The following is a 72,089-nucleotide window of genomic DNA, read 5'->3' as shown; positions in this document are numbered from 1 at the left end:
AAATGTTTTGGAAACAACTATTTTTGTAAATACTTTTATAGAAAAAGGGTTGTTTTAAAAAGTTTAAATTTATTGAAATATTTGGGATTTTACAAGTTGGTATCAGAGCCTTGGTTTTAGTGAATTGGAAGAACACTCGTGTGAATCCAGTCTCAAACTAAGGAAAAAGATTGTCAAAATGATTTTCAAATGGTTTTCAAAATACTTAAGAAGGATGCGATGTGTACGATCAACTGGAGCCCGTAAATATCTGAAATATCATACTGTTATTTGATATTGTGATATGTTGGAACAACATGCTAGTGATAGGCTAGGGATCTTCAGGAATTGCATGATAGAATTGCATGATTATGTGATGCCTTAGTTCCTATAGAGTCCCCTTGTTTGGCAGTTGTGTGACTCTTTCATGTGTGAACTGGCTATTGAGTGGATACGCTAAGTCACATGCTACATGGTTGAAAGGATTTTAGGCTGTAGGGTTGGTCCTATTTCGCAGCTCTCGTCTGAGTCCAACCGATGTGGGATTGAATCTTTTATCCTAAGATTGTTTGAATTGTGGGGGATGTGGCTGTATTCATGCGATAGTCATTACCGAAAAAGATGGTAACGACACACATAAACAAAACAAAAATCAATTACTAGTGCCTTGTTAACCTTGTGACTTTCCCTGATCCAAGTGCGAGTGTTGTGCTTCCGGTAGTATAGGCCTCTACTACCTTTCACACCTACTCATACTCATCCCAATTATTCCTTCCCAGTTCACCAAGTCACCATACAATAATTTCACATAGTCATTTAACACATCAGATAACATAACTAAGGTTTATATTATTCCTTGAAACGATTACATAGGTATTCACCCTACATTATGCCTCTTATATTAGGCTACACCACATGATACTATCTATATGGCTACTTTATAGATCCTTACAACTAATCCCTTGCATCGTCCCCTGCTTCATCAAGGATCATCTGGAATGCTCTTCCCTTTGGCTTTGGCGCATTCGGTCTTGCTGGTTCATTTTTCTTCGGAAAATCTTTTGATATATCCCCCTTGTCTGCACATATGTTGCATACCTTATCATTAAACGAAAAATCCTTGGAATAGTGACCGATCCTCCTACACTTATAACAAGTCACTTCTCCGTATCATCTCCCATAGTGCTTCTTTTTTCACTTCTCACACCACTTTTATTCATTTCTATCCATATACCTATTGTTATTGGGGTCATACATAGGGAACCTATTTTTCTTTTCGGATCTTGAAAACCCCTCAAACTTCCTCTTCTCCCCTACCTTGGCTCTTTCCAGACCTTTTTTCTTAAGTTGGGTCTGCACATTCTTGGCTGCTCTAACGGTTGTTTTCAAAGTAGTTTCCATTTTTACCATTGCACCAAAGTCTGCTAGCAATCCATTAGCAAACATATCTATATTGGAGAGCTCAGCCGGAACCAAGTAGGGGACTAGCTAATTTTGACATTCCTTATATCCACGCGTAGGTAGTGACGTGGTCTACAACTTTCGTTTAGACTTCGTCAGCTAATTTTGACTTTATTTTTAATGTTATATTTTAACAGGCATGGACAATTAAAGTCCGTTAAAAATTCATAATTTTGTCATCCAACGTCTGTTTTCGACTGTATTTATATCGTTGAGCTCTTATTAATGAGATCTTCAGTTCTCGTTTAAGGTGTGTCGGCTAAAAATCGGTCGATCTAAAATTCGATTTTCGCGTTGTTTACTGCTATGCTAAATCTTAGAAAAATCATAACTTCCTCAAACGAAGTCAAATTTGGATCTTCTCTATATGTACCTTCTCGGTTTAACGTCTACTAAGATTTTCATTTAGACTTATAAGGCTAAAAAGTATTTCGTCAAAAATTCATTTTTTTACGTTACGTAGAGTCATGTCGGTTTAATCGCAAAATTTCGGCGGGTCATAACTTCTTCGTTATAAGTCAGATTTCAGCGTTCTTTATGTTGGATTAGGTGTCTAAGCCCATAACTATAACTGGTATGTACTTGACCCGAGAGTATCATGGTCCATTTTGGGTTGCATTCACCAGAACAATCTGATAGGATGGATATTTGAGAAAGAGGTTATTTATGATTTATTAATATATTATAAGTATAATATATTAATTGAGGAATCATATTATTTAATTAGTACTGATCAAGTATTAATTTGGAATTAATTTAGTGATTAAAAGAGACTAATTTAATATCTAGGGGCTGATTGTGTAAATCAATGATACATATAGGTTGGGCTAATAATCCATGATTGATTAGTGATGGGCTACGCTTATGTAAGGGTTAATAAAGTGTTAGTCCATTACAAGCCTAAGTGTAAGAATTAGGGTTTACACATAACCCGTGGAATTCTACACTATATATATGTAACCCCTTGGCCTAAAATCGGTGACACTGGTCTTCTTAGAGAAACTATAGCCGATTTTGAGTGCCTCCAATCTCTCTCAAGTTCTACAATTGTTGGTGGTGTTTTGTGAACCATTTGATGCAATGGTAAAAATGGATAGGAAATGTACAACAAGAGGTAATTTTCTAACTAATAATTTTATGATTCAAATATCAAATTGTATGCTAGTTGTAGGCTTCATGTTTTGGATAATTTTTGTTGCATGTATAACTAGAGAAAACTTAGATCCAAAGCATTAGGGTTGTATGTGCACCATAGGAATGTTATAGTACATAAAACCCAACACTTTATATGTATGAAATCCTTGTGACATATACTATACTTTGGTTAAGATTATTTATGCTAAATAATCTTCTATCAAAAAGTAATTTTTAACGTTTATTATCTCTAAATTGACTAGCCCGAATCTACGGGCGTTACAGTATCAGAATAATTTTGGAATAAGATTATATAAAGGAAAACTTATGGATAGGAAATGTACCTAACGGTGCCATACTCTAATACCCTATCAAAAATATCAAAGCAAAGATTATTATTATTATTATTATTATTATTATTATTATTATTATTATTATTATTATTATTATTATATATATATATATATATATATATATATATATATATAAAGTTAAGTATATATATGAATAATTATGTAAGGAAACTATATTAAGAAAAAAAACTAGAGGGAAGAATAACAAGAATAAATAATCATATTTTAAAGGTTTAACAAAGCAAGGGTTAAATGAGACATATTATTAATCCATAGTTGATTAGTTTTTGGCTACCCCGGACCTATAATCATTAATCTAAAGTCAGCGTTAAATGTATGTATAGATCTATACGAGATTGACACTACATCCTATGGTTGCTAGCTACAACCCCGACAAGCATAACTTTATAGTCTTTTTCACGATGTCTGATGAAGCCTCACGGAAGGGAAATATTAAGTCATATAGCTCGATTATGGGGACTCATTGTAATATTTCTCGGCAACCTTAATTAACTATTTACACTGCCTAGAGGAAAATTCATAGGAAGTAATTAAAGTGTGAAAAGATAAGGAAAAGAATCGTATTTGTATACAAGGAAAGGTATGGAAGAAGTAGTTTATCCTAGAAAAAATAAGATATAAAGTATATACTCAAATGAAAAAATAGATATTTTCCTAAGTATCTTATCTAAATAACTCCTTGAAACTAATCAACTGTATAAACCAAATCACTTCCAGAAAGATAGAAGAAGCAAACCAAACATTAAAAGAAAATATAGTAAGTCACAAATAAACATAGAGAAAGGAAATACTCCCTAGACACTTATAGTGTCAGAAAAGATTCAAAAGTTTATATATTCTTAAACAAACATCATATCACAAAGAATACTTTTAAAGCTTCAAAACCTATTAGTTCACCAACATTATGTTGACCGTCTTCAAAACCCATGTACTCCTAGGAAATCAAAAGAGAAGATGTAACATCCGGAATCTAGAAGGTTAATTGTAGAATTATGCCCATTTCAAGTGGAACTCTACAAGTTGAAGATGAAGAATCATGGGATTTAATGCGTCTACTCGACGAGTTGAGGAGCCTCAACTCGACGAGTAGAATTTGGCTTGACCGTTAAGTTTAATGAGAAAACTCGACGAGTTAAGGAGCCTCAACTCGACGAGTTGGCCACTCAGAAGGAAACCCTAATTTTTAGGGTCTTGCATCCTATTTAAAGGCCTTAAGTCTTCCTTTTTGGGCTCCTTATGAGCCTCCACTGTTCCAAAAAACCCTAAATCAATTTGTGAGCCTCTTTTTGGGAATCTTGTGGTTTTGAGTGGATTTTTGTGTGCTTTTGGAGCTTGGTGAAGGTTTGGAAGAGCTTGAAGTTGTTTAGCTTAGAGGGAAGCTTTGGGATCCAGAATCTATCACACTTTTGGAAACAATTTGAGGTAAAAAGTCTGGAACTTGGTGATTGATAGCTTAGATCTTCTCACTTTGGTTTTATTGTGATTTTAGTCTCCTTTTGAGTTTATGGATAAGAATCATGGTGTAAAGGTTTATCCTTTCAGATCTGATTTTGTTTGGCTACCCTTCAGCTTAAAGGTGCAAACTTTAGAAGGATCTTGATGTCATGCATACATTAAGTCGAGTATTAAGCTCATTTAAAGCTTAAGAACTTCATCTAGACCTGTATGGACGGAAAGTTAGCAACTTTACGTGGTTTTCCAGCTCAAGAAAGTCAGATCTATGCTTTGTGGCCATGCCTTTATGGATTAGGTGCTTAATGAATTAAGCTGATGTACTCTAGCGCACTCGGCGAGTTTAGGGATAAACTCGACGAGTTGGCTCAGTTTTCCCATATATTTTCAGATGAATAAAGGAACTCGACAAGTTGGTGGTTAAACTCGGTGAGTTGACTTGGGTTTCTCGATCTGAGCAGATTGATGGGGAAACTTGACGAGTTGAAGGACAACTCGACGAGTTGGGTCAACTTGGACCGTTGACTTTGACTTTTGAGTTATGAATTTGACCAAGCTTTTCTCAAGGGGTGTTTGTGGTAATCTGATATGTATTTAAGGGAATTATGGGCTTCGGGTAAGACCCATATAGGGTTGGGCCCAATTTGGAAAATTGGGCCAATAGTGGGCCTTTGAGGATCTTTTGGTTTTGGGCCTCAGTTTTGGTGTATGTTGAGCCAGGGGTAAAATGGTCATTTTACACCAAGTTTGGATATTGGTTTATGGTATGGGACCCAATTGCTAATTGGGTACGTTGTTGGTATTGATAGCTTGGGAAGCTGGCAGGGCTGCAGCTAGGGATTTCTTTCGGGGAGCTTCTGCATTCGAGATGAGTTTTCCTCACTGTGCTAACAAGGTCTAAGGCACCAAGGCCGGCCATTTCAGATTGTTATCCTAGTTTATCTTATAACTGAGTGTTGTTATGATATGTTAGATCTGTATCTTGGTAGATAGGATGTTTCTATGATGTTATGATCTGGTAGATCGGTATCCTGGTAGATAGGATGTTGCTATGCTTAGTGATCTGTACATTTGTTTGTATGGCTATAGACTGTTATATGATTATCTGTTATATGTGCACATGTTTGGTCGGTAGCTGAGGCTTCACTGCTCTATGCGTAAGCCAACAGGTCGGGGCATTCCAACCCGATGGTTGAATGGGCCCGATGGTATTCCATCCCAAGGATGATTAGACACATAGTATATTGGCATTCCAACCCGACGGTTGAGGGCAATGGGGTATTCCAACCCGATATTTGACTGGACCCATAGTACGTTGGCATTCCAACCCGACGGTTTTGGGCCTGGGGTATTCCAACCCAATGGTTGACTGGACCCATAGTATGTTGGCATTCCAACCCGATGGTTGAGGGCCTGGAGTATTCCAACCCGATGGTTAATTGGACCCATGGTATGGTGTTTTTGATATGTGTTATTTGTTGTGTGTTGGTACTTTGGGGGAACTCACTAAGCTTTGTGCTTATAGTTTTGGTTTATGGTTTCAGGTTTTTCAGTGGATTGTGGCAAGGTGAACGCGTGACCGTACACATCCTCGCGCTTTGGACTTATAGTTTCTGGCAAATTCTGATAATATAAATGTTTTGATAACTATGTTGAAAGAGATTCTGAATTTTTTTAAAATGTTTTGGAAACAACTATTTTTGTAAATACTTTTATAGAAAAAGGGTTGTTTTAAAAAGTTTAAATTTATTGAAATATTTGGGATTTTACAAGTTGGTATCAGAGCCTTGGTTTTAGTGAATTGGAAGAACACTCGTGTGAATCCAGTCTCAAACTAAGGAAAAAGATTGTCAAAATGATTTTCAAATGGTTTTCAAAATACTTAAGAAGGATGCGATGTGTACGATCAACTGGAGCCCGTAAATATCTGAAATATCATACTGTTATTTGATATTGTGATATGTTGGAACAACATGCTAGTGATAGGCTAGGGATCTTCAGGAATTGCATGATAGAATTGCATGATTATGTGATGCCTTAGTTCCTATAGAGTCCCCTTGTTTGGCTGTTGTGTGACTCTTTCATGTGTGAACTGGCTATTGAGTGGATACGCTAAGTCACATGCTACATGGTTGAAAGGATTTTAGGCTGTAGGGTTGGTCCTATTTCGCAGCTCTCGTCTGAGTCCAACCGATGTGGGATTGAATCTTTTATCCTAAGATTGTTTGAATTGTGGGGCATGTGGCTGTATTCATGCGATAGTCATCTAGCACCAATGGAGAGTCGTGTGGCAAGTGTGGTATGGATGATTTGTATGGGGTCAGCCGGCCAGTCGCGTTATTGGATGAGGTAGTGGTGGTTTCCCTGTTTTGGACGCAGTTCATTGTGGGTTAGCATAAGGAAGGGTTAGCCACTCTTGAGAGAGTGAGGGCAGGGCAAAGATGCGCACGAGATGCTGGGAGTCTGAGATCGAGGATTTCATAGGAGGATCTGTCTGATCTTCTTTCATTTTAGTGTCAGTCGCCTTCTCTGCACGAATGCTACTTGCTTTGTGCTTTGTGGAACTCATGAGTGATGTGAGTTAGTCATTAAGTGAATATGAAAAGTCACATGTGAAAAGATCGGATAATCTCAGAGCGATGGATTTGATCCTGCTTTGCAGCTCTCATCTGATACCAACCGTTGTAGGGATGAGTCTGTTACTCGAAGGATTATCTGAGCTTTGTCGCATGTGATTGTATTAATGAATGGCTAATTGACATTGTGAGGAGCTCTTCAGTAGCTAATGGTAGAGGAGTTTAGAATCCTAGGATAGCCTAGGGAGTTCATTAGTGCGGTTGTTTCGCTGTTGAGCAGGTTTCAGTAATATTTTGTGACTAGGTCGTAAAGGACCCGAAATAGTTCTTGAGGAAAGTATGGGTAGGTGCGGAAGGTAGTATTGGACCCGTACTACTAGAAGCACATGATCCATACTCGATTCAAGGAATATTTCAGGGAATCTAAGGGCTGGTCAGGGTAGATAGCATGGTTGGATACCATGGTTCGAGGAAGTGGTTATGTATCTGTTGATCTTTTCGCTTGGGCCGCTCAGGCGAGGATGGGTTTTGTGTTTGTTCAGGCCCCTGTGGAGATTTTAATGTTGGTGGACTGGTTCAGACCCGGATGGGTATGTTGATGGGAAGTCTCGAGGGTTTTGTTAGAGGTCGTGCGTCGGACCTCGAGACACGAAGAGGAAGTGGTTGTTATGATCGGCTCGGAGTTTGCATCTAAGATTAAGTGGCAGATTGTCAAATTTGATTGTCGTTATTGGTGGCAAGGATCTTGCCCTTCGGATTTCTGAGTTCGAAGGCGGGGGCAGGCTTGTAACCTCCCATGTTAGGTTGGATTCTCATCTTGAGATCTGTTGGTCGTGGTGGTTGGTGACAGCATGTCAACGCTGGTGTGCGCAAGTGGTCTGATGTGGCACGAGTACTTAGCGATGTGAACAAGAGCCATATCCTTGGGAGGTGGGAAATCAGGTGTCGGATTATTGTATGGGTTGCATGTAGGGGTGTATGTTTGGATCGTAAATCGGTAGTTGCCTATGCTTTGTAAGTGGTTATTATGGGAAGATCCTAGGTCTTCAGCTGTATTTCAGGTTCCTTGTAGGATTCGTTTGATCCGTCTCGGGAGGACCATTCTGAATATATTTTCATTTCATGGTTAAGTATGGTTGTACCTGGATGGGTAGCTTGGGTTATGTTTTGGTTTCACCACCAGTGGGCGGTAGTTCGAGTTCTAAGTGGGGGAAATTTGGAATTCTCAGGTTTAGCCTCAGTTATTAAGGGTTCTGTCTGTTCGCGGATTGTTTCGTTGCTTTCAGATTGTTAGGCAGATGTTGGTTGTCAAACCCTTTCCAAAAGCAGGTATGTTCAGCTCCAGATGGGTTGTGTCTTCTCTGGTTTAGGTGTCAAGGTGTCCTAGACCATTGGTCGTTGAGTTCGTTTTCAGCGGGAATTCTCTGAAGGATTTAAGTGGTGCCAATTTAAGGTCAAGAATGCGTCAATTACCCTCCTGTGCGGTATATTCTAAGTCCCTTTGGTTTTCGGGTGTGCTTACCCTCAATGGTAGAGTGGGAGCTTGGTTAGTAACCTTTAGGATCATCTTAGAAGTCTTCTCGAGCTAGCGGTGTAGTAATGGAATCCGTTCAGTCTCACAAATATGGAGTCTTGTTTGACCGATCATGAGGACATTACTTGTTTTGAGCAAAGTGGCCTTTCCGGTTATCTCTGGTGTTTCTTTTCTTTTCGGATGAGATTATGGGTTTCTTAAGTATGTGCATGGAGTGCTCCTTTTGAGCTGAGCAATATGGCATTGGGGCTCTTCGTTCGAGTTATGTGCATGGTTGTCTTGGGTTTCAGCTTCCGATTTGGGTCAAGAAGTGCAACCTTACCCTTTCGTGGGTTGTGTGCGAATTTGTTTTCGTAAGGTTTTGCTTGGTAGCTGTTTTTGAAGGGTTTTGAGCATACTAACACTCCTGTGGTGCACATGCAACCCTAGATGCTTTGGATCTATGATTTCTCTAATTACTCATGCATTTTGATTTCCAAAGCATTCATCCTAATCTAGCATACAAAGATTAGGTACATGAACAACAAAAACTAGTTGAATGACTTACCTCTTGTTGTAGCTTGATAACTTGAACCTTTAAGAGCCTAACACCCCAAATATGATGCCTCAAATGCTTCACACAACACCACCAACAATGGAGGACTTGAGAGAGAATGACTTGCACACAAAATTGGCTATGACTCTTCCAAAGATCACTTAGTGGCCTAATTCATGAGCTAAGGGACTCCTTGTATAGTGTGGCAAGGATTAGGGTTACACCCATGTAAAACCTAATGTGCATGACCTTTCATCTTACTTAGGCTCCATGGGTTAAACCTCCATGGACTATCCATGGACTACCATGTTGGTTTAACCCAACCTAAATAACCATTCGCCCACACTATAAGAATCATTGATTTACTAAATCAGTCCTTGCATATTTAATTAGTCTCTTTTTATCACTAAATTAATTCTTGATCAATACTAATTAAATAATATGATTTCATATTAATATATTAGAACTTATAATATATTAACAAATCATAAATAACCTCTACTCAAAAGTTCATCCTATCAGATTGTTCCGGTGAAATGCAACCCAAATGGACCATGCCATTTTCGGGTCAAGTACATACCAAATATAGTTATGGACTTAGACACCTTATCCAACAGTCTCCCACTTGGATAAGTCTAATAAATATAGCTGCAAGTATAACTTCAGGATCCGACTAGCAATCGTAGCTCTTAAAAGCCTTTGTCGAACTTAGACACGGCATTTTAGATAAGGGATCATAGAATCCTCTGTATTCAAGATATCAGCTGGACAAATACATGGAACATAGTCATTCTTATTGTCCAGCATTTGTTTCCCGATTTCCGATTTGTTTGACATAGAACTTAATCGAACACATCAATTGAGTTCTGATCGGGCCCGACACATAAGTCAAAACAAAATCATCGAGGGGCCCAAGATATTTCTTTTAATCCTCCAAGGATTAAAAGGAACAGATAAACTTCGACTCATATGCTTGTACTAACTACTCGTTAAATAATACACAATAGCACGTTTTATAGCATCAAGTTACTGTTGCGTTTTTGCACTATCAATGTACAACCAACTCATATCTCTTGGTTTGAAGACTATATGATATTATCGTCTCACAATCACTCGTGATAAATTCCATGAAGTGATTCAAGTGAGCGTGGGTTTAATCCAATACTCAAACCTTATGAGCACTCATGAATGATGTAGCAATCCTTTGCTATGTCTAAACACTTCAAACAATCTACAAGCCAAATTCATGATAGTCTTGCCTCAATACCTACTTCCAAAGTATGATCGTTGTGGATGGTTTGAGTAATTTAATTATTCTGGAAGTCAAAACATGCAAAATGAAACAATAGTAAAAAATTGACATAAGACAGTAACTTTACTTATATATAAAAAACACCCTTTATTTAATCATCAAATGTCAATTACATTTTATCTATTACAGGTTTCAAAACAGCTATCTAATCATTAAAACTAATATCGTCCTTCAGCTCGATGCGTCTCGCATGCTGCAAGTGCTTAACCCTACTCAGTCCCTTCGTTAGGGGATCTGTTGGGTTCTCCTCTGATGATACCCTCTTTGCTACGAGGAGTCCTTCTATTCGGTGTCTTACGAAGTGATATTTTCTGTCGTTGTGTCTGGATCTGCCATGATCCCTTGGTTCCTTGGCTAAGGCAACCGCACTCTCGCTATCACAGAAAATCTCCATAGGCTCCTTTAAAGCTGGTACAACTCCAAGGGCTCCGATGAAGTTCTTCAGCCATATCCCCTCCTTTGCCGCCTCGCTCGCTGCTATGTACTCTGATTCGCACTTTGAATCAGCTACAGTTTCCTGCTTGGAACTTTTCCAAATAATTTCTCCTCCATTCAGGGTAAATACCCAGCCCGATTGAGAGCGGAAATTATCTCTGTCGGTCTGAAAGTTGGCGTCACTATACCCTGTCACTCTCAAGTCATCACTCCTACCGAGGGTAAGGACCCAGTCCGTAGTCCTCCACAGGTACTTATGAATGTTCTTCACCGCAGTCCAGTGAGCTTTACGAGGATTCCCTTGATATCTGCTAACCATGCTAAAGGCAAAGGCCACATCAGGGTGAGTACAAGTCATAGCATACATGATCGAGCCAACAGCGGAAGCATATGGTACTCGACTCATCTCTGCTATCTCAGCCTCTGTACTCGGACTCTGAGTCTTACTCAATTTGGCATTACTTTGGATCGGTAATTCACCTTTCTTGGAATCCTGCATGTTGAATCGTTTCAACACCTTGTCCAAGTAGGAACTTTGACTAAGTCCAATTAGTCTTTTACTCCTATCTCTTAATATCCTTATTCGCAGAATATAGGCAGCTTCTCTGAGGTCCTTCATAGCAAAACACTTCCCAAGCCAGGACTTAACCTCCTGCAAGGTTGGGATGTCATTTCCTATGAGAAGTATGTCATCCACATACAACACCAGAGAGCACACTATACTCCCACTAGCTTTGACATATACACAGGACTCGTCCTCGCTTCTCAAAAATCCAAACTCTTTGACTTTCTCATCGAAACAAAGATTCCATCAGCGAGATGCTTGTTTCAATCCATAAATGGATTTCTCAAGCTTGCACACTCTATTAGGATACTTTGCATTGACAAAACCCTCTGGCTATCTCATGTAAACATCCTCAGCCAACTTTCCATTAAGGAAAGCGGTTTTGAAATCCATTTTCCATATTTCATAATCATGATATGCAGCTATGGCTAGCATAACCCTAATAGATTTAATCTTCGCTACTGGTGAGAAGGTCTCATCATAGTCAACTCCCGGAGTTTGAGTAAAGCCCTTCGCAACCAGTCGTGCCTTATATGTGTGTATGTTCCCATCCATGTCGATCTTCTTCTTGAAGATCCATTTGCACCCGACTGTCTTACGACCCAGTACATTGTCAACCAAGTTCCAAACTTGATTTTCATACATGGACTGAATCTCGTTGTCCATCCTCTCTTTCCATTTAGCAGACTCAGGGCCTGCCAAGGCTTCCTTGTAGGTTCTAGGCTCATGCAAATTTATCAGTGTGCTATCACTGATAAATGTATCACCCTAAGATGTTATATGGAAACCATATAACACAGGTGGAACATTAACTCTACTGGAACGCCTCAGAGGTACGGACTCGTCAATCGGCTCAACAGGAGTTTCTTCCTCAGGTCGGTCGCTAGTGTTTGAGGTTCCTTCACCACGTTACTCTTGAAGCTCTTCAAGGTCAATTTTCCTCCCACTGTCCCCTTCGCATATGAGCTCTCTCTCACTAAAGACTCATCTCCTCGCAACGAAGACAACATTGTCACTTGGTCTGTAGAAGAGATATCCAAAGGACTTTTGCTAGAGATATCCAAAGGACTTTTGCGGGTAGCTGATGAAAATACAACGCTCACTCCGAGGTTCGAGCTTATCGTGACTCTCACGCCTCACGAAAGCCTCGCAACCCCAAACCTTGATGTGTGCTAACGAGGGAACTTTCCCTGTCCACATATCGTGAGGTGTTTTGGCAACCTTCTTAGTTGGGACTAGATTAAGGATATGGGCAGCAGTCTCTAATGCATACCCCCAGAATGAGATTGGTAACGAAGATCGACTCATCATGGAACGAACCATGTCCAACAGGGTTTGGTTGTGCCTCTCAACCACACCATTAAGCTGTGGTGTCCTAGGTGGCGTCAACTGTGAAACAATTCCACACTCCTTAAGATAGTCTAGGAACTCGATACTAAGATACTCACCACCCCGATCGGATCGGATCATCTTTATCTTCATGCCCAGCTTATTCTCCACTTCTTTCTTAAACTCTTTGAATCTTTCAAAGGTTTTTGACTTATGCTTGATTAAGTATATATAGTCAGTAAAAGTCACATAGAAGCGGTTAGCATCCCCTGTGGCGGTTCTGAAGGGCCCACATACATTGGTGTGTATGAGATCCAACAAACCCTCACCCCTTTCACAAGTACCGGTGAAGGGTGACTTGGTCATCTTTCCAAGCAAACAAGATTCGCAAGTGTCATCCGACTTTAAGTCGAATGGCTCCAAGACTCCATCCTTTTGGAGTTGGCCTATTCACAAGGATGCCTTATCCAAACTATTGGAAGAATCAATATGCAACACATTATTTCCCAAGCTGTCTACAACCATCACAGTTTCATATACACCATTACAAGGTAATGCTTGAAAATAAAATACACCATTATAAAAAGCATTAATAGCACCAATTTCATTATCAAATGAAAAACTAAAACCTTGTTTGTACAAACCATGAAAGGAAATAATATTTCTCGCCATATCAGACTAGTAGAAACAACTATTCAAATCTATTTCTAACCCACTACTAAGAAATAAAGATTCAACTCCAATCTTGGTGACAGGTAATACTTTCCTATTCCCCATGATCAAGTTTATATTCCTGTGCTCCACATCCTTACTTATTTTTAGGCCCCGCACATCAGAACAAATGTGCAATCCACAACCTGTATCAAGGACCCAAGAGTTAGCATGTGATGAGTTTTTGGATAGAATAATATAAATACCTGCATGGGTGGGTTTAACCTTCCCATCCTTGACATCCTGCAATTATTTGGGGCAGCTTCGCTTCCAGTGCCCTTTTTCATGACAATAGAAACACTCTGCTTCCTTAGGAATGGTAGAGGGAGCAGCAGAACCACCTTTGGTTCCACTCGAACAGGATCCATCAACAGACTTTCCCTTGCGACTCTTTGAAGGAGCCTTCCTCTTCTTCACCTTCCCTTGTCCAATTGCCAGAACAGGGGCAGTAGTAGTAGGAGTAGATACAACATTTTTACCTTTGAGACCACTTTCATCAGTCCTCAAAAGGCCTTGAGGCTTGCTAAGAGTAACCTCCTCCTTGTGCATATGATAAGTCATACAAAACTGATCATAACAGGGAGGTAAAGAGTGTAGAATGATATCTATGGCCAACTCTTCATTGAAGTTAACATTCAACTTCAGCAAGCGGTCCACAATCCTTTGCATTTTCTGCAAGTGGGTCATGATGGGTTCACCATCCTTCATCTTTGTTGTAATCATGGAGGAGATGATTTCATACCTCTCTTGCCGAGCACTCTGATGGTATCTTTCCATCAGATCTTTGTGCATCTCAAAAGGGTAGAAATCCTACTAGGACTTTTGGAGTTCAGCTGACATAGTGTCAAGCATGATACAAGCTACCTTGGTGGCATGCTTCTCATGTGCCCTAAACTTAGCAATCTCCTCAGGAGTAGCAGAAGACTCATCAATTTCCATAAGCTCCTTATCGAGGAAATATTCATTATCCTCATAGCGAGTGACCATCCTGATGTTCCTAATCCAATCATTGAAGTTAGTACCATCAAAGATGACTCTCCCACACAAGTTCATGAGAGAGAAGGTGCCAGTAGGGTTTGAGCCAGAAGCATTGTTGGAAGACATCTAAAAAAGAAAGACAAAGTTTTAGATTAGATAATAATCCTTAATATAACACCCAAATGAAATATTAAGGCTAGGACCCAACACAATATTTTACAATTCGGAAGAGGGATGCCGTAATCCAACTTGCAAAATATTTGAAGGTAGGTAAATGACGATTTACCAATTTCCACCATGAAAAACGAAATTGATTATTAATTTTTAATTGGATTGAAATTCCTAGATCCTTTGAGATTCGTTGAACAGTTCAATGGCATGTTTAAATCTCGATTATTCCCTTCAGGTTTGTGACTGTGATACCGAGGATCACAAACAAGGTGTGAATAACCATGCAAATGTGCTTGGTACTCTCGATGTCATTTATCACCCAATCAATGTGTCAGTTACCCACATACGCTCCATTGATCTTATGATAACATCAAGCCACCCTTTATCGCCAAGTTAATGTGCCGGTTAACCACACACGCTCCATTAACGACTTGGCAAGGTTTAAAGTGCAATTTCATGGATTAGCATCAATTTCACATTTTCCTACAGTAACTAATATTGGGAATTTATAAAAGGTTTAGTTACTTTATAATTTATCATTATACTTTTAATGAGAATTAATGTCTAATCCTACCAGTTCGACTAACAACCCTCTACCAGTCAAGGAAGCGGTGGGTGAGAGTGGACACCCATTAAACCACCATTTTATAGGCAGTAACCTTATACCCCCCTTATAGACCGGCTTCGTGAATGAGGCCTACTAACGGTAAGACTGACTTGTCTTATACATATATATAAATATTAAACCTATAATATTATAATAGTATAAGGGTTGAATTTTAACTTTTAAAATTCCAAAACTTGAGGGCAAGTTTTGAAAATTGTCAAAACTCTTCATTTCCATAACTTATGAGTTAAATGCATTTTTAAAGAAAAGACTTTTCATTTTCCATAACTTGAGGACAAGTTATGGAACACATTTAAAGGCATTTAGATCAACAATTAAACTAACAAGAAGTGTCAAATAATATCTATGATCTAGCTAAACTCATAAGTCAAGATAATTCATATCAACAATTTTCAAGAAATTAGCATAATCATATAAACTAATACAAATCTTGAAACTTTGACAATTATCTTTTAATTTGATGAGCATGATCACTACCATATCTTAAAAAATAGATTTTTATGATTCAAAACAGTTGGTCGTAATGATCCAATCCTATTCTGGCCAAAAACTCAAATTTTTGCACCCAGAGCCCTCAACTCGACGAGTGCATGAACATGACTCTTCGAGTAGCCATTTTACTGAGTGGACTCGTGCAGTCAGCCAGTGGACTCGGCGAGTTCACCAGTCAGAATGCAGAAAAATGATTTTTTTTAACTTTGAAAATAACATGCATCAAGTATAACAGAAAACAATCCTAGGCTTTGATACCACTGAAGGGTTTTGAGCGTACTAACACTCCTATGGTGCACATTCAACCCTAGATGATTTGGATCTATGTTTTCTCTAATTACTCATGTAATTTGATTTCCAAAGCATTCATCCTAATCTAGCATACAAAGCTTAGGTACATGAACAACAAAAAACTAGTTGAATGACTTACCTCTTGTTGTAGCTTGATAACTTGAACCTTTAAGAGCCTAGCACCCCAAATGTGATGCCTCAAATGCTTCACACAACAACACCAACAATGGTGGACTTGAGAGAGAATGACTTGCACACACAATTGGCTATGACTCTTCCAAAGATCACTTAGTGGCCGATTTCATGAGCTAAGGGACTCGTTTTATAGTGTGGCAAGGACTAGGGTTACACCCATGTAAACCCTAATGTGCATGACCTTTCATCTTACTTAGGCTCCATGGGTTAAACCTCCATGGACTATCCATGGACTACCATGTTGGTTTAGCCCAACCTAAATAACCATTGGCCCACACTATAAGAATCATTGATTTACTAAATCAGTCCTTGCATATTTAATTAGTCTCTTTTTTATCACTAAATTAATTCTTGATCAATACTAATTAAATAATATGATTTCATATTAATATATTAGAACTTATAATATATTAATAAATCATACATAACCTCTCCTCAAAAGTCCATCCTATCAGATTGTTCCAGTGAAATGCAACCCAAATGGACCATGTTATTTTCGGGTCAAGTACATACCAATTATAGTTATGGACTTAGACACCTTATACAACAGTTTTGTAGTGCTTAATTGGCATTGTAAGGGAGTTTTTAGGTCCCGTCAAGGTAATGGAATGAGGTGGGTACCTTCAGGCCTGAGTGTTGGGCCATTGATACAATGACGTCAGTATCGATAGGTTATCGGGAGCATTCCAGTCATGGGGTGAGGGCCATGGAGGGCATACCAAACTCGTGATGTGAGCTCAGAGGCAATCCAGACCTATGTTGAGGACCATGTAGGGGGTATTCCAGTCATAGGCTGTGGGCCTAGTGATCGTAATGGTTCATTTCTTCTGCGTGGAGTGCTTTCCGTATGGACGCGTTGATGGAGGTCGGGCGATCGTAAATTGGTTGGTTGAAGAGGGGAAGCAGTATGAATTGAGGAATGTATCAGTTAGGTATCAGAAAGTCCCAGCAAGTTGTATGCAATAATTCCAGTTCTTCGCAAGTGGATGTTAGATTTGTGATTCTCCCGTTGGAAATTGCTTATGCAGACGTAAGTCATGAGTTCTTGGTCATTGTACCAAGTGGGTACCCAGGTGGGGGTTCATCGGATCGGTAAAGGTTAGATGCATCGCAACAATTCAGGGTCTCATCGTTGTTGCTCGTCGATCGGTGGTTGGTGACGACTTTGCAAAGAGTCAAGGGTTGTTAAGATTTTGGGTTCATCGTATGGTTTAGTTTTGGATTAAGTATGCGGTGGGTGTGTTCAATGAACATTCTTCATGGTTCTGGTAATGCCCCAGTTAGGGTCTTGGGGGTAGATTCAAATGGATATTCGTCAGCTTTAGGGAAGGTTCCGTGAAGAGGTATCATGGGTAGCCATTTCGAGCAGGCTTTTAGTGGAACTCGTGTTGGGAATCGCGAGTGGGTCCGTGCCATGGCTGTATTCAGATCAATATGCGTTAAGACACCTGTATGTCTGAGACATCAGCTGGAGGGTTCAAGATTTAGCTTTTGGTGCCCGCACTCCAGGATGGTTCTACCATTGTGAAGGATGAACAAGTGAGGAGGTTTCAGGCTCCTAGTATCAGTGTTTCGGGCAGTAATAGTGGCATGGGATTTCGCGTCAGTGTGGAGTATTTGGGTGTTTGGGAAACGATAAGTGTCCTGTTGCTATATGATCAGTGATTTTGTTCCCTTTAAAGCAGCAATGTGTTCAGGGGTTGGAAGCATTTCGTTTGCTACGAGTCTCTATGAGGTTGGCTTGGTGACAGTTCGGTGGGGGAGGTCTGACAGGGAGTCAGACCATTGAGACTTCAAGTTTCGGATCTCGAGGGAGGTAAGATTGGTTGAGGATTCGTTATTCATCGGGTTTGAAGAACTATTCTAGGGATGGTTTGGTAGATCTGGATAGACCATTGTGGGAACAGAATTGGAAGTGTTAGGTTTGGTCTGTTATTCGTTGAGAGCATGGCATGGAGTTATTTCAGTGTGGGCGGTCTGTTGGGGTGCCAAACCATTATAGATTTCGGGTAAAAGTGGTTCGCATGGGTTGAAGTTTAGATTTTTGACTTTGGGATGGAAGTTCCGGTTCGGGTTCTGGTTGCCATGAGAGGATTGTCTTAGACGCAGAATTTCCGATTGTTATCGTTGGGTTTGGTCATTTGTTATGAGTATTAATAAGGAGCGATTTCGAGGACGAAATCTAAATTAAGTGGGGGAGAGTTGTAACATCCAAAATCTAGAAAGATAATTGTAGAATTATGCCAATTTCAAGTGGAACTCAGCAAGTTTAAGATGAAGAATCATGGGATTTAATGGGTCTACTCGACGACTTGAAGAGCCTCAACTCGACAAGTAGAAGTTGGTTTGACCGCGAAGTTTTATGAGGCAACTCGACGAGTTAAGTAGCCTCAACTCGACGAGTTGGCCACTTGGAAGGAAACCCTAATTTTTAGGGTCCTGCACCCTATTTAAACGCCTTAAGTCTTCTATTTTGGCCTCCTTATGAGCCTCCACTATTCCCAAAAACTCTAAATCGATTTGTGAGCCTCTTGTTGGGAATCTTCTGGTTTTGAGTGGATTTTTGTGCGCTTTTGGAGCTTGGTGAAGGTTTGGAAGAGCTTGAAGTTGTTTACCTTGGAGGGAAGCTTTGGAATCTAGAATCTATCACACTTTTAGCAACCATTTGAGGTAAAAAGTCTGGAACTTGGTGATTAATAGCTTAGATCTTCTCATTTGGGTTTTATTGTGATTTTGGCCTCCTTTTGAGTTTATGGATAAGAATCGTGGTGTAAAGGTTCATCCTTTCAAATCTGAGTTTGTTTTGCAACCCTTGAGCTTAAAGGAGCAAACTTTAGGAGGATCTTGATGTCATGCATACATTAAGTCGAGTATTAAGCTCATTTGAAGCTTAGGATCTTCATGTAGACCTGTATGGACATAAAGTTAGCAACTTAACGTGGTTTTCCAGCTCAAGGAAGTCAGATCGATACTTTGTGGCCATACCTTTATGGATTAGGTGCTTAATGAATTAAGTTGTTGAACTCTGAGCGAACTCGATGAGTTTAGGGATAAACTCGACGAGTTGGATCGGTTTTCCCCGATATTTTCAGATGAATAAAGAAACTGGATGAGTTGGTGGTTAAACTCGGCGAGTTGACTTGGGTTTCTCGATCTGAGCAGATTGCTGGGGAAACTCGATGAGTTGAAGGACAACTCAGCGAGTTGGGTCAACTTGGACCGTTGACTTTGACTTTTGAGTTATAACTTTGACCAAGCTTTTCTCAAGGGGTGTTTGTGGTAATCTGATCTGTATTTAAGGGAATTACGGGCTTTGAGTAAGACCCATATGGGGTTGGGCCTAATTTGGAAAATTGGGACAATAGTGGGCCTTTGAGGATGTTTTTGTTTTGGGCCTCAGTTTTGGTGTATGTTGAGTCAGGGGTAAAATGGTCATTTTACCCCAAGTTTGGATTTTGGTTTATGGTGTGGGACCCAATTGCTAATTGGGTGCGTTGTTGGTATTGATAGCTTGGGAACCTGGCAGGCCTGCAGCTAGGGATTTCTTTTGGGGAGCTTCTGCATTCGAGGTGAGTTTTCCTCACTATGCTAACGGGGTCTAAGGCACCAAGGCCGGCCCTTTTGGATTGTTATCCTAGTTTATATTATGACTGAGTGTTGTTATGATCTATTAGATCAGTATCCTGGTAGATAGGATGTTGCTATGTTGTTATGATATGTTAGATCGGTATCCTGGTAGATAGGATGTTGTTATGCTTAGTGATTTGTAGATATGTTTGTCTGGCTGTAGACTGTCATATGATTATCTGTTATATGTACACATGTTTGGCCGGTGGCCGAGGCTTCACTGCTCTGTGCGTAAGCCAACAGGCTAGGGCATTCCAACCCGATGGTTGAATGGGCCCGAGGGTATTCCATCCCGAGGATTATTGGACCCATAGTATATTAGCATTCCAAAACTCGAACCACAGTATGTTGGCATTCCAACCTGATGGTTGAGGGTCTGGGGTATTCCAACCCGATGGTTGATTAGACCCATAGTATGTTGGCATTCCAACCCGATGGTTGAGGGTCTGGGGTATTCCAACCCGATGGGTGATTGGACCCATAGAATGTTGTTTGTGATATGTGTTATTAGTTGTGTGTTGGTACTTTGGGGAACTCACTAAGCTTTGTGCTTACAGTTTTGGTTTATGGTTTCAGGTTTTTCAGTGGATTTTGGCAAGGCGAAGGCGTGACCGTACACATCCTCGCGTTTTGGACTTATGGTTTCTGGGAAATTCTGATAATATAAATGTTTTGATAACTATGTTGAAAGAGATCTCTGATTTTTTTTATAATGTTTTGGAAACAACTATTTTTGTAAGTACTTTTATAGAAAAAGGATTGTTTTGAAAAGTTTAAATTTGTTGAAATTTTGGGATGTTATAGAAGATCATTACAAGGAAGGACAAGAAGCATGGAGCTAGTTAGATTTTATTATGTAAGAATCATTTGAATCATGGGTTAGTAATAAAAGAATTAAGTTGTTGCTTTTAATGCTCAGAGATTTAGATCATCAACCGTACCCTGCGTTTCTTCCACCAGCCGAGGGTGTGACAAGTCATGTGGAATATTAGACTAAGGTCTCTTTTGATGGTTGCTATCTGGGAAAGTGTTGTCCGATAAGGTGTTGTCTGGGAAATTTTTCTGGCTAGGAAAGAAACCATGTTGTTTGATTGTACATCTAACTGACTAAGCTGAATAATGAAAAATGACCATATTACCCTAATGTTCTATATTGTGATGGATGAAGTTGCTAAATAACTATAAAAACATACAATTGGCATACAAAATCAAAATAACATAATAATCATTTAAAAATCCAAATATAAAACGTTATACAAAGTAATTAAACATCAATCAATTAAAATATAAATAGAACGTGGATTAGGTTGTTTGTAGTTTATTGTTTTTTAATTTGATGTTACATTGTTATTTTTTCTAGCCATTTTAGTTTTTTTATAACTCAACGTGTGATTCTTAACCCGGTTTATATCCGATAGTAGTGGGACGGATGAGATTTTTTAAAATAAATTATGTTGGTGGTGGTGTTGTCCAAAAAAAGAATTAGTCAAATAAAAATTAATTTTAAAAAATTAACTAAAAGAAATTAATAATCCAATAGAGTAATATTTATTAATATGTATAAATATTATATATTATAAATAATATTTATAAATATATAATAATCCAATAAAAAAATTAATCCATAAAAAAGAATCTAAAAAAAGTTATTTAAAAAAATTAATAATCCAGTAAAATAATATTTATTAATAAATAAATATCATATATTAAAAATAACAGTTCTTAATATATAATAATCTAGTAAAAAAGTAATATTCCAAGAAAGAAGCAAACAAACGAGTTTTGGGGCACAATTGTCTTTCCAGCCCATTCAGCCAGAAAGATATGGTTTTGGGGCTTTCTGGGAAAGACATATCTTACTGGGAAAAACCTATTTTTTGAGCAAATCAAACAATCTTTCCGGTTCATTCAGCCAGAAAGATATGTTTAGACCTGGAAAGATGTATACCAAACGGGGCCTAAGACTTTGTGATAATTGAACCTAGGTCAGGTCAAAGGAAAGGTAAATCCGGAAGTGAACCGCTGCCCAGCATTCCATTCATCCACGTTAACAAGTAAGTGCATAGTTACTTTCAGCTTACACATAGATATAAATATCTAGATGATTAAATGCTATATATGCCTATTATATGTATTACTCGATATCTGTGTAAAATGAGTTATATGATTTTTCTAATTTAATTATATATATATATATATATATATATATATATATATATATATATATATATATATATATATATATATATATATATATGTATTTTCATATAGTTATATAAAATATATTGGTTAGTGATGGGTGATGAAAATGATAAGATGATGATGAGAAGACTTTACTATTGATGAATCGGTCATCTAACGGAGTATAGATGAAGACCAAAGACTATTCTAGGTAGTCTAGTGGAAACTTTGACATGCTCGCAACCTGTAGGTGTCAATGAATTTTTCGTTCATTTGATGTACTCGATCCCCCCATGGTTGCCTTATTGACATATATTGCTAAAGGAATCCACCAAGCAGTTTTGTCTACTCATTGCTGATGATGATCCTTAGGATAGGTCCCTCGAGATCGATATTTTAGGATTAGTATGTGAGAATAACGGGAATGGACAATCGTGTGAATTATTTGATGTGAATTATATAATTAAAGAACTTAATTATTGTGGGTTGAAAAACCTATGTGCTCACCAGGCCCCCAAGCCTTACCCACTCAGTTCCTTTTTATCACAGGTAGCACTACAAAATCACATGGATGTTAAATATGATGAGACATTTATGGAGATGTAGGCCATTAGTATAATAAGAAGTTGTAAGGCCTATTAAGACTTTTTTATTATTATTTATCAATATGGACAATGACATCTCATGGTTTTTAATATAAATGAAATACATTTCTTTGGAAATGCCTTGATAACGATATTATCATGTTTTAGGAACAAATTCCACAATATAATAAACACTCTAAAATTAAAATAAGCATAAAGAAAAGGTTTTAAATTGCCCTTGAAAATGGAGATGGCACGGTTGTGATCGTGAAGACCATACCGGATTGCCTTAGTGATTGTAAAGGTGTACCCATCAGTGCTTCATATCCCCCTTTCTCTTTGTCTAAGATTGGACGAAACAAAACCATAAAGAGAATCTATTTAAGTTTCATATATATTCCATTCTTTCAAGGAATGAAAAAAATCACCCCTCCTCCATGAAGTCAGAAGAAATCACATTCCATCAAGGAATGCTCCATTCCATTCCCTTGTGGTAAACAAACATGACTTTTACAGAACTAGGGTGTTAAAAAAAGAACCCCAAAGTGTTGGTTTAGAGCATAAAAATGTTCATTTCTGCTTTTTCTTTTGAGATTGATTTTACGACCGATAGAAATGGAATCTGTTATATTAGATGTCCTATACCCACCCTCTTTGGTATATCCTAACACAAATTATGTACACTACACAATGAGGATCACAGTCATTGATACAGTTTGGATACCAAGCTATCTTATAAATATATTTACAAAAAAGCCTTCGATGTAGTGATGAAATTTTGATACATAATCAATTCTATTTGTTTTGTTCATTACTAAAGAATCCTATAAAATCTCTTTATCCCTTGAATTACTCATATATATATATATATATATATATATATATATATATATATATATATATATATATATATATCCTATTCCGAAGTAATGCTGCATTCTATCTTCAGTTACTGTATACCAAACACTACCCAAAAAAATTTAGCTCTTTATTAGTGGGCCGTAAGTACTATATGTACCAACTGTTTGGTGTAGTTTGAGAAATGACATAAACACATAAGTAAATTGATAACTTATGCATAAATAAATTATAACGGTAACCTAATCACCTAGGTAAGACATATTTTGTAGTACAATTGGGACAAATGGAAAAGTACGTTGCTATTCTTTGACATTAACCAAAGTTGCAAATTGTAGGAATTTATAAAAGTTTTCATGCCAATATACTATTAGTATCATATATAATTTTTATAATAAGATATAGAACTTACATCGTTAACTCTTGCGACATGAAGTTGTTGGGTTTTGTATACTACAACATCCTATGGTGCACATACAACCCTAAAAGCTTTGGATCTATGTTTTCTCTAATTATACATGCAATATTGTTTCCAAAGCTTTAAGCCTACAACTAGCATACAAATGATATAAACTACATAAAATACTAGTTAGGAGTTTTACCTCTTTGTATAGTTTGTAGAACTTGATGAATTTGGCCTTTAAAAGCTTAGCGCCAATAGTGTGGAAGCCTCAAATGAAGTCACAACACATCATGGACAAATGTGGAACTTGAGAGAGAATTCCATGCACCCAAAAACACCCATTAACTCCAAGAACAAGCATGTAGGCGTTTTTTAGGTTAAGAGCATGTATTTGTATGTTGGATTTCAAGGGTCATGGGTATAACCCAAATCCATACCCATGGGTTTATGATCCATGGTTCATGTGGCCCAACTCTTTATGTATCCATACATAAACTTGGTACAACATGGATCATAAGCCCAACACATATAAATATAACTAATTACCATAATTAGTCCCCATGGATTTAATTAGTCTCTTTTGATCACTAAATTAATTCCAAATTAATTCTTGATCAATACTAATAAAACATATGATTTCATATTAATATATTATAACTTATAATATATTAATAAATCATATATAACCTTCTCTCAAAAGTCCATCCTAACAAATTGTCCTGATGATATGCAACCCAAATGGACCATGCTACTCTCGGGCCGAGTACATACCAATAATAGTTATGGGCTTAGACATCTAATCCAACAGTCTCCCACTTGGATAAGTCTAAAACTATTATTACAAGTACGACTCCAAAATCCCGACTAGCAATCCTAGCTCTTAAAAGCCGATGTCGAACTCTAACCTAGTCAATGACATGTCCATTAGATAAGGGATCATATATTCCTTCATTCTAGATATCATATGGACTGAGACATGGATTATAATCATTCTCTCTGTCCATCTGTTGTTTCCCGATTTCCGATTTATGACGACTGACTAATTGAACAAATCAAATCAGTCCAGGCCCGGCCGAGCACTTACCTTTGTCATCACTAAATCATCGAGGGGCCTACAGATATCGCTTTTATCCCTCCAAGGAAAAAAGGAATGGATAAACTTCGACTCATATGCTTGTACTAACTACTTGTTGAATCATACACAAAGGAACGTTTTATAACATCAAGTTACGTATGCGTTTCCGTACAATCAATGTAAAACCACCTCATAGTCAACAACTCATATCTCTAGGTTTGAAGAATATAAGATATTATTGTCTCATGATCACTCGTGATAAAATTCATGAAGTGAGTCAAATGAGCGTGGGTTTAATCCAATACTCGAATCTCATTCCAAGGGCACTCATGAATGTTATAGCAACTTTTGCTATGTCTAAACACTTTAGACATCTACAAGCCTAATTCATGACAATCTTGATTCATACCTACTTCCAAAGTATGATTGACCGTGGAGAGTTTGAATAACCTAGTTATTCAGGAAGTCAAAACATGCAAAGTGAAACACAAGAATAATTGAATCCAATATGGTCTCAGAACTTATGAATATAAATAAAACACCTTTTATTTATCACCATATTGATTACACACTGTTCATTGTATAATGTTTCGATTTATCAACCTAATACTTGAATTAAAAAAATAGTCATGCCATGCTCCAAGCATGCACACTATGTTTGTCTATGATCCTTACTTTGTGAAATAGACCAATTGAACATGATTCCAATGATGCTCATTTCACAATCTCAAATCCTTACCGCAAATGTAAGAATACACGATTCTTTGCCATTTACTAAAATCTGTTAGATTCTAAACTTATATGCATTGATCCTCTTGTAATGTCTATGCACAAAAGTCACAAAGACTTGGCAACAGACATTACAAATCATTCCAATGGAGAGCAATTCCATGGAAACGAAGTCTCACATTCAAAGTACATGCCTTTGAACCTCCTTCTTGCATTAAGTTTTCTAATCTTACACAGATTTAAAGAATAACTTCCACCTATGGAAACATTTCCATATTCCATTTTGACTATCACTTCTGAACAAGAGTTGCCTCCTTTCAGAATATGTCAATATGGTCCTTCCAAAATTTACACTATACTTCCAACTATCAATGAGCAACTAATCTTTGGTAAAACTCAGATTGTCCTCGACAATTGCTTAATCATTTTAGTCATATCCAGTTCTAGTACTTTTCCCTCTTAATGCCCTAGGCATTTGGAAAAATTTAAAACATATGAATATTACAGCACATGTAATCGATCCTATATCTGAAGCATATCGGACACGATTCATGATGTCTCACATAAAGACATGATACTAGATCAGTCTTTTGCTATAATACTTCTATTTCTATTTGCCACGTTCTCATAATTCAGATTATGAAAAGGGATGCCGTAATCATAATCGAATTTTAGAACGCAAATAATGTAATCATGACCAAATTTGATTAAAATCTCAAAATCTAAGCTTTTAGATTTGAAATGAAGTATAATTTCCTCTCCCTTAATTATTGCAAAACAACTTTTCAAACCCCTGCAGCTTTGCAAATAGAAACTTTTGTTTTCTATAATTAACATTGCTAACTTGCAAAACTTAACATAGTAATCATGCTCCCACTAACATGATAATTATTAGCATAACACTTATGCTCCCACTAGCTTTGACATGTATCCAGAAATCAGCTGGACTTCTAGAAATCAATATTTTATTGACTTTCTTACTAAAGTTCAGATTTCTGATACGAGATGCTTTGATAAAACTTTATCAAAATCATACACCTTTTCTTAGATAGCTCACATGTATGTTTAAACAGTTTTTAGAACTATAAAAAGGGATGTCGTAATCATAGTCTCAATTGTTTAGACCTTTGCCATTTCTCACAAGTCCATGTTAGTGTGCCGGTTAACCACACACGCTCCACTAACGACTTTGAGAATGCAAATATCACAATTGTTATCTACTTAAAATCTACTTAGTGAAAGCGTTTCCTCACCATCATTTTCATGAATCGGAGAGAAAACTTATGACACTTAGATTTTATGGTGTATCTGTTCCTATCCAAGTGAATCTGTCATAACCATAATCACAAGATAAGGTTAGCGACAAATCCAAACTCATATGGACTGAACTTGTTCAATCTTAACTTCTTGCCTCCTGGCAGCACAAGGGCCTACCATTGCTTCCAAGTAGTTATGAAAACAACTGAGAACTCATAGAACTCACATCCATAGTCAACTTTAACTGGAATGGGCACAGAAATAAGAAAATGTCAACACGATGGCTATAAACCTCAAGTCGTGTGCTAGTGATAAACAACAGTTTTTATTCTTGATTAGTTCTTGAAACTTTTCAAGATCTTTACAACTCCCAATGACCACTTGACATATAAGATTCTCTTGTCAAGAACCATTCCTTGACAAAACAAATATTCAAGAGTTAGTGTGGATTCTTATGAAGACAAATACTTCACACAATTGGCCTTAGTTGGTCTTTGTTTTATCCAAAACATCACAACTTACCAATTTCAAATGTACAAGAGTAAGAAAACATTTTACTCTACATTTTACAAGTGTTTTAAACCTTTCTTAAGGTTATGTCACTCGAGTTACAATCTTGGAGTATTACTCTAAGACTCGTTTTTGGAACGAAGTATGATTTATCTTTTGATTTTAACCATTTCAACAATCCACGATTCCTCTTCTTAGCCAAACAAATGCACTAAGATGTCCTTAGAGGATCAATTGTGATATGGTTTCATAATCACTAAGATAATCATAAAACAAGATACTCAAGTACTCTCCCATCTTTTCAGATTAGAGAAACTTTTATCTTTCTGTCTAATTTGATTCTTCTTATTCGTTCTGCCTTACATTGAAACTTTTCCAATGTTTCATAATTACACTTAAACTTGTAAGTATAATCATATTCACTAAACTTTAGTAAATTATGACGAATAGCCTTATCGATCTTTGTTGTGGACCTGACCAGCGTACAACCAAGTGTACCCGATCCTATAGTCCTTCACTTGACTCACACGAACATGTGAACAATGAATTAGTTTTAATTTCCCAAAGATGAAAATTCTCATTCAACATACAATACAAGTTGCATGATTCCAAGTTTCTATCCAACTGAAACTTGGTTGATGAGAATCTTTCCTTATTTGGTAAATTATGACACTGCCACAAACGAAAGAATCAAATCCAGTTTCCAATATTGCTATCAATGGAATCATATAAACAACAATTTTTCACAAATGCCATTGTAAGGATATTTAAAAATAAATAAAATTAAAACTTTTTCTTTTATTTTAAAACTTGCGGAAAAACTTATCCTTACAATGTAAATGCATATGAAAACAATGTTGTTATTTAATCCTAGGCAATATATCCCAACTCTTAAGAAACAGCTCAAAATTCTGATCACCGAACCATGCGATCGAAATCCATCTTCGCGATCAGAATCAGCATATTCTTCTTTTAAGCTTCCTCTCTTTTCTTTGATTCATAAAACATCAAAATGCGACCTAGTCACATCATGTAATAAGAATCTCAAAATAGGAACTTAATAGATTTAGATAGTGGACTTTACCCGAAGTAGAGTCAAACCTTTTTGACTTTACCACCCTTATGGTCTTTCAGGTAAATAGGGCAGCTTCCCAACCAATTCCCCTTTCTTTGGCAATAGAAACATATGGACTCTTTGGGAATGGTACACGGGACTATCTTAGACTTAGCCTTTCTCTTTACCATTTGGTCAACCGAGTTGACTATGGTCGATCCCTTTACATTGGGAAGAGAAAGCTTTTCTGGATTTCCAATATTACCATCGTCAATGTCCATGAAAGTTTGGGAAGTAGATCTTCCAATCAAATTTGCTTTAACAGTGCTCCAAATCATTGCTGATTCAACAGCATCAAGCAAATAGGTAAGACCAATAAGGGTCATGTCGTGATCTGTCATCAGGGAGTGACTGAAGAACCACGTCAACAGCCAGCTACCTCGAGACTTCGACACCCAACTCTCCTAGCCTGTCAATATGTAACTTCACCTCCAAGATGTAAGCACATATAGACTTTGCTTGCCAATCGGGATTGAGTGACCTTGAACTTTTCAAGAACTTGTGGGTTAAGGAGAATAATTGGAGGAGGTGGAGGAAGAGAAGTATGATTTCCATGATCCAATCGCGGGACATCATCTTCATTAGGAAAGCTTGTTCCAAGAGATTTGGGAAGATCATAGTTGTCTGAACTAGACATCTACAATGGGAGAAATTCAAGTCAGTTGATTTAAGTCCTTAATATAACACCCAATATGAAATATTAAGGCTAGGACCCAACACAATATTTTATAACTTGGAAGAGGGATGCCGTAATCCAAGCTACAAAATATTTGAAGGTAGGTAAATGACGATTTACCAATTTCCACGATGAAAAAACGAAATTTAACATTAGGTTTTAAATGAATTGAAACTCCTAGATCTTTTGAGATTCGTTGAACTATTCAATGGCATGTTTAAATCTCGATTGTGCCCTCTCAAGTTTGTGACTGGGATGCCGAGGATCACAAACAAGGTGTGAATAACCATGCAAATTAACTTGGTACCGTTAACTTTATCACCTAATCGATGTGTCGGTTAACCACACTTGCTCCACCGATCTATGATAAACATTAAGTTACCCTTTGCCACACATTGTCAGTCCCAGATTAGTGTGACGGTTAACCACACACGCTCCACTAACGACTTAACAAGGTGCAAAGTGCAATTTTATGGGTTAGCACCAAATTCACATTTTCCTAAGTAACTAAGATTAGGAATTTAATAAAGTTTAGTTACTTAGTATTTATCATTATACTTTTAATGAACGGAGAATTAATGTCTTGTCCTACCCGTTCGGCTAACGACCCTCCACCAGTCAAGGAAACGGTGGGTGAGAGTGGACACCCATAAAACTCCTATTTTATAGGCAGTAACCTTATACCCTCCTTATAGACCGGCATCGTGAATAAGGTCTACTAACGGTAAGACCGACTTTTTACTTATACATATAATATATTAAACTTTTAATATTATAATAGTATAAGGGTGTATTTTAAACATTTAAAATACTTGGTGGTTTAATCTATTAACTAAACTAGACTTTTAATTTAATTAAACTCAAACCATATATTTATGGATTTAATAATACTCTTTTAATTAAACGCTTTAATTAACTATTAATAAAGTCCATAAGAGTTAATTTGAACTATTCAACAAAACATCATAATTCCAATTATTAAATTCAAAATTAAAACCATTTAATTAATTGTTTAAGTTATGAACCCAAGAGTTTTAGAATTTAATTTTTTTTCATAAAAAACATTTTTCAAATTCCAAAACTTGAGGGCAAGTTTTGTAACTCTTGAAAACTTTTGGATTCCATAACTTATGGAGTTAAATGCTTGTTTTATGATCAAACTTTTCATGTTCCATAACTTAAGAACAAGTTATGAAATTCTTTAAAACATTAACACCAAGTTTTGTAACTCCATAAAAAACTTTGAATCAATTTTTTTTTTAAAACTTGCATATCCATAACTTATGGAGGTTTCAAATAAAAACTATTTAGATCAAACTTTTAAAACTAATAAAATAATCATATCATTTTATCTTTTACTAAATCTGGCCTAATTCAACTCATATAGCAAATGATTCAAATTTTACAAATAATTAGTTTTTCACAAAACAAGTAATTATCTTAAAATTTGACAAACTTCATGTTTTTTTTTTCTTTTTTTTTTTCAACTTTGAAAATCAAACATTTGCATCAATATAACAGAAAACAACTCATGGCTCTGATACCACTGTTGGGTTTTGTATACTACAACATCCTATGGTGCACATACAACCCTAAAAGCTTTGGATCTATGTTTTCTCTAATTATACATGCAATATTGTTTCCAAAGCGTTAAGCCTACAACTAGCATACAAATGATATAAACTACATAAAATACTACTTAGAAGTTTTACCTCTTTGTATAGTTTGTAGAACTTGATGAATTTGGCCTTTAAAAGCTTAGCCCCAATAGTGTGGAAGCCTCAAATGAAGTCACAACACATCATGGACAAAGGTGGAACTTGAGAGAGAATTCCATGCACCCAAAAACACCCATGAACTCCAAGAACAAGCATGTAGGCGTTTTTTAGGTTAAGAGCATGTATTTATATGTTGGATTTCAAGGGTCATGGGTATAACCCAAATCCATACCCATGGGTTTATGATTCATGGTTCATGTGGCCCAACTCTTTATGTATCCATACATAAACTTGGTCCAACATGGATCATAAGCCTAACACATATAAATATAACTAATTACCATAATTAGTCCCCATAGATTTAAATAGTCTATTTGATCACTAAATTAATTCCAAATTAATTCTTGATCAATACTAATTAAAACATATGATTTCATATTAATATATTATAACTTATAATATATTAATAAATAATATATAACCTTCTCTCAAAAGTCAATCCTAACAAATTGTCCTGATGATATGCAACCCAAATGGACCATGCTACTCTTGGGCCGAGTACATACCAATAATAGTTATGGGCTTAGACATCTAATCCAACAGAAGTTCCATGGCTTTTTCCAAAATGTCTCCCTATAAATCCAAAAAAGTGTGTTCTTCCAATTAAATTAGTATGATCGTAATGATAATAGTTATAACAATCGTCTTAGGGTCTGTTTAGTATGCTTAAATAAATATATAGTACACTTCAATAACATAAATTATAGAAAATTTGAATAGTTTTTCACCATTTCAGGTTTATTTATCGTGTGAAAAAGACGGTTATAAGGATTTAGAACATACTACAGCGAATCTAATTTATACTCTGCCTGAGACGTTTGTATTCATCCAATCATAGCAAAACCACATGGTCAAAATATATTCAAAATTCATATGAGAGGCTAAAAAATTATAAAACAAAAGAGAAATTTGGTTGAATTACCTCTATCAATTCCTGATTTAAAATAGTATCGATGGGTATCATCTCGGTTTTGTCAAGATTCAACATTTCAAGGATATTACATGTTGTCCTTTTCCCAAGTATGCATTGTATTCCTGTATAGCACTTATACACAAAGTCATTATACACAAAGTCATTGGAGAATCTTATATCCACAATGTTCATTGATTGTGTATTATAGCATCCTACTTTCATTTCTTTCTATAATAGGATTTTACTTGTTAAACACTTTTCTTATAAATGCATTGTGGTTTTAAAAATATTACCCAAATATAGCAATGTAGTTTCAATTCTTTTTTATATTATGATCTTATACTTTGAAAAAATATGTACTTAGAGCATTAAAAAATCATTTGTATTTGAATGAAATTGCTATAATTGGGTAGATTTCTCAAAGTACGAAGGTGTTACATGATAAATGAAAGTAGGATGCTATAATAAAGAAGTGAACAAAAGTACATTCTCTTTCTTGCATTTAACCCATTACTGCTATATATATATATATATATATATATATATATATATATATATATATATATATATATATATATTATAAATGGTGGATATTTGTACAAGTCTTTTATACATAAAGTCTTAAATTTAAGACTAAGAGGTACTACCACTATATGCATAGCCAATATTATACAGTTTCCATTTACACGGATCCCATTCACCGGATTGCCAAGTAAGTAGAAGCTTGTGATCCATTGGCCAAAAGTAACCTAATAAACATAAAGTTGATCTAACGGATGTAATTTTGGTATGTATTCCAAACAAACACAATCATCTAATTATACTTCGATCAAATCTCCTGTTATTCTCTTTTCATCAACTACGTTCTTTTTTGCTGCAATGATCTGCGACCACTTACAGACGCTGTCACATCCTCTCATCGTCGACTCCACAAATCTGAAATCAGCAACCATTGTTCTTGAATGTGTTTCAGTTTTAAATCGCAAAATATTATGTCCCGTCGACTTTCACCCTGAAGACTAACTACTTCGATTTAGATAATAGTATTTTGTATGTAAATACCGTTAACTGTGAATGCTAGGTTCAACATAGATAGCTTCTTTACTTTTTGTGTTTCGTGTTCAATCCCTTTGTTTTTCATGAACACCATGTGTTCAATAAAATGTATATGTGTTGTAAAAGCAACTATTGTTTTGTAAATTTTTTTTTTTTTTGCAGGATATGGATGTGATGATAAGATTTTATACTTTTATGTGAATTACATCATTCAGATATGAATTTGGAAATGAAAGAAAAGCCAGATTTATTATATACCATAAATAGTTTATTTAGTGTGTTTTATGCGGTTAAAAAAAATTTAGTGTGTTTTGTTGTTTGTTTATGATTATTTAGATTAGAAATCTTAATAATTAATTTAAATTTTTTTTTTTTGACGATAGATGTGAAAGCCTAATATTGAATATTTATGGTGTTTTTGTAGACGTCTTGTGTTTGGATCTTTGTGCCGGTTGATATTTGAGATTTTATTATTATTTAATTTCTACTTTTGAGATTTTTTTATTATTAACAATTTATATAATATGGCAATTGTTACTGTATTTGTTGTTTGTTAAGATTATATATATGAAACAATAGATTTCAAAATAACGGACATGAAAGGTTAAAATTTTGAAGTTTAATATTTGTTGATTTGAAAATTTAATGAAAAGAAATAAGGACTTTATTGTTTTAGTTGTGGATTGAAGTATATGAAGTTTTGAACTTTCAATTTGCTTTAATGTATGCTATATTAAAGAAGTATAGGCTTCATAATGCTATACATATATAATTGGTAATTAATATAATAAAAGTTAGTCGTTGTTTGGGATTAATTTCAAATCAGTGAGATATAACATATTATTTTATTTTAATACAATTCAAATGATATTATGTATTTATTAATAATATAAAAATGAAAAAAAGTACAAGCATGGTTGAAATAGTATTTAGACAAAATTACAAAAATGGTCCATGTGGTTTACCAAAAGTCACAAAGTCAGTCTCTGCTAATTTTTTTTGATACAAATGGTCCTTGTGGTTTGCAAAACATGCACAGATGGCCCTTTTTACTAACTCCGTTAGTATTCAGCCGTTAGGGTAAGGGCATTTTCGTCTTTTCAGGTATAAAACAAAGTTAGTCTCTGCTAATTTTTTTTGATGCAAATGGTCCTTGTGGTTTGCAAAACTTGCACAGATGGCCCTTTTTACTAACTTCATTAGTATTCAGCCGTTAGGGTAACGGCATTTTCGTCTTTTCAGGTATAAAGGGACTAAATTCGTGATATATGGTAAACCACAGGGACCATTTTTGAAATTTGTTTGAAAAAATAATTATGTGCCTGAAGGATGGGGGGAGGGATCGAACCTGAGACCTCCACCTATTAAATGGCCAAAGCCTTAACCAGTTGGGCTGCATGTATATTTGATTTATATTTTCCATATACTAATTTATATAATAAGTAGAACGTTAAAACATAAGCAATAAATAAATTACAAAACATATTTTTTTACATATATTTTTTTTAATAAAACAAAATGTATTTTCGTATTATAAAAAAAATTACAAACAATTTGTATGCATTTTTATATATTTATTTTACATAAAAACGTATTTTTTTTGTCTTTAAAAAATACGTCTTTGTATAACAAATACATTTTTGTAAAATATATATTTTTAATGTGTTTGAAATAATAATAATAATTAACACCGGTTTTAGAGCTATTAATCCAAAAGAATTTATACATTTTTTTTATGTCATGAGTAATGTTAATTATTATTATTTCAAAGACATAAAAAATATATTTCACGAAAACGTATTTGTTATACGAAAACGTATTTTTTAAAGATATAAAAAAATATTTACGAAGGATAAAAAAAAATGTATTTCGTAAAATATATATATTTCGTAAAATAATAATAATAATAATTAACACCGGTTTTAGAACTATCGATCCAAAAGAATTTATACATTTTTTTATGTCATGAGTAGTGTTAATTATTATTATTTCAAAGACATAAAAAAATATATTTTACGAAAACGTATTTGTTATACAAAAACGTATTTTTCAAAGATATAAAAAAATATATTTTACGAAATACGTTTTTATATACGAAAACGTATTTTTTAGAGACATAAAAAATATATATATTTATGAAAACGTATTTTTTAAAGATAAAAAATATATATATTTTACGAAAAAAAAAATTACGAAAGACAAAAAATACATTTTTATGTAAAATAAATACATAAAAATGCATACAAATTGTTTGTAATTTTTTTTATAATACGAAAATACATTTTGTTTTATTAAAAAAAATATGTGTAAAAAAGTATGTTTTGTAATTTATTTATTGCTTATGTTTTAACGTTCTACTTATTATATAAATTAGTATTTGGAAAATATAATCCAAATATACATGCAGCCCAATTGTTTAAGGCATAGGCCATTTAATTGGTGGAGGTCTCAGGTTCGATCCCTTCCCCCATCCTTCAGCCACATAATTATTTTTTCAAACAAATTTCAAAAATGGTCCCTATGGTTACCATATATCACGAATTTAGTCTCTTTATACCTGAAAAGACGAAAAAGCCCTTACCCGAACGGCTGAATACTAACGGAGTTAGTAAAAAGGGCCATCTGTGCAAGTTTTGCAAACCACAAGGACCATTTGCATCAAAAAAAATTAGCAGGGACTGATTTTGTGACTTTTGGTAAACCACAGGGATATTTTTTTAATTTTGTGTAGTATTTATTTGCCAAAGGACAATTATCATGGTGGTTATCTTGGGTTAGCCAAACAAGAAAAAAAATAAGAAAGAAAACTAAGATAGTCTATAAATGTTCGTTGGGGTTTTGATAATTTAACAACCTATTTTACATCATAAAAATACATTGTACATATCGATTGTAGTACTTATAGATTGGTCATACTTATTAAAACTTTATGACTTATTATATAAAATATTATTAAACTAAACAGGTTTATATAAAAAATCATGAGTTGTACTTTTAACCAAAAGAAAATGCATAAGGTAATTCATGATTGTCCATACATGAAAAAGCTGTCAAAGCTAAACATAGTTAATAATTGACTTTTATTACAAGTTGTTTCCTATAAGTAATAATAATTGCTGTATAATTCTTTACCTATAATAGCATCAAATTTCTATATATTTATGGATAAAAACAGTATGTAGCAAATAAATATGTTGTCTTTATCGGTAACAAAATTCAAATATATTTTGTTATTATGGGTTATATAGTTACAAGTTCATTGTTACTACAGATACAATTAATCGTCGAAAGGAACAAATGGCCAGAATGAAATAAATCGAAAGGAAACAATTTGACGATCACCGCAATGACACTAACTTACGTTCGTAAACTAATCAACGGAATAAAACAAATCGCCGCCGCCGCATCGCGCGTGTACGCTACTAGTGCTACTAGTATATATATATATATATATATATATATATATATATATATATATATATATATAAAGTAAATCAAATTAAGACACAAAATGGATTTAGTTCCATTGATCTTGTACATGAAGGTGTTGGAACCAAAACTACCAACACAAGATATCTGAAATATTTAAGCCGGATTTTAAAATGTGTAGGATAATTTACAACAAAAATTAGGCAATGATAACAATATTGTCTTTGCCAAAGGTTTATATAGAAAGCTCTATTCTACAATAGGCTTGAACCTCAGTAAAGAACAAACAAAGGAGATAAAAAAAATTGAGATAGAAAGCTCTATTTTACAATAAATATAGAAAGAAAAGTTAAACTTTCGCGTCAAACTTTGGCTGCAAGATGTGCATTATGTTCAAAGTTTCAGCTATAACCCATGGCCAACAGGAGACAAAGTAATTTCAGTTGCTTATAAATCCAGAAAATGAAAGCAGGAAATTAAGCAAACGGATGTTAGGTATCAGAATGTCCCGGCAGGTTGTATGCAATAATTCCAGTTGTTCGCAAGCGGATGTTAGATTTGTGATTCACCCGTTGGAAATTGCTTATGCAGACGTAAGTCATGATTTCTTGGTGATTGTACCAAGTGGGTACCCAGGTGGGGGTTCATCGGAGTCGGTAAAGGTTAGATGTATCGCAACAATTCATGGTCTGATCGTCATTGCTCGTCGATCGGTGGTTGGTGACGACTTAGGAGATGGGCCAAAAACAGCCTATAAATAGCAAGTTTGACCCTTTCATTCCTTACACCAAACCTTCTTTCCTCTCCCTCGTTAGCTGGAGGAATTCCGCATTCCGAGCCCGACGATCAGGAACCGTTGACCGTTTCTAGTTAGATTCTATCACATCACGCTACTAGTGTGAGTGCATAGTTACTTTCATCTTACACATAGATATGAAGTATTTAATATAAATTACGTGCTATGTGTGCATATTATTTTTGTTCCTAATATTTATGATGGATGAATGATTTACACATGTTTTAAATGATTTAAACTGTATATGTATTTTATATCTACGAATATGTTGGGTAGAACATGGGTAGATAAATAATGAGGGATTAAAGATGATATAGATGAATATTGGCAGTTGCGCCATAACCCGTACGTATTTTTGATTTAAGTGTTCACCAGATGTACTCTAAATATCCTGGCAGCTGCGCCTAAAGGATAATATCAGCAGCTGCTCCTAATAGAGAACGTCCTAATCTTGGCAGTTGCGCCTAAAGGATAATATCGGCAGCTGCGCCTAATAGATGATGGGTTTTGAGCATTCTAACACTCCTATAGTGTGCATGCAACCCTATGTGCTTTGGATCTATGTTTTCACTATCATACATGCAAATATACAAAACTCCAAAACATCATCCTAACTAGCATATTATGGAGCAACTATACTACAAAAGTCTAGATAGATGACATACCTTTTAATGGAGCTTGAAGTCTTGAACCTTTAAGAGCTTAGCCCCAATAGTGTGGAAGCTTCAAATGGAATCACACAACACCACCAACAAATGGAATAACTTTAGAAGAAGGTTACTTTGGTTCTCCCTATGAAAATCGACCCTTGCCCTCTCTTTGTGTATCCACTAGTGCAATTTCATGAACCATGGGGATCCTTTATATAGTGTGGCTCATTCGGGTTACACCATGTAAACCCTAATGTGCATGACTTTTCATTTCCTTCATGATCCATGGGTTTTAACCTCCATGGAGTATCCATGGGTTACTACATGGGTTAAGCCCAACATGAAGGACAATGGATCACAAGCCCACATATAAGAATGAATGATTTACATAATCAATCTCCATGTATTTAATTAGTCTGTTTTGATCACAAAATTAATTCCAAATTAATTTTTGATCAATACTAATTAAATAATATGATTTCATATTAATATATTAGAACTTATAATATATTAATATAAATCATAAATAACATTTTCTCACTTGTCTATCCAATTGTTCTGATGCCATGCAACCCAAATGGACCATGCTACTCTCTAGTCGAGTACATACCAATAATAGTTATGGGCTTAGACATCTAATCCAACAGTCTCCCACTTGGATAAGTCTAAAACTATTATTCAAGTATGACTCCAAGATCCCGACTACCAATCGTAGCTCTTAAAGCCGTTGTCGAACTCTGACCTAGTCAAATGACGTGTCCATTAGATAATGAATCATATATTCCTCCATTCTAGGTATCATATGGACCGAGACATGGATTATAATCATTCTCTCCGTCCATTTGTTGTTTCCCGATTTATGACTACTGAATAATTAAACAAATCAAATCAGTCCAGGCATCGCCAAGCACTTAGGGGTGTCATTACTAAATCATCGAGGGGCCCACAGATATCGCTTTTATCCCTCCAAGGGTAAAAGGAGTGGATAAACTTCGACCCAAATGTCCGTTTGTACTTACTCATCAAATCACACACAACGATATGTTTTATAACAACCACGTTATTGATTGCGTTTACATATGTCAATGTGCAACCAACTGGCAACTACAAGTCACACGTCTCCGTTTGAAGAATATAAGATATTATCGTCTCATGATCACTCGTGATAAAATCCATGAAGTGATTCAAATGAGCGTGGGTTGAATCCAATACTCGAATCTCATTCCAGGAGCACTCATGAACACTGCAACCACTTTGTCCCAGACAAACTACAGACCCATTCATGACAGTCTTGCATCAATAACTACTTCCAAAGTATGATCGACTGTGGATGGTTTGAATAACTTAGTTATTCGGGAAGTCAAAACATGCAAAGTGAAACACAAGAATAATCGAATCCAATATGGTCTCAGAACTTATGAATATAAATAAAACACCTTTTATTTATCACCATATTGATTACACATTATTCATTGCATAATGTTTCAAATAATCAACTTAATACTTGAATTAAAACAATAGTTGTCTCATGCTCCAAGCATGCAAACTATGTTTTCTAAACAATAGTTATGACATACTCCAAGTATGCACACTATGTTTGTCTATGATCCTTACTTTGTGAAATAGATCAATTGAACATGATTCCAGTGATGCTCATTTCACAATCCCAAATCCTTACCGTAAATGTAAGAATATCAAATTCTTGTCATTTACTATAATATGTTAGAATTTAAACTCATATGCATTGTTCCTCTTGTAATGACTATGCACAAAAGTCACAAAGACTTGGCAACAGACATTACAAAGTATTCCAATGGAGATCAATTCCATGGAAACGAAGTCTCACATTCAAAGTACATTCCTTTGAACATCCTTCTTGCATTAAGTTTTTTCTAATCTTACACAGAATTGAAGAATAACTTCCTCCTATGGAACCATTTCCATATTCCCATTTTGACTCTTACTTATGAACAAGAGTTGCCTCTTTTCGGAATATGTCAATATGGTCCCTCTCAAAAATTTTACACCATACTTCCAACTGTCCATGAGAAACCAATCTTAGGTAAACCTCGGATTGTCCTCAACAATTGCTTAATCATTTCAGTCATATCTGTTTCTCTTCCTTTTCTGTCACACCCCCAAACCAAGGATGGCGGAAATGTCCGGGGGTGGAGGACTTCATGTATAGTATCATAACAACAATTGTAATAGTAATTCAAGAAAACACAACCAACATATATATAATTGAAAAAGTTACATCATTGTATTAATTACATGTTTACGAATCAATTACAATATGTTGACAAAATATGAAATAGTAGACGCCTTAGCGTCCCATCCTCAAAAGCACTTGGTTACCTGTTTAATGATTTCCTGAGAATACAAGTTGTTTGAAAAAGTGTCAACACAAAGGTTGGTGAGTTCATAAGCTTTTGTTTGGTATTATTAAAAGCCTTTCGTTTGTAAAAGTAGTATTTGTTTTAGAAAAATCCAATATTTTCCTTAATGTGTAAATGTAGTCTTAAAACCCAAAGACCGAAATGTACAAGTAGTGTTCGTTCCTTATAGTAAAACAATGCAAGTTTAAATCGACATAAACTCGTTTGATTTTAGTGAAATCCCCGTAAATTCTATGTTTGTTAATACCACATGTGAGTTATTATAACCATGCTATGACCTAGTTGGCCTGAAACGACGTTCTTCAGGCGTCGGAAATGTTATGACATTTGTCACCCCAGACCTATCGGTCTAACTGTTGCATGCAGTTTAGGTGTGGGTTTGTCAAACCCAATATAGATCTATACACAACTATCACGCTCTCCCTCAAGGAGACTCTGGTTACAATACAGGACTTAATGGTAATTTGAAGTAAATGTCTCACAAAATCATTAACGAATTTACGTGTAGTGTAATGAAAACTTGGTACCGTATGGCCGTACCTTGCTTAATCAAAATATCCTTTGTATAAATGTACCCTTTTTAAATATATGTGTTATGTAATGTTTCATAAAGTCATTAACGGAATTACGTGTTATGAAAACTTGGTACCGTATGGCCGTACCTTGCTTAATGAAAATATCATTTGTATAAATGTACCCTTTTTAAATGTATGTATTATGTAATGTATCATAAACTATACCTATTATAGTTTATCAACCAAGGGTAGTACGTTGTAATGTATGCAAACTATATTCAAAATAGTTTATTAAATGTTTGAATGTATCGGTTGTACTTTGATTATAATCACTTGTTATTCTTCATATTTTATATGTCCAAATCCATTTGTAAACTGATGTGTGTCTAAATATTAAGATAAAATGTCATATATTGCAATAACATATAATCAGAAAAAGATATACACCTTGCTCAACATGTTACAAGGTGAAATGAAATTGACAGCAGCTTTTTGTTGAATACAGTTTCTGTTACTGTTCTTAGAAAATTTATAGAAAAATCATCAAAGCTCCAAATCAAAATCCGCAAATTCTGAGAGTTTGGAATATGAGTCTAGTTTGTTAGTAAATTTTATCATGATTTTTAGTTATTTATAACAGAGGTGAAAATGTTCATAATCACAGACTGGTCCGGGTTTGCCTCTGAAATGATAGGCAGTTTTGTAAAAATCACCATAAATTGTAGAAAAATCATATGGAGATGTGCAAGTAGCCATTTTAAAGCTAAGAGTTTGAGCTACTTGCACCTGGAACAGTTTTGAAAACTAAAATATTTAAGTTGACCAAAACAGTCCGTGATCGAAGTCCATCTTTTCTGATGTAATCTGTTAGAAAAAGTTTAATTGTGTTCTTGATGATTTTACTTGTATTCCCCCCCCCCCCCTTAAAACTTAAGAAGAACATGTAAATGTAGGGGTATGAACTCACCCTATGTGGTTTCAGTAGATGAAAGTAAGAGAGAGGAAGTGTTCAACCCAAGAACACTAAGAAGATGTCTTGATGATTCGAGAATCTAACACCGAATAAGATGGAATTGTGTAAGATATCAATGATTTGAGTAGAATGGAGTGTAATAATTATATGAATGATGAAGATACTTACTAATTGAAGAAAGAAATCCCTGGAGAAAGCCTTGAAGTTCTTGAAGTTGAGAGAAAAGATGAGAGAATTTTGGAGAGTGTTCTTTGGTTGCTAAGTGTAGAATGAAAGAAGTTAATGAGAATAAGGAGAGATGACCAATTCTCCAGCTCTTAGAACGTGGGAAGAGCTGGAGATTGGGTGTAAAGGTCCACTAAGGTGACAAGGGGTAGTGGGAAAGAGTGGCTAATCATAGAGTGAGGTGGTGGTGGTTTGCTTTTGCCATAAATTAAGGAAAAACAAATATTCCCTCAATAATTAGTTCAACCACTAATTCTTTTAATATATTTTTATAAAAACCCTGGATATTTATATATTTTGGGGCCTTAGTTTATAAAATAAAGTTTTTGGTGAAAATCCCACGTTAAAATAATGAAAAACGGAGTTAAAACGAAGTCGTAGTCGAAAAACCGGTAAAAAGGGGCCGTCTGCGAGACCTCTCGCATGGGCTGTCTGAGAGGCTTCTCATGCGAGGCTTCTGTCTTGAGAGGCTTCTAATGAGAGGCTTCGGTCCTGAGAGGCTTCTCATGAGAGGCTTCGGTCCTGAGAGGCTTCGGTCCTGAGAGGCTTCTAATGAGAGGCTTCGGTCCTGAGAGGCTTCTCATGAGAGGCTTCGGTCCTGAGAGGCTCCGATCCTGAGAGGCTTCTCATGAGAGTTTTCGCTTCTAATAGGAGGGTTTTGGTTCCTTAAGGTTATTTTACCCGTTTTTACCCCGTTTCAAGTGGTTTTTGACCCGGTTAAGGATCGAGATGACTCAAATGATTACAAAAAGTTAAAGTAACTTTTGAGAGAGATTCGGGAGAGATTTGGGAGAGATTTTAATAGAGAGAGATTGAGTGAAAGAGATTGAGAGAGGTTTCGTTTGTGATCTTTTTGAGTGTCCGGCTTCGCAACGCAAGGTCCATAAACCCCGTTAAACCGTGTTTTAGTGTCGTACACACTCCCGATGAGTGTGCAATAATGTTTTATCGTTTGGTTCAATGTTTACTTAGGAAATTCAACACACGAACTTTCCAAATGATGTTTCTCTCATTAAAATATTGCATTGTACAGTAATTACATAGTGTAAACCCTAATATACACAGGTTAATTGAGTCGATTGGTTTTGACTTGTTGACTTTGTTTGACTTTGACTTGACTCAATTTTGACGGTTGTCACATTTTCCCTCTTAATGCCTTAGGCATTTGGAAAATTTAGAACGGATAAATATTATAGCACATGCAATCGATCCTATATCCGAAACACAATTTCTGATGTCTCACATAAAGACATGATACTTGACCAGTCTTTTGCTACAATATTTCTTATAATTTGTCATGTTCTCATAATTCGAATTATGAAAAGGGATGTCGTAATCATAATCGAATTTTAGAACGCAAAAAATGTAATCATGACTAAATTTGATTAAAATCTCACAATCTAAGCTTTTAGATTTGCAATGAAGTATAATTTCCTCTCCCTTAATTATAGCAAAACAACTTTTTCAACCCTAGAAACTTCACGAATTGAAACTTTTGTTTTCTATAATTAACGTTGTTAACTTGCAATATTTACAATAATTAATTATGCTCCCACTAGCATAATAATTATTATCTTACCGGCATAACACTTATGCTCCCACTAGCTCTGGCACGTACTCAGAAATCAGTTGGACTTCTAGAAATCGATGCTTCATTGACTTTCATTACCAAAGTTCAGATTTCTGATATGAGATGCTTCGATAAAACCTTATCTAAGCTTCTCAAAATCATACACCTTTCCTTAGATAGCTCAAATGTGTGTCTAAACAATTATAAAGAGGGATGTCGTAATCATAATGTTTAGACCTTTTGCCATTTTCACAATTCAAACCATGAAGAGGGATGTCGTAATCATGATCGAATTCGAGAATGCAAACATCACAATTGCTATCTCCTTAAAATCTTCTTAGTGAAAGCGTTTCCTCACCATCAATTTCATGAATCGAAGAGAAACCTTATGACACTTAGATTTTATGGTGTATGTGTTCCTATCCATGTGAATTTGTCAAAACCATAATCACAAGACAAGGTTAGTGACAAATTCAAACTCATATGGACTGAACTTGTTCAATCTTAATTTCTTGCCACCTGGCAGCACAAGGGCCTACCATTGCTTCCAAGTTGTTATTTACACAATTGAGAACTCATAGAACTCTCATACATAGTCAATTTTACTGGAATAGGTACAGAAACAAGAATTATGTCAGCCTGATAGGTTACAAACCTTAAGTCGTGTGCTAGTGATAGTTCCTGAAACTCTTTCAGGATCTTTAAGACTCCCACTGACCTCTTGACATAAAGTTTCTCTTTGTCAAATATCATTACTTGACAACAAATATTCAAGAGTTAGTGCGGATTCTTATCAAGACAAACACTTCACACAATTGGCCATAGTAGGTCTTTGTTTTATCCAAAACATCACAACTTACCAATTTCAAATGTACAAGAGTAGAAAACATTTTACTCTACATTTGACAAGTGTTATAAACCTTCTTTAAGGTATGTCACTCAAGTTACAATCTTGTAGTATGACTCTATGAATTGTTTTGGAACGAAGTATGACTCATGTTCTTGATTTAACCACTTCAACAGTTCATGACTCATCCTCTTAGCCATAAGAATGCACTAAGATGTCCTTAGAGGATCAATTGTGATATGGTTGCATAATCATTAAGATGATCATAAAACATGATACTAAAGTACTCTCCCATATTTTCAGATTTGAGAAACTTTTATCTTTCTGCCTAATTTGATTCTTCTCATTCGTTCTGCCATACATTGAAACTTTTCCAATGTTTCAGAATTATACTTAAACTTGTAAGTATAACCATATTTACTAAACTTTAGTAAATCATGACGAATAGTCTTATCGATCTTTGTGGTGGACTTCACCAGTGCACAAGAATGTGTACTCGATCCCTTAGTCCTTCACTTGACTCACATATACATATGAATAAGGAATTAGTCTTAATTTTCCGAAGATGAAAATTCTCATTCATCATACAATACAACTTGCATGATTCCAAGTTTCTATCCAATTGAAACTTGGGTGATGAGAATCTTTCCTTATTTGGTAAATTTAGACACTACCACAAATGAAAGAATCAAATTCATATTTCCAATATTGCTAGAAACATACAAACATCAATTTTTCATAAATGTCATTGCAAGGAGATATAAAACAAAAACAAAATTTTATTTATTTATAAAATGCAGAAAAAACTTTTCATTACAATGCAATTACAAGTGAAAAACTATACTATTACATATTTCCTAGCAATCTATCATAACTCCCAAGCAGTATCCCAAAATCCGATCTTCGAACCATGCGATTAAAATCCATCTTCGCGATCAGATTTAGCATACTCTTCTTTTAAGCTTCCTTCCCTTTGCTTGATCCTGCCAAACATCAAAATGCAACCTAGTCACATCATGTCTTAAGAAGCAACAATTAGGAACTTAGCAGATTTAGATAGTGGACTTACCTAAAGTAGAACCATACATTCTGACTAATGTTCTCAGGTAGTCAGGGCAGCTTCGATTCCAATGTCCCTTTCTTTGGCAATGGAAACACATAGGCTCATTTGGTACAATCTCAGTACTGGCCTTTCTCTTATGATCAAAACCTTTGATCATGGCCAGTTCCTTTCCTATAGGAGAAGGAATCATTTCTGGGATGTCCTTGTTAGCTTGAGAGGCAGACCTTCCAATCAAATTTGCGTGACCATTAAGCCAAATCATTGTTGATTCAGCAGCATTTAGCAAATATGTAATATCTATTAGGGTCATGTCGTGATCTGTCACATAGTAGTATTTAATGAACTCACTATATGACTCGGGAAGTAACTGAAGAAGCCAGTCAATAGCCAACTTCCTTGGGAAAACGACACCCAACATTCTCAGCCAATCAATGTGTGCCTTCATCTCTAAGACATGTGCATACACTGGCCTTCCATCTTCATGTTTCATTGCAAGTAGGGCTTGAGTGACCTTGAATTTTTCAAGTCTTCGAGCTTGTGGGTGAAGGAGAATAATTGGAGGAGGTGGAAGAAGAGAAGTATGATTTCCATGATCCAACCGCGGGACATCATCTTTATTAGTAAAGCTTGTTCCAAGGGATTTGGGAAGACCATAGTTGTCTGAACAAGACATATACAATGGGAGAAATTCAAGTTAGTTGATTTAAGTCCTTAATATAACACCCAATATGAAATATTAAGGCTAGGACCCAACACAATATTTTATTACTTGGAAGAGAGATGCCGTAATCCAAGCTATAAAATATTTGAAGGTGGCTAAATGACGATTTACCAATTTCCACCATGAAAAACGAAATTGTTCATTAAGTTTTAATTGGATTGAAACTCCTAGATCCTTTGAGATTCATTGAACTATTCAATGGCATGTTTAAATCTCGATTGTGCCCTCTCAAGTTTGTGACTGGGATGCCGAGGATCATAAACAAGGTGTGAATAACCATGCAAATTAACTTGGTACCTTTAATTTTTATCACATAATCGATGCGCCAGTTAACCACATGCTCTCCACTAATCTATGATAAACATTAAGTTACCCTTTGCCACTCTTAGTAGTCCATATTAGTGTGTCGGTTAACTACACACGCTCCAACAACGACTTGGTAAGGTACAAAGTGTAATTTCATGGGTTAGCACCAAATTCACATTTTCCTAAAGTAACTAAGATTGTGAATTTATAAGTGTTTAGTTACTTTATATTTATCATTATACTTTTAATGAAGGGAGAATTAGAGTCCTATCCTACCCATTCGGCTAACGACCCTCCACCAGTCAAGGAAGCGGTGGGTGAGAGTGGACACCCATTAAACTGTCATTTTATAAGCAGTAACCTTATACCCCCTTATAGACCGGCTTCGTGAATGAGGCCTACTAACGGTAAGATTGACTTTTACTCTTATACATATATATATATATATATATATATATATATATATATATATATATATATATATATATATATATTAAACCTATAATATTATAATAGTATAAGGGTTGAACTTTAAACTATTTAATATTCTAGGGTTTGGAACTAAAGTATTCAAAAGTGTAACTTTACAAATTCCAAAACTTGAGGGCAAGTTTTGAACAATTCAAAAACTCTTGGAGTTTATAACATATGAGTTTAATATGGCTTTTATTGGAAAGAATCTTGAAAATCCATAACTTGAGGACAAGTTATGGATGTCATAAAACAATTTATGGGAAAAAAAACTCTTCAAAAACATAACTCATGACTTTTAAAGACTCATTAACAAGGAAGACTTTTGGTTTTCCATAACTTGAGGACAAGTTATGGAATCCATTAAAGGCCATTTAGATCATCTAATAAACAAACAAACATGTCAAGAAAAACTATGATCTAGATTAAACTCATATGAACAAGACAATTCAAATCAAACAATTTTCATGTAATTAGCCTAACCATTAAACTATACAAAACATGAAACTTTTGACAATTATCTTTTTATTTGGACGAGGATAATTATTTTCACAACATAAAATCAAATTTTTTATCAAGAAAAATTTTTATAGTAATTATCCAAATCGAAATTAAGCCAAGAAATCCAAAAATCTGCCAGACCCGTCACCACCTCGTGGTGAACAGGCAGAATAAAAAAAACGATTTTTTCAAGCTTTGAAAACAAGTAGCATCAAGTATGATGGAAAACAACCCTAGTCTCTGATACCACTGATGGGTTTTGAGCATTCTAACACTCCTATGGTGTGCATGCAACCCTATGTGCTTTGGATCTATTTTTTCACTATCATACATGCAAGTATACAAAATTCCAAAGCATCATCCTAACTAGCATATTATGGAGCAACTATACTACAAAAGTCTAGTTAGATGACATACCTTTTGATGGAGCTTGAAGTCTTGAACCTTTAAGAGCTTAGCCCCAATAGTGTGGAAGCCTCAAATGGAATCACACAACACCACCAACAAATGGAATAACTTTACAAGAAGGTTACTTTGGTTCTCCCTATGAAAATCGGCCCTTGCCCTCTCTTTGTGTATCCACTAGTGCCATTTCATGAACCATGGGGATCCTTTATATAGTGTGGCTCATTAGGGTTACACCATGTAAACCCTAATGTGCATGACTTTTCATTTCCTTCATGATCCATGGGTTTTAACCTCCATGGAGTATCCATGGGTTACCACATGGGTTAAGCCCAACATGAAGGACAATGGATCACAGACCCACATATATAAGAATGAATGATTTACATAATCAATCCCCATATATTTAATTAGTTTCTTTTTATCACAAAATTAATTCCAAATGAATTCTTGATCAATACTAATTAAATAATATGATTTCATATTAATATATTAGAACTTATAATATATTAATATAAATCATAAATAACCTTTTCTCACTTGTCTATCCAATTGTTCTGATGCCATGCAACCCAAATGGACCATGATACTCTCGGGTCGAGTACATACCAATAATAGTTATGGGCTTAGACATCTAATCCAACAATAGAGAACGTCATAATCCTGGAAGTTGCACCTAAATGATAATATTGGCAGTTGTGCCTAATTGATAATATTCACAGTTGTGCCTAATAGATAACATTGGCAGCTGTGCCATAGGCAACGATGGACTTCATGCCTATTCCTTAGGAGAATCCTTAGTAATGAAAAAGTGAATGATAGATGATTCTTAGGGTAGATCATTAAGAAGTAAAGAAGATAATGGGGATGGGTAATTGAGTTAATTGTTTGATGATGAAACATAATAACTTTATTATTGTGGGTTGAAAACCCTATGTACTCACAAGGTTTCCCAACCTAACCCACTCAGTTTATTTGTATCACAGGTGTCGATATGAGGCTATTTTACACTGAGAGGTTAAGGAGATGTAGGTCACTAGTGTAAATGAATGTAAGGTCTGTTTATGCTTATGTTTCTATATTGACGATGACATCCCAATGTTTTAAAAGGAATAAAATACATTTCTTCGGAAATGTTTTGATAATATATTTATCATGTTTTCTGGGAACAAATTCCGCAACATTTTCTTTAAAAGGATACTCTGATTTTCAAAATAAAGCATAAACAAATCGGTCTTTTCTGACCGTGAAAGTAGGGATGTCACACGAATACATGACACACAAACACGGATTGTCAGGTGTAGTTAGAACATATATCAAGTATGTAGAGCTACCGAAGGTTAGATACTAATTGGTTGGATATTATATTATCTTCTTCCAATAATGTGTTTCAAACTTATTTATTATTTTTCTTAATCCGTTAAATTTTCATAAACTTTCTTTCAAAGAGAATTTTTTTTTATTAAAAATGTCATTATCATTTTGATTGTTGGTCTTGCATCAAAATCAACAATTGTTTTTACGATTTCGTTCAAACGTATTCTATTTAGACAAACAATTGATCCAAATAAATATCTTCATATAAATTAAAAAAAACATTGTAAAACTTCTTTCTATCTGTTTCTTTTCTTGGGTTTCTTATATGAAACTTTAAATATGTTTATAATATTTAATTTTATATGTAAACTACTTTCCATTATGCACGGATACATCAGAACAACAAAATGAAGGGATTTACTAGCTCGGACAATAGTTGGACCTTTTATCATTGGTTCAATCCGTAACACACATAAGACTACTCTCATTCACAATCAAAATCAACTCAGCTATCCACTAAAACAATCAATTTCTCTCTCTTCTACTTATAGAACCCAAATAAACTCAACTTTTCACACTCTTTAACAATCCAACTCAAACCAAATTTTTATTTAATAAATATACTTTAAGATTATTTTTTATGTTACTAAAGTTTATTAGAAAATTTAAAAATAATTTATTTATTCGAAATAAATAATTTATTTATTTTAAATAGAAAAGCAAATAAAAATATTTTGCATTCATAAAAAAAACTTAATAACATAGATAAATCACATTACATTCGTACATGAAATACAAGATTACTAATACGAATGGTGCAAACTACATCATCATTCATTAATACCAAAAAAAATCACATATGCTTAGTCAAATCGCTTTTTATAGTGTTATAAGCTTCTTTATTGTGTAGTTGTGCCCTATTGGTCATATAGTTGGATAGATAATTCGTTGAGTAGAATATTCTAAATTTTCGTCATCATCTTCGGTACAGGTTCTTTGTTGTCTGTTTGTAGGCATGTCATTTAGAAATTCATATGAATCATAATAGCAAAGGTATGTACAACGTTCATCCTCAATGATCATATTATGAATGATAATACACGAAATCATAATTTTTCCCATCATATATTTGTCTCACAAAAGACATGGGTGTCGAAGAAATGCAAAACGAGCTTGTAGAACTCTAAATGCTCATTCAACATCTTTTATGGTGACCTATTGATGTTCAACGAACAACTTATGTTTCCGAAGTTTGGGGGAAGTTATTGACTTGACAAAGGCAGACCATGAAGAACATTAATATTGTTTTCCCGACCATTCACGATATAACTCATATTTGGCGCTGTACCTGTAAGACATCATCAAAAATAGGAGACCTATGGAGGAAATTAATATTGTTGCATTTACCTAGTGTTCCGAAAGAAGAATACCATATCCATAAGTCATACGATGCAACAACTTCCAAAATGATTGTTGGCTTACCGTTTCTACCTGAATATTGTTTAGCCTAAGAGGTAGGGCAATTTCTCCATGTCCAATGCATACAATCAATACTTCCTATCATACCTAGAATCCACATTCTTCCCCAACATGAAGTAGTCTTGCCAAATCAACTTCATTGTGTCTTCTGAGATACTCTTCACCGAAACATGACATGACACATTCTACGAATTTTGTTCCAGTATCCTTTGTTACAGTTTCACTCATTCTCAAATATTCATCGTGTGCAGTTGTTTATGTCTCATACACCAACACCCGCATAGCTCCAATACATTTTTGCAATGGTAAAAGACCTTGTATACCTGTGACATCACGTCTTTATTGAAAAAATATTTCATTGGAATAGTGGTCTTTGCATACAAAATCTATGTTGAAAGGTTGCTTGATCATACACTGGGTTGTTTACGAAGTAGTCTTCCATTAACCATGCCTCACCCTGCTCACGTTCACGATCGCAATACCTCCTTCTTGCTTTGGGAGGATGATCTCGTATGACTAATTCATTGATGATTTCATCAAGTTGCCAATTATGTTGGACAACTCATGCTTCCCATTCATCATATTCTCGATGAGTTTTCATTATGAGACATTTTCAAAAGATATAAGAAATGAAGACTTAGTATTGGATATCATAGTATGCTAGTGCTATACTCCGTTTATACTAGAAAAATAATTATTTATATTTTTTTCTAATTATAAACTTAAGATAATGTTAAATTATTTTATCTACATAAAGTCCAAGCATCCAATACAAGGATGACACATGGAAATGAAGATAATGTTCGATTTTCTAGATGATAAAATGAAAATGACAGCTCCGTGTTCAATAAACATGATATTGACATCTCTATATTCAATAAAGATGGCACTGACAACTTTATTTTCAATAAAGATGATACTGACACTCCATGTGAAAATGATACATGAACAACAAAATTACTTAATAAAATATATTACAAATACATGAAATATAAAAATACAACATCTTATAAATACATAAAACTCAAAACTACATAATAAAATATCTTACAAATACATGAAATACAAAAGTACAATATCTTACAAATGCATTTAAATACTGACTAAAAATAAAACACATAATGAATTGTAATTAGTTTCCATAAAACTTGGACATTAGAAAATGTTTCATGTTTTCTTCTTCAAGCGACAAATGCTCCTTTTATAGCAGTGTGTTTAGATGCGCAAGTTGCATCTTCACTAGCTCCCTTTCATGCAATTTTTGTTCCCTTTCTTTATCTAAGTCGAGTCTTTTTTTGATGACTTCAAGTTCACCTTCTCTAGCAATCCTCATTGCTCGAAGTTTTGTAGCAATTTGGTTAGAAACCTTACCATTTTCTTTTTTAGCCGCATCTCTACCTATTGGTGTTTTTGGGTAAGAATAATCCTCTTTTTCAGTAGTTCTTGATCTTTCCGTACTACCACCACTTTCATCGTTATCCACTTCACATTCAGGATGAGAAGGTGTTGTGTCACGCTCCAACTCTTACTCATTTCACTTTTTCTTCGGCATCGTGCTTCCCATATACACAAAACCACTTTTGGACATTGTTACTAAGTCGCTTAAAACGACCTCTCATCTGATCCTCATTCTTGCTATTAAGCTTTTCTAGATTTTCAGCCCGAGCGGCGTCATACAGTTCCTTTATTTTTGTGCCCACAATGATGATTTTTTCTGGTTTTTTCCATGCTTTTTATCCTCGCTAGCAAAACACCATACTGACATTAAAGCGCTATCTTCCGCGACATCCTATTTATTGCCTCGTGGTTGTTTTTCGGTATTTTGTGATGTTTTGAGATTTTATATGATAGGAACTTGATTTGGATTTGGAGAAAACGAAGGGGTTTCATAGTATGGACAACTGAGGAAATCTTGAGAGTCTCCAAGATTTAGATAAACATTTGGATACGAATTATCCATTCTAGAAAAAAATATGAATTCAAAAGAGATTAGAAATAGAGAATTGAGATTAGACATTGAAGTATGTCAATATTATACCTTATTATAGATAAAAGAATTAAGAATTTAAAATTTTTAAACTTTTTTTATTAAATAAAATAATTAAAAAAATTATTAGATAACACTTTTTATCCATAAAAATAAAAAATAAAAACTCTAGAGAAAATGTTATATGTATAACATGTGTGTTAGATAAGTTCCCCAACTAGTGTGTTGGTCCATTGAATGCAGCGGCGGTTGTAATTGAATTTTTTTTTCTTTTTTTTCCCTTTCTGCCCACTTTTGTAACGTCCAATTTTCACAACAAAAAATTTTCATTTTTATTAAAGTAAAACTTCACAATTATAGAATCCATGTTTAGAAAAACCATTCTTTCCAAATTACATTTGTTGAATATCATAGTAATATAATCAACACGAAATCATCAATGTTGCTAATGAGTGCATATAGGAACGCCTTCGCCTTCCCAAAATCACCGATGGGACCTGAAAACATAAACAACTGGGTAAGAATGAAGTTTAGTGAGTTTCCCCTAAAACACTACATACAACAAAACATATACAAGTATGCATATTGGGCCCACAGTCCAATGACTGAATTGCCCCGAGTATGTTGGCATGCCGCCTCAACCCAACCGTTCTTCCTGAGCCTTCGTGCCTATGGATTACAGTCAGCATGCACTTGATCTCTTGGCCTACATCACACAACAGGACTGCTTCAACCTCACCCGCCGCAATATGTCGACATATAAACAAACAAGAAATCAAGTAAGCACATAAGCACATGCAACTATAAATCTATATGTCGAACAGTTCACTACTGCCTACTAGGCCCCTCAGAACACACTTCTCCGCTGCTGGAAAATATCCAAGGAATACATAGCCATATGTAACCAGAGGTGAGATAGACACCCATACATATGATCCTACTCTTGAGCCACCACCAAACAAGGATCACACAAGAAAACTAGATTAAGATTTCTCATGCTATCCTATGTGGCTACATACATCCCATAGGGCATTCCACTAGACGATAACCAATCTACTGGTACTCTTACCAGCATATAACTAGTCCTACATACTAACATATATATATATATATATATATATATATATATATATATATATATATATATATATATATATATATATATATATATATATATAGGAGTTCACTACAGTATAGAAACATCCTATACACAAGGATACATAACTACATCTAGTCGGCCGACATTGGTGCCTTCGACCCACAGTTATAGTGAAGGAAAACTCACCTGAATCGACGAACCCAAAAACACTGCAACACGCTCGCTTTCTACACAGATTGCTCCAACAAGTCTATTAGCCCCAAAATATGGTAGAATCTTAATCAACAACCCAAATCCTTCAAGTTTGACACAAAGTCAAAAAGGTAAAAAAGTCAATGATCAACAAAAGTCAATGGTCAACAGGTCAACTGCTCCTCACGACGTGAAAATCTCTTGATCATGTCGTAACCAACGAAAAGAAAAAATAGTCGCAATCTTCAATAGTCACGACGTGCCAGACACCTCGCCACATTGTGAGAACTCGCTGAAGGGCAACTTAGTGCATTAAGCCCTTAATCCATTAAGTCACGAACTCAACTCCTCTAGAAGGCTTTCTTACATCCCCATAAGCCATAAAAATCGATGCTTTAAGGTCTTGCATGCCGAATGCAAGTCTTGAGCTCAAATTAGGTTATTTATGAAGAAAAAGAGGTCAAAACCTTAAACATGAGCTCAAACTCCACCAAACTTCAGATCTACAACATCTAACCACCAAGGGACTATATGGACCCATAAAGTTGCCAACTTTATGGAATCCCAACATCATAACTATCCTAAACATGGATTATAATGCATAAAACTCTAGAGCTAGCAACAAGAAACCAAAAATCATGAAGCTTGAATACTCACAAAGGTCAAGGGGTTGCTAAGAGATGACAATGAAGTTTACAAGCTGAATCTATGCTCCAAAGATGATCTCTTCACCTTCAAGTCACCAATACACTACCAAATCCTCAAGAACTCATAGATGGGGATAGGGTTCCGCTTGAAATTAGTGGAGGCTGAATAAGATACCCTAAGTAACCCCTTGTGGGTCCTTCAAACCCGACCCCTTCCACATGTGGCGAGGTCGCTTGAATTCCCACATCTGCAACCATTGCCAATAACGGATCAAACCCACGCTCATAAGCCAATCCAAGCAGAGATTCCAAGATATTTATCACCTTTATTGCAACATCTCTTGAACAGTTGATCATCTCCTAACAATTCGATCATCCACTAACCAATAACAGCACACAAGCTTACCCCCGATTCACTAACCAATGACAGTACTCGAGCTTACCCCCGATCCACTAACCAATAACAGCACTCGCAACCTAACATAGCGCACACCGAACCAGCAAGACTTGACTAACCCTACCAGGCGTTTGGGCTGTGTCTCAGGCTTCCAAGTCCGAATCAAACAAGAACATGCAAGGAATCCCTCCACACAACCCTCAACTTGGGCTCCTAACACCCTAGAGTCTAAAATTCAAGGACGCCCTACATATTACTAATACCACCAAAACTAGGATGATTCGAAAGGAAATTAAACAGATGCTGATGACCCCAATGCGAAAATCAGAAGATTAAATAGTTGCGTGAGAGTCTTGAACTGGAGAAATCTGGTTGAGAGCTGAACCTTGGCATAAAATCTTCCTGCTACGAGTTCTCCATTCTCCCCCACTTGGAATATGCTACACAGATCTAAAACCCTTCAAAATCCCAGGCCAACTTGAAATCTACTACTTGATCCCCACCCTAACATCCAGATACACAAAAAAAACTGAACCCACAAAGAACATCCATGAATTCCAAAATACTTGCAAAAACTTTAAAGGCAATAATCAATCCATTCATAATAAGAGATCAAAATAAAAATAGAACTAATTAAAACAATTCCATCAACCGTTCATCCAAGATTACAACTGAACTTCGAAGCATAAACAGAAAGATACAAATTACACCAACAATGTAGTAACCAACTAAAATTGAAAATCAGATAACTCAGACTTTGGCCTCTAGAACTCCCGTTGCCCCACGGCGATCGTCGGGTAACTGCCAAGCTAGGTGTGTAGGGTTCTACACCTCTCCGAAAATGAGAAAGGGAGAATGAGCTCTGATGTGGCCCTCCTGGCTGCAACGAAAACAAACACGCGTACTCTGCATGTCATCCTAACAAAATGCCCCATCTTGCTACCACAACATGTAAAAGATCAGGACCTCCCACCATGAAACCTTCCGCACTTGACACACTTGGAACTCCTCCCCTCAGCTGGTCCCAAACTCGAGTCGGATGACTTGAACCGCTTGGTTGTCGGCTGATACTGCCCTGAAGCTGACCTCTCCTCCTTCCTCTGGGTCTCCAACTCAATCTCCCTCCTCCTGGACCTTGACTGCAAATCGGTCAAGGTCCGATATGGCTAAGTCGATACAAACTCTCGAATATCCGTCTTGAGCATAGTCAAGTATCGTGACATCTGCTCCTACTCTGAAGCGGCATACTATGGGCAGAAGAGGGCTCTCTATGTAAACATCTTGGTGATCTCTGTCACCGACTCAATCGTCTTCTTGAGTGACAGTTACTCTTGTACCAGTCGTTGTCGCTCCAATCCTTCGCATCCATCAAGAAGATTCAGCACAAATTTCACCTTTTGGTCCTCAGGAGACGAACACGTGTAGAAACATCCCTCCACATCAAATATACATGTCAAGGAAATAATTGGTTCCTTGTCGCCTCTGAACTCCGGAGGCTTCGTATTACTGAACTCTTGATATTGCATCCCCCGCCTTTCTACAGTCCTGCAATGCCTATGGTTGTGGTAGCAACAGCCTGTGCCACGTCGGCATAGCGTCGGTCAAACTCTTCGATAAACGTGGTCATAACTGACCCAAACAACTTTGTAATCGTCTCATTGATCTCCACAGCCGCTTAGCAACAATGATCCCCCAAATCTCCTCATCACTTGAACTTGTTCCGTCAGTGCCACCGGCACCTGAGCCTGAACCTATTATAGCCACCATACTTAAATATACAACATAAAAGGTCAAAAATCAAAACACTAGGCCCCCACCTAATAGTTCCTTAGTAGCCTCAAGATTCGTTCTGACTCTCATAAGGATCATGTGCTTTCAGTAGTACGGGTCCCATACTACCTTCCACGCCTATCCGTAGTCGATTCAGAATTCATCTCAAGGTCCCAAGTCACTTCACTAGATGACTCCTGGCTATACTGATACCCTCCTGCTCCTAAGAGCTGCAACTAACTTCCTAGGAACTCCTCTGAGGATTGTACGCAATCACACTTCGCACCGCTGGTTTCCTTGTGCATGCTAGTTGTACATAATATAGGATCAGACAGACTGTCGAATAATTGACAATACCCTAAGTCCACAACCAAACAAGGAACAAGAAATAAGGCTAAGTCAATCATTCTAAGGCTATATAATCCTAACTGTATACAACTATACAACATACACCTAGCAGTTTACATAATCAAATAACATAAAACAGACATTTCATGGGCTATCAGACATCACATAAACCAGACAATATTATCATATAGTTCCTGAAGGAATCATTATCCTATCCACAAGCATGCGTTTCTAACAATTCACATATCAGCAAGTTCAAATTCAACATATATAATATGTATGGGTATTTTGGGAATCACTTTCCTGTTCGGGCTCTGGCTGACTGTACACATCGCATCTTCTTGTAATACCAAAGTTAAGTCAGAGGTCCACGTTCCCGATCCCAAGCCAACAATCAAACAAGAACATGACAAGAGACTGATCCCGTCTCTCTAACCCAACTGTTTATTAAAATTTCTTTTTCAAAAACATTTAGTGAAATTTCTCGGATCCTAGTTTGAGTTTGGATTCACAAAAATGTTCCTCCAAATCCCCCAAACCAGGGCTCTGATACTAACTTGTAATGTCCTATTTTAACAACCAAAAATTTTCATTTTTATTAAGGTAAAACTTCACAATTATAGAATCCATCTTAAGAAATTTGCTCCAAATTACATTTGTTGAAAATCAGAGTAATATAATAAACACGGAATCCTCAATGTTGCAAATGAGTGTGTACAGTCACGCATTCGCCTTCCCACAATCATCGATGGTACCTGAAAACATAAACAACTAGGTAAGCATGAAGCTTAGTGAGTTTCCCCCAAAATACTACATACAACAGAACATATACAAGCATGCATACTGGGCCCACAGTCATCATACTGGATTTCCATGGGTATGTTCGCCTATAGCCTCAACCCAACCTCTCTTTCCGTGCTTACGGTTTATAGTCGGCCCGCACCTAGTCGCTTAGCCTACAACACACAGCAGGACCGCCTCAACCTCACCCACCATAATATGTCGACATATAAACAAACAAGAAATCAAGTAGGTACATAAGCACAGGCAATTATAAATCTACATGTCGAATAGTTTAGTACCACCTACTAGGCCCCTCACAGCACTACTCCGCTGCCGGAAAATCTCTAAGGAATACATAGCTATATGTAACCATAGGTGAGATAGACACCCAAACAGATGATCCTACTCTAGAGCCACAACCAAACAAGTAACACACAAGAAATCCTAGATCAATAGTTCTCAAACTATCCTATGTGGCTACATACAGCCCCAAGGGCATTCCACTAGATGATAACCAGCCTACTGGTACTCTAACCAGCATACCGCTACTCCAACATCCTAACACACAAGGATATATACATATATCTAGCAGATCACTTTAGCATAGCAACATCCTATATACAAGGATACATAACTAAATCTAGTAGGTCGGCATTTGTAACACCCGATTCCCAAGAAAATTTCTTAAAATTCTAAGTGTTTATTTATTTTGCATGGTGGCCTATTACGCGGGGCTTAATTAAGGTACGCGGGGCATACCTTTTCGAAGCTTAGACACAGCGTTTTTCCCCTAGTACGTCGGGCATACCTATGTTATATAGGGCATACTAGAGTCAGAGTAAAACCCTAAAATTTAGGGTTTAGACCCTATTTAAGCACCTTATAACCTCAAGACCTCTTTTATCATCAGCCTCCTTCGTCCTAAAGCAGTTCCCATGAAACCCTAGCCCTTTTTTAGAGAGTATTGAGCCTTTTGTGTGTTTTGGTTTGTTTTTGGTACATCTTAAAGAAAGAAGAACCCTTTAAATAAGCCCTTGTTGATTTGAAGCTTGTGGATCTAAAATCTATTCACCTTGATCATCCTCTTGGAGGTATAAAGTCTCAACCTTGTTAAATCATCTCTTCGATCTAGTTAGTTTTGTGTTTTTGGCATATTTTGGTTCTTGAGTTAATTCATGTGAGTATAAGCTACTCCAGAAGCTTAGGATAGTAGATCTTGATGTTTTTGAGGTCCCGAATGCATAAAAATAGCATCTTGATGGATTTAGATCAACCATGCAAGACTTGATGTTCATATTATGCAGTTATAATGTTAAAAGTAGGTGTTGGGCCTCTTTGAGCCATGAAAAGGCATCAAGTTGATGAATTTATCATTTCATATGTTTCCCAAGAGCAAGATCTGTGATTTGGATGTTCAGACTTAAGGCATTAAGTGCTTAAAGTTAATCTTGGCCATCAGGGGAGTATGTGGGGCGTCATATGCGTACGCTCAACGTAACGCATTCAACACCCATACTTTCCCCTGTTGTTATGGTTTGTATGCAGGGCGTAATGGTGGTACGCATTTCGTACTCACCAGAAGGCCTTTTCGGCCATTTTTGGGCCTTGGGTTTTCGGTCCATTCTTGGGCTTTGGATCTTTAGGGGATTGGGCCATTGGTTAGATAGGTCACTTGAGAGAAGTGTAAAATAGCCTTATACCCTTAGCATGTTAAATGATAATTTGGGCCATTTATTAAGGTTTATTACCTTGATTATTTTTTAGGGTTAGTTAGAATGTGTTCAGTTCATGAGCCATAGTAGCAGTAGCCTGTGTGTGTGACTGTTCATCATTTGATTTAGGTGAGTCTTCTCACAGTGTTTTAGCGGGTCGAAGGCACCAATGTTGGCCCATTGATTATTGTTATTAGAATGCTAGCTGTCTATGTGACTCTTGCATGTATCGTATGTGTCTGTATATATATCGGGCGAGGCCTGATGAGTGTATTGGGCGGGGCCCATCGCATTTTACGGACAGATATGTACTAGGCGGGGCCCAATGTCGGGCGAGGACCGATAGATGTCGGGCAAGGCCCATTGTATGTATGGTATGTTGTATTTTGGGGAAACTCACTAAGTTTTGTGCTTACATTTTAATTTTATGTTTCAGGTACTTCCAGTTTGAAGGGTGTAACTGTTGGGTTTTGTTTACTATAACACTCCTATGGTGCACATGCAACCCTATTACTTTGGATCTAAGTTTTCTCTAGTTATACATGCAATAAAATTATCCAAATCATGAAACCTATAACTATCATACAACTTTGGTATTTAAAACATAAAAAAAAACTAGTTAGATGATTACCTCTTTGTTGTAGCTTGTAGAAATTTGCCTTTCAAGAGCTTAGCACCTCAAGTGTGATGCCTCAAATGGTTCACAAAACACCACCAACAATTGGAGGACAATGAGAGAGAGGCTAGAACCACCAAAACCGGCTATGTCTAGTTAGAACATTCTTGGGTTCCGATTTTGGAGCTAAGGGGTTACCTATATAATGTGGAATTCCTAGGGTTTCAACTTGTAAACCCTAATCCTCTCGCTTGGGCCTTTAATCTAATAATCCATATGATAAGCCATTTGTACTAACTCTTCATGGACTCTCACATAAACTTAGTCCATCACTAATCAATCATGGATCATTGGCCAAAACTATATGTATCACTGATTTACATAATCAGTCACCGTTAATTTAATCAATCTCTTTTGATCACTAAATTAATTCCAAATTAATTTTTGATCAATACTAATTACATAATATGATTTCTCAATTAATATATTATACTTATAATATATTAATAAATCACAAATAACCTCTTTCTCAAATATCCATCCTATCAAATTGTTCTGGTGAATGCAACCCAAAATGAACCATGCTACTATCGGGTCTAGTACATACCAGTTATAGTTATAGGCTTAGACACCTAATCCAACAGTCTCCCACTTGGATAAGTCTAATAACTATAATTGCAAGCACGACTTCAAAATCCGATTAGCAATCGTAGCTCTCAAAAGCCGCTTTTCGAACGCTGATCTTATCAGTAACGCGTCCTTTAGATAAGGGATCATATATTCCTCCATTCTACAAGATATCGTATGGACTGAGACATGGATTTTAATCATTCTCTTTGTCCATTTGTTGTTTCCCGATTTCCAATTTATGACGACTGACAACAGACTACAATTGAACACATCAATTTAGTCCAGGTTTGACCAAGCGCTTAGGTGTCATCACTAAATCATCGAGGGGCCCACAGATATCGCTTTTATCCCTCTTAGGGTAAACGGAACGGATAAAATTTGACTCATATGCTTTCTCTATTTACTCATCAAATCACACACAACAATATGTTTTATAACACCAAGTTACTGGTGCGTTTACACATCATCAATGTGCAACCGACTTGTAAACTGCAACTATATGTCTCCGTTTCAAAAATATAAGATATTATCGACTCACTAATCACTCGTGATAAAATCCATGAAGTGATTCACGTGAGCGTGGGTTTAATCCAATACACAAATCTTATTACAGGAGTACTCATGAACACTATAGCAAACCTTTGCTACGTCTAAACACTTAGACAATCTACAGACGGATTCATGACAGTCTTACTGTTGGGTTTTGAGCATTCTAACACTCCTATGGTGTACATGCAACCCTATAAACCTTGGATCTATGTTTTCTCTATTATACATGCAAATATTAACTATTCCAAGGTTTCATCCTAACTAGCATATTATGAAGCACCTATACTACAAAGTTCTAGTTAGATGACATACCTTTTGATGTAGCTTGATGTCTTCAAGCTTTAAGCGCTTAGCCCCAATAGTGTGGAAGCCTCAAATGGAATCACAAATCACCAAAACACCTTGGAAGAACTTGAGAGAATATGTATGCACACTAAAATCGGCCCACTCTTATTTTCACACACTTGTGCCAATTTTGTGAGCCAAGGACCCCTTTATATATTATGGAGGATTAGGGTTACATCCATGTAAACCCTAATACCCATGACCTTTCATTTACATAGGATCCATGGGTTAAAAGCTCCATGGACCATCCATGAAAGCTTAGCCCAACCTAAATGAACTTTGCCCATTCCATATATATAAGAGTCCATATTTAATTAGTTCTTTTTGATCACTTAATTAATTCTAAATTAATTCTTGATCAATACTAATTAAATAATATGATTCCATATTAATATATTAGAACTTATAATATATTAATATAAATCATAAATATACTATTCTCAAAAGACTATCCATATAAATTGTGCCGGTGAAGTGCAACCCAAATGGACCATGCCGGGTCGGGTCAAGTACATACCAAATATAGTTATGGACTTAGACATTAATCCAACAGTCTCCCACTTGGATAAGTCTAAAACTATTATTGAGTATGACTTCAAAACCTAACTGGCAATCGTAGCTCTTAAAGCCGCTGTCGAACTCTGACCTTGTCAATGACTTGTCCATTAGATAAGGGATCATATATTCCTCCATTCTAGATATCATATGGACTGAGACATGGATTATAATCATTCTCTCTGTCCATTTGTTGTTTCCTGATTTTCAATTTATGATGACTGACTGATTGAACAAATCAAATCAGTCCTGGCTTGGCCAAGCACTCACATGTGTCATCGCTAAATCATCGAGGGGCCCACAGATATCGCTTTTATCCCGAAGGTAAAAGGAATGGATAAACTTCGACTCATATGCCTTGTTCTACTACTTGTTGAATCATACACAAAGGCACGTTTTATAACATCGAGTTACCAAATGCGTTTTCGTGCAATCAATGTATAACCAACTCATAGTAACAACTCATATCTCTAGGTTTGAAGAATATAAGATATTATCGTCTCATGATCACTCGTGATAAAATCCATGAAATGATTCAAATGAGCACGGGTTGAATCCAATACTCAGAACTTATGAGCACTCATGAGTGTTGTAGCACCACTTTTTCCACCAACTTGGACCTCTACAAACCAACCCATGACAGTCTTGATTCATATCTACTTCCAACATATGACCGACTGTGGATGGTTTGAATAACTTAATCATTCAGGAAGAGCGACTTAGTTATTCTGGAAGTCAAAACATGCAAAGTGAAACACAAGAATAAATGAATCAAATATGGTATCAAACCCTATGAATATAAATAAACACTTTTATTTATCACCATACTGATTACTCATTATTCATTGTTTCGGTTTTATCAACTTTATACTTGAATTAAAAACATTAGTTGTCCCATGCTCCAAGCATGTACACTATGTTTTTCTTAAACAATAGCTTTGCCATACACCAAGTATGCACTCTATGTTTGTCTATGATCCTTACTTTGTGAAATAAACCAATTGAACATAATTTCAATGATTCTAATTTCACACTCCCAAATCCTTATCGAAAAATGTGAGAATTTCAAATTCCTATCATTTATCGAAATCTGTTTAGATTTTAAACTTATATGCACTGACCCTCCTGTAATGAATATGTACAAAGTCACAAAGACTTGTCAAAGGTCATTATAAGGTATTCCAATGGAGATCAACTCCATGGAAACTAAGTCTCATATTCAAAGTACATTGCTTTGGACATGCTTCTTGCATTAAGTTTTCTAATCTTACACAGATAACTTCCACCTATGGAGACAACTCCATATTCTCATTTTGACTATCACTTCTGAATAAGAGATGCCTCTTTTTAGAATATGTCAATATGGTCCTTCCAAAATTAGCACTATACTTCCAACTGTCCCTGAGCAACCAATCTTTGGTAAACCTCAGATTGTCCTCGACAATTGCTTAATCATTTTAGTCATATCCAATTCTAGACCTTTTCCCTTCTTAATGCCTCTGGGCATTTGGAAAAATTTAGAAATGACAAATATTATATCACATGAAATCGATCTTGTACCCAAAACAAATGGTACACGATTCATGATGTCTCACATAAAGACATGATTCTAGACCAGTCTTTTGCTACAATATTTTTATTTGCCATGTTTTCAAAATTTGACTATGAAGAGGGATGCCATAATCATAATCGAATTTTGAGAACGCAATATATAGAATTTCGTTAAGTTGAACCAATCCAACATGAAATTCATATATATATTCTTGACTAAAGATGATTAAGGTCTCAATCTAAGCCTTTAGAACTGAAATGAAGTATATCCTCTCCCTTAATTATAGCAAAACAACTTTTTCAATCCCTGCAGCCTCACGAATTGAAACTTTTGTTTTCTATAATTAACATTGCTAACTTGCAACACTAACAATAATTATCATGCTCCCACTAACATGATGATTATTAGCATAACACTTATGCTCCCACTAGCTTTGACATGTACTTAGAAATCAGCTGGACTTCTAGAAATCAATACTTTATTGACTTTCTTACCAAAGTTCAGATTTCTGATACGAGATGCTTTGATAAAACTTTATCAAAATCATACACCTTTCCTTAGATAGCATGCATGTATGTCTAAACAATTTCAGAACTATGAAAAGGGATGCCGTAATCATAGTCTCAATTGTTTAGACCTTTTGCCATCTACTTCAAATCTACTTGGCGGAAGTGTTTCCTCACCATCATTTTCATGAATCGGAGAGAAACCTTATGACCCTTAGAATTTATGGTGTATGTGTTCTTATCCATGTGAATCGTCAAAACCATAGTCATAAGACAAGGATAATGACAAATTCAAACTCATATGGACTGAACTTATGCAATCTTAACTTCTTGCCACCTGTCAGTACAGGGCCTGCCATTGCTTCCAATTGAGAACTTTCAGAACTCCTATGCAAAGCCAACTTTAACTGGAATGGGCACAGAATATTTCAACACGATAGGTTATAAACCTCAAGTCGTGTGCTAGTGAAGAACCTCAGGTTTTATTCTTGATTAGTTCTTGAAATTCTTTTTAGGATATTTAAGACTCCCACTATCCTCTTGACATATAAGACTATCTTGCCAAATATTCAAGAGATAGTGCGGATTCTTTATCAAGACAAACACTTCACACAATTGGCCTTAGTTGGTCTTTGTTTTATCCAAAACATCACAACTTACCAATTTCAAATGTACAAGAGTAGGACACTTTTACTCTTACATTTGACAAGTGTTTTAAACCTTTCTTTAAGATATGTCACTCAAGTTACAATCTTGGAGTATGACTCTAAGAATTGTTTTGGAACGAAGTATGACTCATCTTCCTGATCTAACCATTTCAAAAATTCATGACTCCTCTTCTTAGTCATAAGAATGCACTAAGATGACCTTTAGAGGACTAATTGTGATATGATTTCTAAATCATTAAGATGATCACAAACATGATACTAAAGTACTCTCCCATCTTTTCAGATTTGAGAAACTTTTATCTTTCTGCCTAATTTGATTCATCCCATTCGTTCTGCCATACATTGAGACTTTTCCAATGTTTTAGAATTATACTTAAACTTGTAAGTATAACCATATTTACTAAACTTTAGTAAATCAAATAGTCTTAACGAGCTTTGTGGTGGACATGACCAGTGCACAAGAATGTGTACTCGATCCCTTTAGTCCTTCACTTGACTCACACATCCATGTGAACAAGTAATTAGTCTTGATTTTCCAATGCTTGAAAGTTCTCATTCATCATACTATTCAACTTGCATGATTCCAAGTTTCGGTCCAATTGAAACTTGGGTGATGAGGAACTTTCCTGATTTGGTAAATTTAGACACTACCACAAATGAAAGAATCAAATCCATTTTCCAATATTGTTGTCAGTGGAATCATATAAGCAACAATTTTCCACAAATGCCATTGTAAGGATACTTCAAATAAATAAAATTAAACAATTTTCTTTTATTTTAAAACTTGGCGGAAAAACTTATCCTTACAATCCACATGGAAAATTGTTGTTATCTATTCCTTAGCAATATATCATAACTTCTTAAGCAACTGCTCAAAATTCTGATGCGATCGAAATCCACCTTCGCGATCAGAATCAGCATATACTTGCTTTAAGATTTCTCTCTATTCTTTGATTCTTAAAACATCAACATGTGACCCAGTCACATCATGTAATGAGGATCTCAGAATAGAACTTAACAGAGTTAGATAATGGGCTCTACCTGATGTAGAGTCAAACTTATTGACTTTAACATCCTTAGGTAAATTTGGCAGCTTTGCAATCAACGCCCCTTCCTTTGGCAAAATAAACATATGGACCCTTTGGTAATGGGACTATCTCAGACTTAGCCTTTCTCTTTACCATTTGGTCAACCGGGTTGACTATGGCCAATCCCTTTCCATTGGGAAGAGAATGCATTTTCTGGATTTCCAGTGTCACCATTGTCACTGTCCATAAAGTTTTTGGGAAGTTGATCTTCTAATCAAATTTGCTTTACTATCGTTCCAAATCATTGCTGATTCAGCAGCACCAAGCAAATAGATATGATCATTAAGGTTCATGTCATAGTCTGTTTCATAGTAGTCCCAAAGGAACTCACTATGTGACTTAGAAAGTGATTGAACATCCAACTTTCTCAAGACTTTGACACCCAACTCTCCCGGCTTGTCAATATGTGACTTCATCTCTAAGATGTGATCACACATAGACCTTGCTTGCCATTAGGGCTTGAGTGACCTTGAACTTGTGGGTTAGGGAGAATAATTGGAAGAGGTGGAGGAAGAGAAGTATGACTTCCATGAGCCAAACTCGGGAAGTCATATTCATTAGGAAAGCTTGGTTTGGGAAGATCATTGTTCTCTAAACCAGACATCAACAATGGGAGAAATTCACGTAAAGTTGATTTAAGTCCTTAATATAACACCCAATATGATATATTAAGGCTAGGACCCAACAAACTATTTTATAACTTGGAAGAGGGATGCCGAAATCCAAGCTATAAAATATTTGAAGGTAGGTGAATGACGATTCACCAATTTCCACCAAGATAAACGAAATGTATTATTAGGTTTTAATTGGTTTTGAAACTCCTAGATTCTTTTGAGATTCATTGAACTTTTCAATGGCATGTTTCAATCTCGAGTGTGCCCTTCAGGTTTTGTGACTGGGATGCCGAGGATCACAAAACAAGGTGTGAAGTAACCATGCAAATATACTTGGTACCCTTAATATTTACCCCTCAATCGATGTGCCGGTTAACCACACACGCTCCAACGATACTATGATAAACATTAAGTTACCCTTTGCCTACCTTGTTAAGTCTAGGTTAGTGTGTCGGTTAACCACACACGCTCCACTAACAGCTTAAACAAAGTGCAAAGTGTAATTTCATGGATTAACACCTTATTCACATTTTCCTAAGTAACTAAGATTGGGAATTTATAAGTGTTTAGTTACTTAGTATTTATCATTATACTTATAATGAAGGGAGAATTATAGTCCTTGTCCTACCTGTTCGGCTAACGACCCTCCACCGGTCAAGGAAGCGGTGGGTGAGAGTGGACACCCATTAAACTGCCATTTTATAGGCAGTAACCTTATACCCCCCTTATAGACCGGCTTCGTGAATGAGGCCTACTAATGGTAAGACGACTTGCTCTTATACATATAATATATTAAACTTTTAATATTATAATAGTATAAGAGTGTATTTTAGACATTTAAAATACTTGGTGGTTTAATCTATTAATTAAACTATACTCTTTTTTTAATTAAATTTAAACCATGTCATTATGGAATTATTAATTCTATTTTAATTAAACACTTTAATTATCTATTAATAAAGTCCACAAGAGTTAATTGAATTATTCAATAAAAACATCATAATTCCAATTATTAAATTCAAAATTAAAACCATTTAATTAATTGTTTAAGTTATGAACCCAAGAGTTTTAGAATTCAATTCTTTTTTTATCATAAAAAAACTTTTTCCAAATTCCAAAACTTGAGGGCAAGTTTTGTAACTCTTGAAAACTTTTGGATTCCATAACTTATGGAGTTAAATACTTGTTTTATGATGAAACTTTTCATGTTCCGTAACTTAAGAACAAGTTATGGAATTCTTTAAAACATTAAGACCAAGTTTTGTAACTCCATAAAAAACTTTGAATCAATTCTTTTAAAAACCTTTTCATATCCATAACTTATGGAGGTTTCAAAAAACTCTTTAGATCAAACTTTTAAAACTAATAAAATAATCATATCATTTTATCTTTTACTAAATTTGACCTAATTCAACTCATATAGCAAATGATTCAAATTTTACAAATAATTTGTTTTTCACAAAAACAAGTAATTATCTTAAAATTTGACAAACGTCATGTTTTTTTCCTTTTTTTTCAACTTGAAAATAAAACATTTGCATCAATATAACAGAAAACAACTCATGGCTCTGATACCACTGCTGGGTTTTGAGCATTCTAACACTCCTATGGTGTACATGCAACCCTATAAACCTTGGATCTATGTTTTCTCTATTATACATGCAAATATTAACTATTCCAAGGTTTCATCCTAACTAGCATATTATGAAGCACCTATACTACAAAGTTCTAGTTAGATGACATACCTTTTGATGTAGCTTGATGTCTTCAAGCTTTAAGAGCTTATCCCCAATAGTGTGGAAGCCTCAAATGGAATCACAAATCACCAAAACACCTTGGAAGAACTTGAGAGAATATGTATGCACACTAAAATCGGCCCACTCTTATTTTCACACACTTGTGCCAATTTTGTGAGCCAAGGACCCCTTTATATATTATGGAGGATTAGGGTTACATCCATGTAAACCCTAATACCCATGACCTTTCATTTACATAGGATCCATGGGTTAAAAGCTCCATGGACCATCCATGAAAGCTTAGCCCAACCTAAATGAACTTTGCCCATTCCATATAGATAAGAGTCCATATTTAATTAGTTCTTTTTGATCACTTAATTAATTCTAAATTAATTCTTGATCAATACTAATTAAATAATATGATTCCATATTAATATATTAGAACTTATAATATATTAATATAAATCATAAATATACTATTCTCAAAATACTATCCATATAAATTGTGCCGGTGAAGTGCAACCCAAATGGACCATGCCGGGTCGGGTCAAGTACATACCAAATATAGTTATGGACTTAGACATTAATCCAACACTTACCTCATTACCTACTTCCAAAGTATGATTGACTGTGGATGTTTGAATAATCATATTATTCGGGAAGTCAAAACATGCAAAGTGAAACACAAGAATGAACTAATCAAATATGGTCTCAAAACTTTTGAGTATAAATAACACACTTATTATTTAATCACCATATTGATTACACATTATTCATTGTATAATGTTTCGATTAATCAACTTAAATACTTGAATTACAACAATAGTTATCCCATGCTCTAAGCATGCACACTATGTTTATCTATGGTCCTTACTTTGTGAAATAGATCAACTGAACACATGTCCAATGATGCTCATTTCACAATTCCAAATCTTTATCACATGTGTAATATTCCAAACAATCATGCAATGTACCCTTTTGTAATGTCGAGATATAAAAGTCATAGAGAATTTGCCAACGATATTACAAAGCATGCCATTGGAGATTGTTACAAGACAATTCCATAGATGCGAAGTCTCACATTCAAAGTACATTCTTTTGAACATCCTTCTTGCATGAAAGTTTCTAACTTACACATAGATTCTTAATATCTATCTCCCATTATGGAAACATTTCCATATTTGCCATATGACAACTCATTATAAATATAATCCTGTCTATTCATAATAATGTCAATATGGTCCATCCATTACTATACTTCCAACTGCCCATGAGAGACCAATCCTTGGCGAACCTTAGATTGTTCTTGACAGTTGTTTAACTACTTTAGTCATATCCGGTTCTAGTCCTTTTTCCCTCTTTATGCCCTAGGAATTTGGAAAATTAGAACGCGTGAATATTATAGCACATGAAATCAATCCTATACCTGAAGCATATTGGATACGATTCATAATGTCTTACATAAAGACATGATACTTGACCAGTCACTTGCTATAATATTTCCATATAGAATTTTCAATGTTGAAACATTTCAACTTGATATTCATATATAGTCATGACTAAGTTTGATTAATACGTCAATCTAAACTTTTAGATTCGAAATAAAGTATAAGTATCCTCTCCCTTACTATAGCGAAACAATTTTTCCAAATTCTGCAACTTTGCAATTTAAAACTTTGTTTCCTATAAATAGCATTGCTACCTTGCAACACTTAACATAATAATCATGCTCCCACTATCATGATAATTATATTTTTACCAGCATAACACTTATGCTCCCACTAGCTTTGACATGTACCCAGAAATCAGCTGGACTTCTAGAAATCAATACTTATTGCATTTCTTTCCAAAGTTCAGATTTCTGATAAGAGATTCTTCGATAAGCCTTTATCTAAGCTCATACACCTTTTATAAGAAAGCTCATATGTGTGTCTAAAATTTTTTAGAACTTACAGCAATAAGTTCCGAATGTTCGGACTATTTTCCATTTCTCACAATTCGAACTATGAAGACAGATGTCGTAATCATAATCGAATTTGAGAACGTAATTAACACAACTGCTAACTCCTCAAAATCTTCTTAGTGAAAGCGTTTCCTCACTGTCATTTTCATGAAGTGGAGAGAAACCTTATGTCACTTAGATTTTATGGTGTATGTGTTCCTATCCATGTGGATCTATTATAAGACAAGGTTTATGACAAATTCAAACTCATATGGACTGAACTTGTTCAATCTTCACTTCTTGCCACTAGGCAGCACAAGGGCCTACCATGTATTCCAAGTTGTTGAGAAGATCACCCATACTAACCAATGAACTTTCACTTGATCAAGGTGCTTTGCATCATGCAATCAATTGAGAACTCATATAACTCACATGCATAGTCAACCTAGATGGAATGGGCACAAAAACAAGAATATGTCAACACGATAGATTAAAAACCTCAAGTCGTGTGCTTGTGATAAACAACAGGGTTGTTCTTGATTAGTTCTTGAAGCTTTTCAAGGTCTTTAAGACTCCTACTGACCTCTTGACATATAATATTCTCTTGTGAAGAAACATTCCTTGACAAGCAAATATTCAAGAGTTAGTGTGGATTCTTATCAAGAATGACACTTCATATAATTGGTCTTAGTTAGTCTTTGTCATATCCAAGACATCACAACTACCAATTAAAAATGTGTTATAAGCCTATTTAAGATATGTCACTCAAGTCACAATCTTGGAGTATGACTCTCAGACTTGATTTTGGAACGAAGTATCGCTCACCTTAATTGATTTAACCATTTCAACAATTCTCGATTCCTCTTCTTAGTCATATAAATACACTAAGGTGTCCTTATAGGATCAATTGTGATATTGTTTTCGTAATCATTAAGATGGTCATAAAACATGATACCAAAGTATTCTCCTTTCCCTTCAGATTGGAGAAACTTATATCTTTCTTCCTAATTTGATTCTTCTTATTCGTTCTGCTATACATTGAAACTTTTTTCAATGATTCAGAATTACACTTAATCTTTTAAGCATAACCATGTTTACTAAACTTTTAGTAAATCATGACGAATAGTCTTATCGTTCTTTGTGGTGGACCTGGACTAGTGTACAACAATTTGTACTAGATCCCCTAGTCCTTCACTTGACTCACATATACATGTGAACAAGGAATTAGTCTTAATTTCCCAAAGACGAAAGTTCTCATTCATCATACTATACAAGTTGCATGATTCCAAGTTTCTGTCCAATTGAAACTTGGGTGATGAGAATCTTTCCTTATTTGGAAATTTTAGACACTACCACAAACGAAAGAATCAAATCCATTTTTCAATATTGCTAAAAATACAAACATCAATTTTCACAAATGTCATTGCAAGGAAATATAAAATAAGATAAAATCAAATTTTTCTTTATTTATAAAAAATTGCGGAAAAACTTGTCCTTACAATGCAATTACAAATGAAAACTATGTTACTACATATTCCTAAGCAATCTATCATAACTCCTGAGTAGCAGCTTAAAAATCTGATCATCAAACCATGCTATCGAAATCCATTTCTTCACGATCAGACTCGGCTCACTCTTCCTTTAAGCTTCCTTCGATTCTTCAAAACATCAAAATGTAATCTTATCACATCATGTATTAAGAATCTACAAATAGGAACTTAATAGAGTTAGATAATAGACTTACCTGAAGCAGAGTCATACATTTTGACTTTA

Source organism: Lactuca virosa, chromosome 3 (assembly GCF_052849685.1).
Source record: "Lactuca virosa cultivar CGN04683 chromosome 3, Lactuca_virosa_CGN04683_v6, whole genome shotgun sequence".
NCBI classification, from domain to species: domain Eukaryota; kingdom Viridiplantae; phylum Streptophyta; class Magnoliopsida; order Asterales; family Asteraceae; genus Lactuca; species Lactuca virosa.
This window is presented reverse-complemented; position numbering follows the sequence as displayed.